Source organism: Gadus macrocephalus, chromosome 22, assembly GCF_031168955.1.
Source record: "Gadus macrocephalus chromosome 22, ASM3116895v1".
NCBI classification, from domain to species: Eukaryota; Metazoa; Chordata; class Actinopteri; order Gadiformes; family Gadidae; genus Gadus; species Gadus macrocephalus.
In genome coordinates, this window is record NC_082403.1 from 4822390 (window position 1) to 4881068 (window position 58679).

The window sequence follows — 58679 nt, forward strand, 5'->3', positions numbered from 1 at the left end:
TTTTTTTATTGGTCATCATGAAAAAAAACATAATTTGGTCGTCCTGAAAAAAACATGAGGGGTAACACTGTTGTTTTTTTTGGTCGTCATGAAAAAAAACATAAGGGGTAACACTGTCGTTTTTTATTGGTCGTCGTGAAAAAAAACATAAGGGGCAACACTGTTGTTTTTTATTGGTCGTCGTGAAAAAAAACATAAGGGGTAACACTGTCGTTTTTTATTGGTCGTCCTGAAAAAAACATAAGGGGTAACACTGTTGTTGTTTTTTGGTCGTCCTGAAAAAAACATAAGGGGTAACACTGTTGTTGTTTTTTGGTCGTCATGAAAAAAACATGAGGGGTAACACTGTTGTTTTTTATTGGTCGTCGTGAAAAAAAACATAAGGGGTAACACAGTTGTTGTTTTTTGGTCGTCATGTCTATTGCACTGTCATATATAACCAGAGACATATTTTACATATAAATTTCAGTGGGGAGTGGAGAGAGCTGTGGGCTAACCCCCTGGAGACCGGGGTTCAAGTCCGGTTGAAGTCCTCTGTTGGAAGACTCTTATCTCTATTTCATGCGAATTATAAAGTCAAGTATAACCATTGTGATGAATTTCTTCGGTGTCTTGATGGAGCATTGATAAGTTCGGAGGTTAACACTCTAAACAGCTCAGGTTCTAATCCCCGTAAAAACGTCGGCAGGGGTAACGCTGTTGTTTTTTATTGGTCGTGATGAAAAAAACATAATGGGTAACACTGTTGTTTTTTTTTGGTCGTCTTGAAAAAAACATGAGGGGTAACACTGTTGTTTTTTATTGGTCGTCCTGAAAAAAACATAAGGGGTAACACTGTTGTTTTTTTTGGTCGTCATGAAAAAAAACATAAGGGGTAACACTGTTGGTTTTTTTTGGTCGTCTTGAAAAAAAACATGAGGGGTTACACTGTTGTTTTTTTATTGGTCGTCATGAAAAAAAACATAAGGGGTAACACTGTCGTTTTTTATCGCCGTCATGAAAAAAAACATAAGGGGTAACGCTGTTGTTTTTTATTGGTCATCATGAAAAAAAACATAAGGGGTAACGCTGTTGTTTTTTATTGGTCGTCATGAAAAAAAACATAAGGGGTAACACTGTCGTTTTTTATCGGTCATCATGAAAAAAAACATAAGGGGTAACGCTGTTGTTTTTTATTGGTCGTCATGAAAAAAAACATAAGGGGTAACACTGTTGTTTTTATCGGTCGTTATGAAAAAAACATAAGGGGTAACACTGTCGTTTTTTATCGCCGTCATGAAAAAAAACATAAGGGGTAATGCAGTTGTTTTTTTATTGGTCGTCATGAAAAAAACATAAGGGGTAACACTGTCGTTTTTTATCGGTCGTCATGAAAAAAAACATAAGGGGTAACACTGTTGTTTTTATCGGTCGTTATGAAAAAAACATAAGGGGTAACACTGTCGTTTTTTATTGCCGTCATGAAAAAAAACATAAGGGGTAATGCAGTTGTTTTTTTATTGGTCGTCATGAAAAAAACATAAGGGGTAACACTGTCGTTTTTTATCGGTCGTCATGAAAAAAAACATAAGGGTTAACGCTGTTGTTTTTTATTGGTCGTCATGAAAAAAAACATAAGGGGTAACGCTGTTGTTTTTTATTGGTCGTCATGAAAAAAAACATAATGGGTAACACTGTTCTTTTTATCGGTCGTTATGAAAAAAACATAAGGGGTAACACTGTCGTTTTTTATTGGTCGTCATGAAAAAAAACATAAGGGGTAACGCTGTTGTTTTTTATTGGTCGTCATGAAAAAAAACATAAGGGGTAACGCTGTTGTTTTTTATTGGTCATCATGAAAAAAAAAAGGGGTAACACTGTCGTTTTTTATTGGTCGTCATGAAAAAAAACATAAGGGGTAACGCTGTTGTTTTTTATTGGTCGTCATGAAAAAAAACATAAGGGGTAACACTGTCGTTTTTTATCGCCGTCATGAAAAAAAACATAAGGGGTAACACTGTTGTTTTTTATTGGTCGTCATGAAGAAAAACATAAGGGGTTACGCTGTTTTTTTTTATTGGTCATCATGAAATAAAACACAAGGGGCCCTATTTTAACGGTCTGAAACGCAAGTGGGAAGCGCAAAGCGCAAGTAGCTTTGTGGGCGGTTCTACGGCGCTATCGCTATTTTACAGGCGGATAAATGACACTTGCGTCGCGGCGCAAGTGTCAAAAGGGTTGGTCTGAAGCAGTGTTTTTCTCATAAACTCATGTTTTTGAAAAAACCTACTATCAATTTACTCTTTTCATTGTCAATTAAGCCAGTTGAGCATTCTCAACTGATGGAATGCTCTGCGTCTTTAAAAGGGACACATTATTAAATATTCATTATTCCTTTCCGTAGCACAATTTCTCCTCCATAGACCCATGCTGTTTGTCTAGTTGTCTAAGGATAATAAAGGATACAATTAAGACAGACATCCTGTAACTGGATATATCACTTTCAGTGTTTATTTACATTTCTTATGGCGGTAAAATAATCTTTCGCTGTTGAACTATAAATACTCCATTTTAAACAAGGCCTGATAACCAATTTTATTAAAATACATCCTTCAAACCTTTTTTATAACGTAAAAGAAAAAAATCCGGATAAAATAGTCTCGTTTCCGATTTTTCAGTTAATAAAACATGCAAAGGCAAAAAAATATAATATGTCAAGCAACTGCTGTATATTCATAGAATGTGATGCTGTATGCAGGAAAATCTGACATAAAAAAAAGACACATAAGCTGGTAAAAACAGATACGGAATCGGTTGCCAGGGTGACGAAGCTTCGCAATTTTTCCCCAAATTACGCAAACCGACCCCATTCCAGCACTCTGTCTTCTTTACAGCAATAAACAGTAAGTCAAACCATAAAACAATCAAGATATTTTTCTCGAAGAGGAAACACAGAAAAAACAACACAAACACCGAAGCAAAACTGTGATACGGATTAAAACACATTACATATAATACACATTCAAACCATGTGAAGCCCTGTGCAAATCTCGATATTATTATTTTGACAGTGAATCTAGTTGCTATTGTGTTTAGATATGAACAGCCATGGCTGCAGGGAAGCGTAGCCGATTACACTTAACCATTGGTGGCGTGCTCATCTTTCAGTCATGCAACGAGCGGTTTACACCTCCGCCATCTCTTCTGACTTTCACCGTGTTAGTAAAGACTCTAGTTTATGAGGCACTTAGCATGGCTACAGCCTACCGGAAGCAGTTCATTTTTGTATTTGAATGCATTCAGATAAAAACACAGGATTAGATGTAACATTGAAAATTAACAACAAAACTCAGTAAGGATCTCGTTAAAAGTGAAAACGAAGGACGCTTTGCGGTGGAGATGTCCCTGTGTAGTGTGGGGATTCAGTCTAGGCTTCGGTCCGAAACAAGGCCTCGGCAAACAGGGTTTAGTGGAAGACAGCGGAGAAGAACTCTGGAGGAAGCATCTGAACAACCAGAGGATGGGAGTAGACAGAACAGTAATGAATCACACCAAACACTCAAAAGGCAGAACAGAACAGTATCATGAAAAAAAATCTTTGGTTATTCCTCTGCTACTTACATAATCAGGGTGTCGTGAAGTCAGGGATGTGGCATGTCTGTGGCAATCTTGATGAGTGATAAACATTTTTTGGCGACCTGGTGATTTTCTTCATGGTTGTGATGAGAGTGGTTTCCTTGTAATCCAGCGGTTAATTGTTGTTTATGTTGTCCGTTGTCTTTTTTGGTTCCAACTTGTTCTTGATGAGCAATGGAACATCCTCAGCATTTTGTTCAAGTTGGTTGGGCTAGGACGTAGAATTTCAGACTTTCTCTGCTCTGCAGATTGGCCTCCCATCTTTCTTTCTTTCACGATTAATACTCATTATAAATACACATGTACATAGCTCTGCTCAAACTGATTCCTCACGCAGAATTCCATGATCAGCATTTCAAAGCAATAAATGGATTATGGAGGTTTTTGGTTATATAATATGGCTGAAGAGAGGCCTCGTATGCTTGGAATTTTCCGAAAACACAAAAAATGTAAAAGCAAACTTTAAAAAATAAATGGAAGCTTTGTGATAAATGCTCGTAAATCAGGGAACAAATATCATATCTTCTTTGAATGTAAGTCAGAGTTTTAAAAGACTAAAAGAGTTCTTGAAAGACTATTCCTCAAATAACTACAATAGCTCCTATCCCATTCCAGCCAAACGCAGAGCAGAGTGAAGCCATTGTCCTTGTATGTAAAGTGAGGACTAAGATAAGCACTGGGGTTGTAATGTGGCCAACATATTCTCAACTGAGAACATTTCCATTCTGTGCCAGATATCAGTATCTGCGACTGTAGCTCGGAGAGCTGTAGGAGGCGGAGGACGAGGAAAAGGTGGTGCTGAAACTGGACCCTGTTGCATCAAAACTGCCTCTCCTCGAGCCAGACCTGGAGCCTGTCCTTGAACCGGTCCGTGAACCTGAGGCTGACCCAGACCCGCTAACACTGTAGGGACTGTAAAGGCCTTTGCTTGACTGAGAAGATGCTTCCAGTAGGCGTAAACCAGAGCCTTCTTCTACCATGCTTCGATCCAATGCATCCTTGTAAGAGATCTTCAGCTTGGTTTTGGGGCATGTGAGATACTTGGAGTACGCGCTCACATCTCTGAGTTTCGTTGCATTGCGTGTGTCCAAGGTACCCTTTTTCAGGGCATCATCTATGGAGACTCTGCCGGTTATTTCTGGCTCAATCAATCCACCAGTTAGATATTGAACTTCGAGGAATCGTTGACCGGCCTCGTAGTACAGCCAGCCTTTCTTCAGCGCTTGGGCTGCCGACATCCTGGTTTTGGTCCTGGGATCCTCAAAGCCATTGTAAGCCTTCTGAGCCAGATTGATGCGGTCCACCATGATCTTATCAACAAGGCCCTCGTTCATCGCGTCTGTAACGGCGTACTTCTCACCGGTGTTGGGGTCAATGATGCCTCCTGTGCAGGCCTGGGCTTCCAGCAACCGTTGACCTGTGATATTGTCCACAAGGTTCCTGTGAATGGCCTCTGTGATGGACACCTTCTCCAGTGTGTCTGTGTCCAGGATACCAGCGACTGGGCCGGTCTCCTCTGTCGGGTCATTCCAGGTTACGGCTGGGGTTTTTATCACGGGCACTGGACTATTGGAGTAAGACGAAGTGGAGCCAAATGACGAAGAGCGAGACCTGGCACCACTCATGTTTCCAGAGAGCATGTCGGCAAACTCTGTGATGGACAGGCTTCCGGCCCGGTACTGATCCAGAGCCGACTTGTCGATGAGACCCTTCAGTATGGCGTCGTCGATATCATACTGTCGCCCTGACCGTCTGTCAATGATGACCGACTTGACCACTCCATCTGACTGGGTGTTTGTAATTTCCTCCCATTCACACTCCTGCTCTGCCAGCTCCTGGTAGGTCTGCTGGTCGATTAGTCCCTTCTGATACGCCTCGTACACCGTCATCTCCTTGCCCGTCTCGGGATCAACGATGACCACCCTGCGTTTGCGCACGGATGACTTGGAGGACGTCTTCCTCTCGCGCTTCTTTTCTTTCATCAGCAGGAGGGCTAGGCCGGTCTCTGGGTCAATCATGCATCTCTCCATGAGCTGCAGGTAGGTGAGATTCTCCTCTGTGTTGGGGTCAAAGAAACCTTTGGTGTCATCCGACGGGTCGGTGAGAATTTCGTTCATCTCTTGGTCGAAGAGGCCGCGTTCATACGCCGCTTCAACAGGCAGGCGATGGCTCTGCTCTGGGTCGATGATTCCCCCGGTGGCAATCTGAGCCTCCAACAGGCGAATTCCATGATCCTTTAGGATGAGTCCCTTCTTCATGGCCTGGAATAGTGAGATGACCTTGCCGGAGTAGGGGTCCTTGTAGCCTGTTACTGCACGCTCAGCAGATAGTAGTTTGTCCTTAAACTCTTGGCCTACCACTCCCATTTTGACTGCATCTTGTACGTTGAGCTTCAGATTCTTAATTGGATCGATGACGTATCCCGTGGCGGCTTGAGCTTCTAGAAGCTCAAAGGCGGTTCCTGGTCTGATCATGTTCTTCTTCATCGCTTGGTAGATTGACAGGCGATCCTTACTAGATTCCACATAGACCCCAGCGATGCAACTGGTTCCCTCCAGGAACTTCTTCAGGGCTCGGCTGACCTCTTCCACCGAGATCAAACCCTCCATGAGGTCGTCGTACATCTTTTGGTCGATAATCTGAGAGCGAAGGAGCTCGTCGATGGTGATCTGCTTTCTGAGACCTTTGAAGAGAAGGTTCCTGTCTGCCAGGGACAGCAAACGCAAGCCACTCTCTTTATCGGGTTTGCATCTTTTCAACAGCTGGCCATAGGACTGTTTCTCATCGGTGGTGGGATCAGTGTAACCACGCACGTCGCCGATAGGGTCTGTTATCTTGTCGTGCGTCTCCTTGTTGATGTATCCACGTTGCATGGCAACATCTATAGGGAGATGGAAGTAATATTCGGGATCCAACAACCCACCGGTCGCAATCTGTGCCTCCAAAAGCCTGAGGGCATACTCTTCAGGCACAAGATCCTTTTTCACGGCCTGGAAAAGAGAAATAACTTTCCCGCTGTATGGATCCTTGTAACCCGTCACTGCCCTCTCTGCAGAGAGAAGTTTGTCGTGGATTTCAGGACCAACAAGTCCTTTGCGAACCGCCTCATCGACCGTGAGAAGTTCATCTTTCACTGGATCAACCATGAATCCTGTCGCTGCTTGGGCTTCGAGGAGGTTGAGGGCAATCTCAGGGCTTACGAGTCCTCTCTTCATTGCCTGGTAAATGCTAATTTTAGGAGGGTTGTCTGACATGATTCCAGCAATGCAGCCAGTACCGAAAAGATACTTTTTCACTGAGGGCGTCTCCATGACTTCACGTGGTGTCAGCTTCTCTTGCTTCAGCAGGTTGTAGGTTTGCAGGTCAATAATTCTAGCATTGTACAAGTCTTCGATAGTTACTCTTCTCCTTATAACATCGCATGACATGCTTTGATCCGTCCTCAGAACTTCCCTTTGTTCGATGATTTCGATGATGATGATAAGCATCCTGTCCTTTGAAATTTTCCCTGAGCGATATTGTTCCAAAAGACGGCGCCTTTCCTCTTCGGGAAGCATATTAGAGCCCATGACATCCCACAACGTCATTGATTTTCCGGCCCCACCCTCCTGAGGAATATCAATTTCTGTGTTTGCTAGCTCAGCCTGGGCTTGCTCCTCCGTGTACTGATAAGACGTTTCAGTTGGTGCAGGAACTTCAGCCTTTGTCAGACGCAGGTAGCACAGGCCAGAATCAGGATCTCGTGTAGATTTATCTAGCAGCTGCTTGTAGGTAACACTCTTGTTGGTGTTGGGATCAATGAAGCCTTTGACGTCACCTGAAGGCTCACTAAAGGATTTTGCCATCTGTTTGTTGAGACAACCACGCTGAATTGCCACGTCAGTGGGTACACGATGGCTGCTGACTGGATCAATGATACCACCCGTGGTCAACTGAGCTTCCAGAAGGGGAATGGCATGCTCTCGTAGGACTAGTTCCTTCTTCATGGCTTGGAACAGAGAGATCTTGTTGCCGGTGTATGGGTCTTTGTATCCGGTCACAGCTTTTTCGGCTGAGAGAAGCCTTTCATGAAGCTCTGGGCCAACCACTCCTTCCTTTACAGCGTCGTCAACGGTAAACTTCTGATTTTTGATAGCATCAATCATGAAACCTGTGGCAGCTTGGGCCTCCAGCAGTGAAAGCCCGGTGCTTTCTTGTAAAGTATTGTTTTTCATTGCTTGGTAAATGCTTAGTTTCTCTTTTGATTTCTCCATAAGGACACCAGCGATGCTGTCTGTTCCTTGCAAGTACTTCTTGACCTTGTCAGTGTCACTCACTTCTTTAGGTTGCTTCTTGCCCTCTTGGAGTTGATCAAATGTAGCCTTATCAATGATGTTGGCATCAAATAGTGAGCTTGCAGTGACAGATGAGCGAAGTCCCTTAAAGCAGGTATTTTCTTTTGCTACCTCCTCTCGTTCCTCAACCATAGTAACAACAAGGGTAATCAGCCGTTCAATGGTCACGTATCCCGTTCTGTACTGTCGAATCAGCTCTATTCTTTGCACCTCGGTGATGTACTCAGAGTTGATGATCTCCCAAATTGTGACTTTTCTTCCCTTGAAGGGTCCATAATCTAGTTCCATGGTGGTATGGTCCAAAGCCTCCTGAGTTTTAGCTTCAGTCATCTCTTTCGACTTGATTGCTTTTTTGGAAGTAGAGGACAGTGGAAGTAAAGGAAGCCCAGTCTCTTTGTCCGTGATGCATTTCTTCAGCAACTGAGCGTAGGATGCCTCTTCCTGTGAGTTGGGATCGTAGAACACTTTGGTTTCATCCGTGTTTTTGTTCAGGCTGTTGCTCATTTCGTCGTTGAAGTATCCCCGTTTGCAGGCAACCTCGTGAGGAATACGATAGCTTTTAACAGGGTCAATCACTCCTCCGGTGGAGATCTGTGCTTCAAGCAGACGAATGCCGTGGTCTTTCTTTATAAGGCCCTTGGTCATGGCTTCGAACAAAGATACAGTCTTCCCCGTGTATGGGTCTTTGTAGCCATTGACTGCCCTTTCAGCAGACAGAAGTTTTTCATGAAGCTCAGGACCGACAAGCCCTGACTTAACGGCTTCATCTACGGTGACTTTCTCATTTTTGACCGGGTCAATTATGAATCCAGTCGCTGCTTGGGCTTCGAGAAGATTCACTGCGGTTTCTGGTGACAGAAGCTCCTTCTTCATAGCTTCATAGAAAGGCATTTTCTTCTTGTTTGATTCGTTCATCACCCCTGCGATGCTGTGTGTTCCTTTAAGTGCCTTCTTGACTGAATCGCTTTCAGAAATTTCCTTGACCGTTATCTCTCCGTTGCTTAACTTGTTGAACACGTCTTTGGTGATGACCTTGGCTTCCAAAAGCTCACTGGAAGACACTTGGTTCCTCAGACCTTCAAAAACATTTTCATTCTTCTTCTCTTTGTCTTCCATGACAGTAATGACAATTTTAATTATCTTTTCCACTGTGATTTTTCCAGTTTTGTACTGACGAATCAATTCCCTCCTTTGTTCTATAGTGAAATATTCAGAGTTAATGACTTCCCAAATAGTGACTGTTTTACCTTTGAATCTCCCGAAAGGCACAGTGACATTAGCCTTGCTGAGTAAATCTTGAGTCTCTTGGTCTGTGTATGTGGACTCACTTTGAGCTGCTCTCTCCGTTACTGGAAGGACCAACAGGCCTGTTTCTGCATCCTTAGAACACTTATCAAGGAGCTGTGTGTAAGTGAGATGCTCCTGAGTGCTAGGATCAATGAATAACTTGCAGTCCTCACTTGGCTCAGTGAGTTTCTTATTCATTTCTTCATCAAACTGACCCTGGGTGTAGGCCAATTGAAGAGGAACTCTATGACTGTGGACAGGGTCAATAATTCCTCCCGTGGCTAGCTGTGCATCCATTAGTTTTACGGCTTGGTCCCTTTCAATGAGTCCCTTCTTCATAGCCTCAAAGACAGAGATCTTGACCCCGGTGAAGGGATCTTTAAAGCCGGTGGCTGCTCTCTCTGCCGAGAGCATCTTGTTATGGAGTTCAGGGCCTATGAGCTCTTCCTTTACAGCCTCATCCACAGACAACACTTTGTTTTTGAGTGGATCCACTATGTAACCAGTAGCCGCCTGAGCTTCCAAGAGCATTTCGGCAATGTTGGTTTCAATCTTCTTCTCTTTCATGGCCTGATAGACACTCATTTTCTGTTTGGATGGGGTTAATATGGCCCCAAGACAGTTCTGGCCTTTAAGACATGATCTAACCTTATCCGTTTTCCCCAATTCTTGCGCAGTGACCTTGCCTTTCTTCAGTTTGTCAAACTCCTTTTTGGTGAGAACACCAATGTCATGGAGTCTTCCGGCTGGAACCTTCTCCCTGATTCCATCGAAGGCTAAATGTGAATCCATATCCTTCTTGGCGCTGTCCAAGTCATCTGAGCCGTTGAACACTTTCTTAGTGGTATCCACGGTTACAGCAACAATCTTCTCTTGAGGGACACCAGCTTGACCAGTGGTCACCTTGGTCTTCGATGGTGCTGGTTTTGGAGCAACCTCGAGCTCATGCAGTTTCTCCTTGAGCTTCTTGTTCTCCTCCGCCAGAGTCTTCTCTTGATCAAGACGCCTCTTCTCAAGCTCCTCCATCTCTTTCTGTTTCTTTTTCATCTCGTCCTCTGCGTTCTTTTGCTTTTTCAAGGCGGCATCCATGGCGGCCTGAAGCTTCTTATTCTCCTCTTCCATTTGCTTCTGCTGACGTTCCTGCTCGTCCTTCAGGGCCTTGGCCTTTGCCACCTCATCAGCAAACTGCTTCTCAAGCTTATTCTTCTCCTCTTCAATGCCCTTCTCTCTCTTGAGCAGCAGCGCCTTCTCCGTTAGGAACGACTGCTGGAGACTCGTCGTCTCTTGCTTGATTTGCTCCCGCTGGGCATCGGCCATCTGTGTACCAAAATAAGAACAAAATACAACAGTGAGACATTAATAAACATCTATTTGATTTTATTAAAGGATATGGCGATTGGAAATGCCAGAAGTAAACAACATATCATGCAATGCGTACATTGCATTAAATTGCATTTAGAATAAGCAAATATTTCTGTGCTAAAATATGTGAAAACTCCATGGTAAATACATTTATAAAGGGAATCGTGACTACCAAAGATACTTTCAAGTTTTTGTTAGAACAGCATGTAAACCTATATTCCATACCTTTTTAGATTTGTTTTGAAGTTCCTCTGCCTCCCTTTTCAATTGCTCCCTCTCCTTTTCAAGGTCGGTGATGGCTTTCCGCAAGTCATCGGCCTCCTTGGTGCTCTGCAGTCTCTGCACTTCCAGCTTCTCCACCACAACCTTTTCCTGAGCGAGCGATTCTTTCTGCTGAAGTTGAACTCTTATTGTCTCGGCCTGAATCTTGAACTTCTTGGCCTCCTCCTCAGCCTTTGTCTGGGCTTGGCTGAGCTCCCTTACCCTCAGTTTCAGTTTCTCGGCCTCCGCTGAGGCATCGAGCTGCCTCTTACGCTCCGCCTCGAGGGATTTCTGGAACCCTTCGGTCTCCTCGTCCAGGCGCCGCTGCATCAGTTTTTTGTCCTCCAGTAATTTCTGAGCGTTTTCCTGTGCCTCGTTCTTCTGTTTCTGGAGCTCCACAGCCTGTGCTTTCAGTTTGGTAGCCTCTTGGATCGCCTGCATCTTCTCTTTCAGCATCTTCTCCGCAAGGGCCCGCTGTTCGGCAAGGTCCGCCTCCGCAATCTGCCTCAGCCTCGCCGTTTCCTGAGCTTCCACGCTAAGCCTGGCGGCCTCCTCTGCGAGGCTCTTCATCTTCTCGGCTTCCTCCGCAAGGAATTTCTGCGTGCCGTCTTTGTCTTTCTTCATCAGACGCTTATTTTCCACCTCTATCTTCAGCTTGAGTTTCAACAGCTCCTCCATCTGGCTCTTGACCCTGGTGAGCTCCTCTTCCACCAGGGCTTTTTGTTTGACGGCATCGCTGACCTCGGCCTTGAGCCGCTGCAGCTCTTCATCCAGGACAGATTTCTGCTTATCGGTCTCATCTAGACGAAGTTTTACCTTCGTCAACTCCTGCTCAACGACGGACTTCTGCTTGAGTGTTTTCTCTGCATGTTTTTTGTGCTTGGCCATCTCAGCGTCTGCCTGCTTTTTCTGTTCCAGAGCTGCTGCCTCGGCCTCTGCCCGCTTGGCGGCCTCCTGTTCGGCCTCCTTCCTAAGTCTCTCTGCGTCCTTTTGAGCCTCAGCTTGTTTGGCAGCCTCAGCCTCTGCAGCCTTCTTCTGCTTTTCGGCCTCTTCGGCTTTCTGCCGAAGTAACGCAGCCTCCTTTTCAGCTTTCTTCTTTGCCTTTTCCGCAGCCAGGGCAAGTTTCTTGGCGTTTTCGTACTCCTCTTTCAGTTTAGCCTGTGCCAGAGTGTCCTCTTTCTTCTGGTTTAGAACATCCTGTGCATTCAGTTCTGCAGCAGTGCATTTCTGTGCAGCCTCCTTTGCCAGGACGATCTGTTTCTCAGCCTCTTTGTCTGCCTGTTCCTTCTGCTTTTTCGCTTCGGCGGCCTTCGCCTTGAGGCGTTCGACTTCGTCCTGAGCCACTTTACGTTGTCGAGCTGCCTCTTGCTCTGCGGCGGAGATCCTCTTGACCTTCTCCTCTGCCTCTTTCCTCTTCTTCTCTTCCTCGGAAGCAAGCTTCTTCATTTTGTCTGCCTCTTCCTCGGCTTTGAGCTTGCTCTTTTGGCTCTCCTCCGCAATGGTCTTCAGCTTGTTTAACTCCTTCTCCAGGTCTAGCTTGCCCTTTGAGGCCTTCTCAAAGTTGATCTTAAGGATGTGGATCTCCTCTTCGACCACCTTTCTCTGGCGAACGGTTTCTTCCACAATCTGCTTCTGCCTCACAAGTTCAGAATCAGAAGAGGTCTTCAGCAGTATGATCTTCTCCTCTATGTCCTGCTTGTGTTGAGATGCCTGGTCTTCCAGCAACTTCCTCTGATAGGCCTCCTCCTCTGCTTTGCGTTTCAGCCTTTCATTCTCTGCTTCTTTGTCCTTCAGGGCGATCTCCGCTTCAGTCTTCAGACGAGTCGCCTCGTTTATAGCGGCCAGCTTCTCCTTGAGTATCTTCTCAGCCTCGGCCCTCTGGCGAGCGGCCTCTTCCTCCGCCACCTGCCTCTGCTTCTTGGCCTCTTCTGCCACGGACCTCAGCCGGGCCGCCTCTTCTGCCAGATGCTTCATCTTCACCACCTCCGTCTCGAGCAGCTGCTTGCTTTTCTCGGTGCTGGACATCGACTCGGACACCGCCTTGTTCTTCAGCGTGAGGAGCTCGTCCATCTCGCCTCGGACCTTGGCCAGCTCGTCCTCCAGCTGTTTCCTCTGGTTCTGCGCAGAGTTCACCTCGTTCTTGAGACGCTGAAGCTCGTTGTCCAGAAGGGTCCTCTGTTGCTCAGCGTGTTCAGAGTCAGCCTTGAGTCGGATGCACTCCTGCTCCGCAGACAGTTTCTGTTGGGCAGTTTGTTCCGCCAACTTCCTCTGTTTCTCCAGCTCCTTCTCTGCGTTGTCCTTCTGCTTGAGCGCCGCCTCCTCGGCCTTGGCCTTCTTCTTGGCGTCCTTCTCGGCGTCCACCTTCTGCCGCTCCGCTTCCTCCTGGGCCTGGCTCTTCTTGAGGGCCTCCTCCTCGGCCTGGAGCCTCAGGCGCAGAGCCTCGTTGGCCTTCTGCCGCCACATCTCCAGCTCCTTCTCGGCATTCTCCCGGGCGTTGTTGGCCTCCTCCTGCTGCTTCTTGAGCAGCTCGGCCTCGCCCTGCAGCTGAAGAACGGTGCCCTGCTCCCTCTTCAGGGACTCCGCCAGTCGGGTCGCCTGCTCGTCGAACGCCATGCGCTTGCTCTGCAGCTCCGTGGCGGCGCTCTTCTGGGCCACCTCCTCGACCAGCATCACCTGCCTCTTCTTCTCCTCCTCCGCCTGTTTCATACGCCTCTCCGCCTCCTCCGCTTGCATTTTGAACTTCTGCAGGTCGTCCATGGCCTTCTGCTTCTGTTTGGAAGCTTCTTTCTCCGCCTCGGATTTGCGCTTGAGCTCCTCCTCTGCGTTCTTCTTCTTCTGCGTCTCCTCGGCCACCTGCTTCCTCAGCCTTTCGGCCTCGTCCTGCGCGGCTTTGCGTAGCTTCTCCGCCTCGTTGGCCATGTTCTTGAGTTGGCCCAGCTCCCCTTCGGCGGTGGTCTTCTGCCTTATGGTGGTCTCCAGCTGGAGCCGTATGATGTGGATCTCCTCTTCGATCTTGGTGCGACTCAGCAGGGCTTCCTCCACCTGCTGGTTCTTGGCCTTGATCTCCTGCTCTGAGAGGCTCTTGAGCTGGTGGAGCTCCACCTGGATGTTCTGCTTCTGCTTCTCCGCGTCCACGGCCACGTCTTGCCTGCGGTTCACCTCATCGTTCATCTGTTGTTTCAGGGCTTGGGCCTCTTGCTGGGCTTTGGCCACGGCTTTGGCGTGGGCGTCGGCCAGCTGCTTCTGCTTCTCCAGCTCCGCCTCCATCTCGGCCAGCTTCCTCTTCTCCTCCTCCTTCAGTTTCTCAGTGGCTTTCTGCATTGGTACAAGCAAAGAAAGGGCAAAGGGGGGAAAGACAATATTAGGAATGACATAGAGATATTAGGGTTAGGGTTCCTTCACAGTAAGCTGTCACGTACAAATGTCCAATATATGAAAATTACAGAAATGGCAAAAAAACAATAAACGGCTAAAAGTCTATACATATTAAGTTATACTTCATTTGATACACATACGGGATGATCCTCACGCCAAGACACAACACACACCTGGAACCACAAATCACTTCATGCAAGAGATATTATATTGAATATTTTCCGATATAAAAGCATTTTTTATCACTTGACATCTCCATTATTTATCATGTATATATCTACACTTGACAGTGCAAATATCTGACATATGGAACTCTCTTTTCTTATAATACGTTTTATTGAAGAATAAACCTCTGGAACTTTACGATTAAAATAATTGTTGTAACTGTACGGTTTAAAAGTTTATACTTAAACAAGCTACTTTGAATATAAGTATGAATCTTTTAATTGTTAAAAGGCACACTTTTAATTGTTAAAAGGCACCCTTTGTCTCTGAACCTATGGTTTGGACATGAACGTGTTACTCTCAGGTTGAGGATATGAAAAGTATTTGGAAACAGATAAGCAGGAAATAAGCTGCATGCAAAGAGGTCATGGCTGGGGTGACAGTGACAGGTGGAATGGCAAGGGAAGCCACTGCAGACAAAGACCTTCTTTGATAAACCGTACTGTAGCAGGTATATAATATAATACACATGACATGACGTCACAGATGGTTTGGTGGATTAGGTAAACTTCAAGAGATGCGAGTATGGATGGTTCAGTGTATTTTCAGTATATGGAATTCCTAAAGGGAAGATTTAGAATTCACCGGAACCTATCCTACTTTATACAAATAAAGTAGCAAGCAGGTAAATGGATGGTCGAATGGTCTTCTATCTAATGATAGAAGACAAGAAGTAAAAAAAATGTCAGCCAATTGTTACAGAGCATGTTCTTGCAGTAACCCTAAATATATACTGTATATATATTTATAAATATATATTTATTATTCAGATAGGCTCCTTTGAATCCCCAACCTTCTCTTCGAACAGGGACCGCAGGTCTGATGCAGAGAAAGATGGTAGAGGGCTTTTATTTTGTTAATACCTGCCGCTTAGGGGTTTACTCATGTCTTTAGCGCCCAAACATGACTAACATTCATCATGACAAAGCACTGGCAAGCAAGGGAAGCAAAGAAGATACCATGTTAGAAAGTAGAGGAGAGGGGGGTAACTGAAAGGCTCATCAGTAAGGTACAAGTACATTTGAAGAGAAGCCTCGACACCTATACTTTAAAGAGTAACCAAATACTGAAATTTCATAGAAGTTTCATTTTTGTATTATTATTGCCTCAAATGAATGTCAATGAATCCCAATGACCACACAAGATGATGACTATGAACAATGAGGACTATCCATTCATTAGAGACAATGCTATTCATTACATATCAATTATACAATCTTCCAGAGTTTGGTCACTCTCTAAAGGACTGCTGTGGAGACAAAAGGGTTGAACAAAAAACAGCTAACGGTCACGGAGGACACACAGCAGAAGGGCTCAGTGGATGCGCTGTGACCCTGAAGGCTCCCCAATCAAGGAGTGTTGCAAATCATTATAAATGATAGGTCTCGTGGAATTGTATTATATTTCCATATTCATTCCTTACTTCCATATAACTTTATTTCACATTGATTATTATTTCTTATCTCTTCTCTTTTTAATGGATTAACACATTTGAACATTTAGCTGCCAGTGTTCAGCGTGACGGGGTGTCGTTACCTCCTCGTCCTCTAGGCGGCGCTGTGTATTGATGATGAACAGGATGTACTGGCTATTGAGCGTCATCAGTTCGCTGTAGCGGGTCCGCAGGGTGACGTACTGGAGGACAAAAGGCGGGAAAACACACGTCTCAGACCTCGATGTTCAAACCGAAATCTTGGCATTTGTTCGAAACACTTCAGAAACACATACAGAAGTATCAACCATGGAAGTGAACAATATACGAAAGCGCAAATGAATGTCGCCACGATGACTGACCTCTTGGATGATGTCATCAGAGGCAGACTCCATCTTGGTCTTCTTCAGGGGAGAAGCGATGGGATCCTGCATAGCTTTATAGGTCACCACCTGAAGTTCATAGTCCTATAGAAGTGAACCCAACAGTATTAACCCATAAACTCAGGAAACAATGGGGAGAGTGGTGTTTCGTTATATAAGAATGATAAAAACAACATGATTGGTCCATACCTTGACTGCATCGATGTATGCTTTAGCATATTTCTGGCAATCTTCTATTTTGTCTTTGTTGGTTTCAATCTCCTCCTGGAGTATCTGTAACCAACAACAAAAATATGTTTTTACAGGTTACATGAGTTAGGTTTCTCTCAAATTTGCTTTGAAAGGATATCTGTTAATTTGGAGGAAGCGTTTATCCAGTTTCTTAAGGTACTAACGAGTGCCTACATTCTTACCATTAGCCATCCAAGTGGAAATCCAACCCCTGACCGTGGCAGTGTTACCCCCCTTGCTCTACCAGTTGAGACACACAGGACCACCATGCTACCGCCTACTGCAGCTGCTAGCTACAGTTAAATAAGCTAGGCTACACCGTAGAAAACGAGCTAGGCTGCAACATTTAAATGCGCTGGGCTACAACATCCAAACAAACTACCTTCTCCTGCTTGAGCTGCTGGCCCAGGGCCTTGCCGTCTCCGATGGGCAGGGCCTGGATGTCCTCCTGCCTCTGCTTGGCCTCGCGGAGCCACACCATCAGCTCCTCGTAGCTGCCGTGGTACGAGCGCATCTGGCGGCCCAGCAGCTCCAGCTCCCGCTGCCTCAGGTCCATCTGCACGAACACGGCCTGCCAGCGCTCCAGCAGGCCGCCCACCAGGTGGCGGTAGTGCTCCAGGTCGGCGTCGCGCTCGCTGTGCACGCGCGTCATGCGCTCGTTGATGCCGCCCGCCTTCTTCAGCTCGTCCTGCAGGCGGTCAAACACCCCCTGGTCCTCCTCCGCCTCCCCACGCATTTTCTGTAAGGAGGAGGTGGTGGGTGAGGAAGAGGTGGAGGATGATGGTGGTAATGGTGCTACTGCAAGGGGCAGCTGCTAGCAAAGTGGCCGCTAGAATAGACATGCTAGCGTAGTCACTGCTAGTGTAGTTACTGCTAGCATAGTCACTGCTAGCACAGTGGCGCTGAGCATCGTGGCTTTAAGCGCCATGGTGTTAGAATTAGTGTGGGCTAGCATCCCTATAGGATAATGGCCACTAGCATAGTGATGCTAACTAGCATATCGATGCTAGTCACTGCTAGCATAGTGGCGCTGAGCTTCGTGGCCTGAAGCATACTGGGGACTGATGGCCCCAGTACGGTTTTACGTAAAGATTTGAATAACACATTTTGAAATAATGCTGCTATGGTTAGGTATTGCTATGAGTTAACAGAGACTCTTCAAAGGTTGCGACGAGGCTATCAAAGTAGGCCATCAAGCCTAATTACATGTGTAAACTTGATCCTCTTGATTATGTCCTCCATAAACCAGATGAATGAGATAAACAAAGAGCCTCCTCCTCGTACCTTGAGCTGGCTGCGGTAGTTCTCCACCTCCTTCTTGTCGGTGGGAACCTTGTTGACGTCACGCAGCCGCGTCTCGTAGGTCTTCAGCGTGTCTTCGGCGTCCTTGGTGTTTCGTATCACCACGTCGATGGTCTTCAGCCTGAGGGGGGCACATGCACACGCTTGTCAACAACCGTTCACCCTGATTTTTTGTTGTCATTCCTGGGAAATAGTTCGAGTTGTATCTGGGTGTAAGGCATCTAAGGTGTGAGTCGGTGGGTGCATAATAGTGAGTGAGTAGGTGGGTGGCAGGAGGTGACAGAGGAGGTGAGAGAGGAGGTGAGGGAGGAGGTGAGGGAGGAGGTGACAGAGGAGGTGAGGGAGGAGGTGACAGAGGAGGTGAGGGAGGAGATGACGGAGGAGGTGAGAGAGGAGGTGAGGGAGGAGGTGACGGAGGAGGTGACGGAGGAGGTGGCGGAGGAGGTGGCGGAGGAGGTGACAGAGGAGGTGAGAGAGGAGGTGACGGAGGAGGTGACGGAGGAGGTGACGGAGGAGGTGACGGAGGAGGTGAGGGAGGAGGTGACAGAGGAGGTGAGAGAGGAGGTGAGGGCGGAGGTGATGGAGGAGGTGGAGATCAGGCCCTTACTTGTCCAGGTAGACGGAGGACAGGCTGTAGACGTGCTCCATCTTGTTGAGGGTGAAGTCGAGCTCGGAGCGCAGCAGGGGGGCGGTGCTGCCCTCCTGGGGGGACGCCAGCACCTCCTCCGTCTTCTCCGTCACGCCGCTCAGCTCCTTCCTCAGACCCTCCAGCTCCGACTGGACTTTCTGTGGACGACACGTGAGCCCAAGAGTTCTTTAAGTTGTATTTATAGTAGTAAGTAAGAGCATGCATACCCCACCCACACACACCCACACCCACAAACACAGACACAGACACATACACAGCCACCGACGGACAGACAGACAGACACAGAGGGACACACACACACAGACTTCTAAAGGCATGATACATTGAACCCCTTTATCACATTTTGTAGCTTAACTCGCTTGAGTTTAAGTAACTAACTTGCTTGAGTTCAAGACACGCATTCCTTCACACCTGCCTTTTTAAAAGCACTTCACTCACTTTTTTAAACCGTTATCCTTGACAATGGCATCAATTTGTTTCATGCTTGTGTGTACATCACATCACAGTACAAGTGTCTCCTAGAAAAGCATTATTTAATGCTTGGGCCCCGTCCCCCGGTGATGACATCACCCGGGGGGGGGACGTCGTTCTCACCATCTGCTCGGCGGTCTTGAGGGCGCAGGCCTTCAGGGGCTCCTTGTCCACGGGCTGGCGGAGGCGGGTGACGGTGCGGTGCTCACAGCCCTCCAGCCGAAGCCGGAGGTCTTTGATGCGGGTCAGGTACACCTTGCAGAAGGACTCCTCCTGTTCACCTGCTCGGGGGAGGGGGTGGAGGGGGGAGGGGGGGAGGGGGGAGGAGGGGGGGGGGAGACACAGGGTGTGAGTGTGTGTCTGTCGACCGACGGTGGAGTGGGTGTGGATAAGAGTGAGGGTGTGCGTGGAGGTGTGGTTAGGAATTACTGACTGTGTTTGTAGTGGTTGATTTTGTTGTTGTTGTTGTTGATGTTGTTGTAGTAATGGGACAGGGAAGGGTCAGCGATGAAGAGTTTCATTGCAGAAGGGATATTTACAAATAACTGTAAATTCATTAAATGTTGATATTGATCTAAATATAAAGATCCAAGCAATCCAGTAGGACAACCGAAAGCCAAAGAAATGCTTTACGTTCTATCATTATTGTTTAATATGCTTGAGCTGCTCCCCCCGCGACCCGACCCCGGATAAGCGGACGAAGATGAGATGAGATGTAATTATTTTTATTTTTATTAATTTTAAGAAAAATATAAGTTTGATTCCCTGTTCGACAATGAAACCCTTCAAGGGGAATTGTGTGTAATTGGACATTAATCAGAGTCAGAAATGATTATAAATGTTTTCTGAAGGCCCAGGTGTGATCAGGGTGTCTTGATTAGTGAGTGGAGGTTTAATCAAACAGTAAACGTTCAAACTTCAACATTAACACACACACGGCGTTGGTAGGAAACACACTGATTCATGCAGAACTCGCTGCACATCAAGTATCAATCCAACACTGTTTTGACACTGATTGGCATAATCATTGACATTGATTTTGGAACATAAAACCATGCTTCTGATAACAGGAATGCAACGACAGAACGGCAGAATCAACAACAGAGGATTAGGACGGAGGCGGGTATTACTCTTAGGACGAGGACGGGGATGATTATTGATTATCATGACGAAGTCACGAACAAAACGAAAATGCAAGTTCAAACAATGCACACGGCGGCTCAGCCAAATCAAACCATGAAACAAGCCAAAGTGATACCTTACCTCCCACTGCTGGCACATAGCCTGCAACGTGAATCAAACGGTCAAACAGTGGCAGCAAAAAAACAAACCAGCTGGTTGGCCTTATGAGGATGACCGACGCAAACAGGTCAGCCGTGAACAGCCGGCATTTAAATAACGAACAAATAAATCATAATAATGTGGCGGCTAACAAACGAAGCCTTGGGTTGGGGAGTGCTTGTTTTGCGGGGGTTTGGTGGAGGGGGGTGGCTGTGGGGGGGGGCGGGGTTAAGCGGAACACACCTTGCTCCACGGAGGTGACCAGGGAGTTGTATCGCTGGTTGGCCTTGTTGTAGCCGCCCTCCACCTGCATGCGGTCCTCCGCTCCGAACATCTGGGAGTCCTGGCTGTCCAGCAGGAAGGCCTGGTAGTGGAGCTCCAGGTTCCTCAGGGCCAGGCGGTACTCCTCCACCTTCAAGGTCTTGAACTGGACCGAGGGAGGGGGGGGGGGGGGGGGGGGGGGGGGGGGAGGGAGGGGGGAGGGAGGGAGGGAGGGGAGAGGTGGAGTGAGGGAGGGGATGGAGAGAGGAGAGGAGGAATGGAGGGTTGAGAGGAGGAGTGGATAGAGAAGGAAGGGAGGAGACGAAGGATAGGAGAGATGAAGAGAGAAGAGTTTAGGAAGAGGCGCATCTACAAACATTTTCCATGCATCAGTATAATTATATTTTTGATCAAGGCATTCAATGTAAGGGGCCAGAATATGTAATTAATTATCTCTTTAGCGCATTCATTGAGTGAGTCTCTATCAAATGGTTCTGTTGTCGTTTTTATTACCATGGTGATGTTCCAGGTGTTGATGATGTTGATGTCTCTCGTCAGGTATTGCCATGACAACAGGCTCTTCATGTCCACATGCATGGTCTGCCACATGGTCAGCATCTTTTGCAGGTTGCCGTCCAGGCTGTGAGAGACAGGGGTGTTCAGGGTAAGAGTTATGGCACTGAGGAGCACCCATACAGGTAGATAGTGAACACTGGGAATCAAACCTGCGAACCCTTTCGGCTGAAAATCCAACCCCCACTTTAGGTCAAGTTAAATTGTGTTCTGTACTTAATGGGTCTTTATTAATTATTCGGTCGCAGGCTGTTTACAACAAACGTATAAGTTCATACACAGACTCAAGCAATGCTACCTCACAATCCCTCACACCCCATAGCACAGCCATCCTTGTTCACACCCTGGTCACTTCCCGCATCGATTACTGTAACCCCCTCCTCTTTGGTATCCCCCTCAAGTCCATCCGTAAGCTTCAACTGGTCCAGAACTCTGCCGCTCGCATCATCCCCAGAACCCCCTCCATTAATCACATCACTCCTGTCCTTCAGCAGCTTCACTGGCTCCCGGTCAAAACCCGCATCCATTTCAAGATTCTGCTCCTCACCTTCAAGGCCCTCCACAACCTCGCCCCTCCATACATCTGTGAACTCCTGCACACCAACACACCCACCCGCACTCTCCGGTCCTCCTCTTCCATTCATCTCACTGTACCCCCCCGCCCGCCTGGTCACCATGGGGTCCAGGCATTCAGCCGATCTGCCCCCCACCTCTGGAACACCCTCCCACCTGACATTCGCAACTCTGACACTCTCTCCACTTTTAAGTCCCGTCTAAAAACACATCTTTTTAAACTGACATATTCAATCTAAATCATTGTCTCCCACCCATTCCACCCCACTTGTGTAAATTGTTTCAATGCATCTTGTTCTTGTGTTTTTTATGATTGTTGATTTTGTTTTTTAAACACTGCCCTGAAAGGTGACCTTGAGTGCTATGAAGGGCGCCATCAAATAAAATGAATTATTATTATTATTATTATTATTATTTAGAGCTGTCAGTTAAACGCGTTATTAACGGCGTTAACACAAACCAATTTTAACGGCGTTAAAAAAATTATCGCGCGATTAACGCAATTGTTTCATTTAAAAAAAAATAAAAAAAAATAAATAAAAAATTTCTTTGGCTCAAAACAAAGAAGCAGTAGCCTGACTGCTATGTTCAAATGACATTTGTTCAAAGCAGTCGTTTAATTGCACTACAGGCTCTTTTTTGTATCGTCCTGTTTTGATCAGTATATGCCAATGTTGTTATAAATAAAAAATCATTTGCACAAGGCAAGCCGATGCACTTCACCATGTTTATAAGAGAATTAAAATGAGAAGAATTATGGGACAAAAAAATCAAGGGATATTTAGCATAGAAAAAGAATTTGCGATTAATCGCGATTAATCGTGAGTTAACTATGACATTAATGCGATTAATCACGATTAAATATTTTAATCGCTTGACAGCTCTATTATTATTATTATAATACATGCAGAGAATCAAAGTAAATCATTCAATCCAAAGCATGCACGAGATCACACGCTTTCCCTTTCTTTCCCTCAGTCAACACTGTAGACGCCCATAGCCACAGTACACCCAAACACACAGTTACACAATGCGTTTGTGACCACTGACGATGTTTTCAAGGATGATAACGATTCAGCCAGGAGCTAATGGGCCTGGTGCCACGGGCGTCGACTGCAATTAAAACCTAGCTCAAATGATTAGCTACATGATCTGTCTTGAGTGTTTAACTGTGGTAATTCAACCTCGACATTGTATTTCCTGCGTCTCGTCTTCCCTTTGGGGCTTTCGGCTCAGCTGTTGTGCCTGTTTTTGGGGCTTTTGTCCTTAAGAGTCCTTAAGGCTTTATCATGATCTAACTAGACATCTGCCAGGACACTGCGGGCACTGCAGTGGAGTGGGTGAACAGAGTTTAAATAGATTGCACATTAGAGGGTTCATAGAGTGCACATTAGAGTGTCAATAGAGTGTGCATTAGAGTGTTCATAGAGTGCACATTAGAGTGTCAATAGAGTGCACATTAGAGTGTTCATAGAGTGCACATTAGAGTGTCAATAGAGTGCGCATTAGAGTGTTAATAGAGTGCAAATTAGAGTGCGCATTAGAGTGTTAATAGAGTGCACATTAGAGTGTGCATTAGAGTGTTAATAGAGTGCACATTAGAGTGTCAATAGAGTGTGCATTAGAGTGTCAATAGAGTGCGCATTAGAGTGTCAATAGAGTGCACATTAGAGTGTAAATAGAGTGCACATTAGAGTGTCAATAGAGTGCACATTAGAGTGTCAATAGAGTGTGCATTAGAGTGTTAATAGAGTGCACATTAGAGTGTGCATTAGAGTGTCAATAGAGTGTGCATTAGAGTGTCAATAGAGTGTATAAATATAGTGTACATTAGAGTGTTAATGAAGTGTATATTAAGAGAGAGTATAGTAGAGTGCACAATATATATATATATATATATATATATATATATATATATATATATATATATACAGTAGTATGAACAGTGCAGTCTAAAGTAGAGATCTGTCCTAAGAAAGACACTTGGAAAATAAGATCATTTTAATTCACAATATGCCTAATTGCACGGTATCAGAATCTGGCGACGGTATGGAATGTTGGTGTTTTCATGGCAGTTGGAGTTTCCCCAGCCTTACCCGGCAACACTGCTCACAGCCTCCTTATTGGTGGGTGGGACCAGGAAGCAGATGGAGGGGACCACCGCCTCGCTTCCCTTCTCGTTGAGAACCCTCCACTTGTGGGGCTGGGAATTGTCCAGCAGGGCGCACTCATCGCCCCGGTGGACCGTGATCTGGGAGGGCAAGGGACAGCAACAACAACAACAACAGAGGTCAGCGCTGTAAGAACAGGTCTTGTGCTGCGGCGGAGAAGTTACACACTGATAACGAGGAGGAATGTTTAAGGCAATTAGCGCAGGTTCAGACATTGTTATTGTGGTCAGGGGTTGGGTTTCTGTGGAAAAACATGCCTCCCATCCTCCCAGTTATTGTGCCAAATCTGTTGATAACAAACAAGAAAGACAAGGAAATAGTGGTTGGCCAGATCTAGTCACAGAATACTATGAAAAGCCTTGCCTGGCCGTTCACTATTCTAGCAGGTAACACATGCATGGTATTGATCTTAGCACAGTGTACAGATCCATTACTAGACCTAACTATATAAACTATAGAAATCTAGGGCAGCTAGCATGCGGTCTATAATGTTCTTGAGTTTGTGACATTAAGGCAAAGTGAGAGCTTTAGTGGAGGAACATTCCGGTCTTCCCCAGATATGGCGGACTTCCAAAGATAGTAAGGTTGCTTGGGCGCGTCAGGGCTGCCACAACAGTCGTGATTTGTGACAGGAAGTTAAAGAGAGGACTCCAAAGAACAATAACCCGATTATCAACTCAAGATTCCAGCTTTGGGAATTTGATCCCAGCCCTCTCGAAACATGAGGCTTCAATGAAATAAAACCCTGGCTGACCGTTCTTGAACTCAAAGTGGGAGGAGGGCGACGGCATATCCATAGAGTCATGCTCACTTCTCCATCCCCAACAGGTAAGAGTCTGCACCTCCAGCTCGCGGTGGGACTGCGTGTTATCTGGGTTTGAACCGAGTACCTTTCAGTTGGGAGTCGAGCCCAACCCAACCTGACTACAAACACCCCCCCCCATCGTCCCTATAGCGACTTTGGTTTCAGCCCCGCCTTTGGTTTCACCCCCCCCCCCCCCCCCCCCCCCCACACACATGGTACGACACATGACAGCTCTGAGACCAGCAATGAGTTCAGTCCACTGGGTAGGCTTGCTGTATGTTGCAAGTCCTGGGACTTAAAAATAGTACTTCTTATCTTATCCTAGCTATCTTTGTTTTATACGTGGAATGGGTTAGCCTAGTGATTGTTGGTGCTCCGCACTTGGTTCTATAAACATCCTTACTGTACGAGCAGTGATATGTTGTTGTTTCTCTTCTGACAAATCTTTCTTTTTTGACTGATGTACTTATTGTAAGCCGCTTTGGCTCAAAGCGTCTGCCAAATGCTCTCAATGTAAACGTCAATGTCGGCTTGTCGGCCGATCCCTCCTTCCTACATCGGTAGGGGTACATAACATAACACGACACGGCTCAAACTCTCAGTGTCCTGCCTCTCCGTCTGCTCGGGCGCGACACCAGCCTGTCCGTGTGTCCGTCAGTCAGTCCTCACCTCCAGCTGCTTGAAGTCGCACACGGCCTGGACGGGCAGCTTGCCCTTCAGGGGCGTGGCCGGGTTGCGGGGCCGCAGCTGAACCACGTTCTTGGCGCGGCGGCTCAGGCCCTCCAGGTGGGTCCCGAACTCCTTCAGCTGCTCCCGCTCGTCCTGCCGGGGACAAGACAGGACGCACCAGGGCGGTGGTTAGAGGCTGACAAACCCCAGACTGGGCGGGCGGCGCCACTTTGATACGCCTTCAGATCAATGTTGGCAAGATGCGCGATTGGGTTCCGACCTCAGCAGCTAAGTGGTTGCATGTCTAAGGGTAATTTTAAACTGAATTTTTACAATGAGAAGGGTCACTTTAGCCTTGTGGGCACCCGTTTAAACAAGACCTGACAGCCAAATGGCTTAAAGTTAATGACGAAAGGGTAAGGTCGATGACAGATGAATGATTTATCGATGTGACGTAAGATGAAGATGAACAAGGTGATGAACACAGGTGATTGACAGGTTTACACACTAACTATGTAACCGACAGCTTACCAGTGGGATGTAAGAGAATGATGGCAGGTCAGAGTGCACATTAGAGTGTACGGAGTCTCTACAGCAGAGTCTATACAGTTGGGTGTATAGTGGAGTGTACTGTATAGTTTACAATAGATGTTTCTACAGTACAGTATAGTCTCTACAGTAGAGTTTACAGTACAATAGAGTGTACAAGAGTTTACAGTACAATAAAGTGTACAGTAGAGTGTACAGTATAGTCTCTACAGTAGAGTTTACAGTACAATAGAGTGTACACAAGAGTGTACAGTAGAGTCTCTACAGTAGAGTGTACAGTAGAGTGTACAGTAGAGTCTCTACAGTAGAATGTACAGTATGGTCTCTACAGTAGAGTGTATAGTAGAGCCCTTACAGTAGAGTGTACAGTAGAGTTTAGTGTACAGTAGAGTCCTTACAGTAGAGCGTACAGTAGAGTTTACAGTACAATAGAGTGTACAGTAGTGTGTGAACAGGCCCTACCACTGCGTCCTGCAGCAGGTCCTCCAGGCGTGTGACGGTGATGGTGCGGTCGCACGTGTACTTCCTCTTCATCGTCTCCTGGATCTTCTTCATCCTCTCCTCCGCCTCCTTGACGTCAGCGAAGAACTGGGAGAGAGAGAGAGAGAGGGGGGAGTGGGCGAGTCAAAGTGAGTGAAGGAATGAAGGGGTTGACATGTTGATTTGTACAGTGAAGAAGGCCGAGCAGGGAGGGAGTTTGGAAGGTGAAGGACGAACCTGGAAGTAGGCGCCGTTCTCCTTCAGGTGGGTCTCCAGGCAGCAGCACAGCTGCAGGATCCAGCTCCACTGAGTCTGTAGGGCCGCCGTGAAGGCCTGGGGGAGAGAGGAGGGGGAGGAGGAGGAGGAGGAGGAGGAGGAGGGAGGTGGGAAGGACGGAGAGGGGGAGAGGGGAGAGGAAGATAGAGGGGGGGAGGAGGAGGAGAGGAGGAAGTGATAAGGTGGAGGAGAGGGGGAAGGAGGAGAGAAAGAGAGAGGGGGGAGGAGGAGAGGAAGAGGGAGGAGGGGGAGAGAGAGGAGAAGGAGGAGAAGGAGGAGGAGGAGGTGGAAGAGGGAGGAGGAAGGTGGGAAGGATAGAGAGGAGGAGAGTGGTGGAAAAATAGGGAAAAGAGGAGGAAGAGGTGGAAGAGGGAGGAGGATGGTGTGAAGGAGGGAGAGGAGGAGAGTGGAGGAAAAAGAGGAGGAAGAGGAGGAGGAGGAGCAGAAAGAGATGGTTGAGCCACATGTAAAACCAGTTGACTTTTGCTTTAAATTAACCAGGGGATTCATACAAATCAACCTAGTAAAGTCTAGCATAATTATAAAAATATATATATATATATAATTCTATGAACTTTAAATGCTCTCGTTAAATGCTGTGGTCCATTCAACTCTTTTCTCCTTAAGCCCAACCACAGTCCCCTCCTCTCTCCTCTAGCAGGGCCTACCTCCACAGTCCCCTCCTCTCTCCTCTGGCAGGGCCTACCTCCACAGTCCCCTCCTCTCTCCTCTAGCAGGGCCTACCTCCACAGTCCCCTCCTCTCTCCTCTAGCAGGGCCTACCTCCAGTCCCCTCCTCTCTCCTCTAGCAGGGCCTACCTCCACAGTCCCCTCCTCTCTCCTCTAGCAGGGCCTACCTCCAGTCCCCTCCTCTCTCCTCTAGCAGGGCCTACCTCCACAGTCCCCTCCTCTCTCCTCTAGCAGGGCCTACCTCCAGTCCCCTCCTCTCTCCTCTAGCAGGGCCTACCTCCAGTCCCCTCCTCTCTCCTCTAGCAGGGCCTACCTCCACAGTCCCCTCCTCTCTCCTCTAGCAGGGCCTACCTCCAGTCCCCTCCTCTCTCCTCTAGCAGGGCCTACCTCCACAGTCCCCTCCTCTCTCCTCTAGCAGGGCCTACCTCCACAGTCCCCTCCTCTCTCCTCTAGCAGGGCCTACCTCCACAGTCCCCTCCTCTCTCCTCTGGCAGGGCCTACCTCCAGTCCCCTCCTCTCTCCTCTGGCAGGGCCTACCTCCACAGTCCCCTCCTCTCTCCTCTGGCAGGGCCTACCTCCACAGTCCCCTCCTCTCTCCTCTAGCAGGGCCTACCTCCAGTCCCCTCCTCTCTCCTCTAGCAGGGCCTACCTCCACAGTCCCCTCCTCTCTCCTCTAGCAGGGCCTACCTCCACAGTCCCCTCCTCTCTCCTCTAGCAGGGCCTACCTCCACAGTCCCCTCCTCTCTCCTCTAGCAGGGCCTACCTCCACAGTCCCCTCCTCTCTCCTCTAGCAGGGCCTACCTCCACAGTCCCCTCCTCTCTCCTCTAGCAGGGCCTACCTCCAGTCCCCTCCTCTCTCCTCTAGCAGGGCCTACCTCCACAGTCCCCTCCTCTCTCCTCTAGCAGGGCCTACCTCCACAGTCCCCTCCTCTCTCCTCTAGCAGGGCCTACCTCCACAGTCTTCTTGGCCGGGTGCCCGTCTCTCAGCAGCTTGTCCCCAGAAGCCTGGACCAGGTTCATCTTCTTCTCCCTGGACTCCAGCTCTCGCATCAAACCCTGCGGCAACACACAACCACAAGGTTCAGGAATCCATGCTCCATGACGCATATTGAATAAGCGGTATCTAAATTTCCATTATACCAACAGACAATCACAATGGTATCAAATTTGAGCTGCAAAATTGGAAAAGAAAAAAAAGTTAATACGTATATTACTCCAAATTATGTAATCTCTGAGGATTTATCAATAGATCGATGCCATCGGTTAACACATCCATGATTCAAATATCGTATAAAAATAATTTACAGACTCTATGAATTCCACATTAGATGATATAGGGGACCCAACGTACCGAGTAGTTGTCCTTCTTGGCGGTCATGTTGGTGTTGCGTTCGCTCCAGTCGTAGGTCACCTCCTCCTCCTCCTTCTCGTTGAGCCACATCAGCTCCTTGGTGGCGGCCAGCACGAAGGCGTGCAGCTGGTCCAGGTTCCGCAGGCGGGACTTGGACGAGTTCTGGTTGGGGGAACCACACAGTCGCATTGTCACAGGTCACACGGTCACACGGTCACACGGTCACAGGTCAAAGGTCGCAGGTCACGTGGTCACACGTCACGTCCACACCCACAGAGATCACATCCTCCAGTGTTTCCCCCAGCACAGTGTTGTTAAGGCGGCCGCCTTAACAACAATAGGGCCTGGCCTTGACTACCAATGTATATAAAAAAAATATATATATAATTCTTTATTTAATTTTTTTTATTATTATTTTTTTAATTATTATGCATTAACAAAGTAGAAACTCTCGTAGGGAAAGAAAACATACTTCCATCAGGTGTAAAAAATAAAGATCAATAATGCATCGGTAATACTGTTCACAACAATGGTCGTGCCATAAAGCTTTTTGAATTGAATTGAAACGCCCCCCCCGCCCCGCCTCCTTGATCACCTTGACTAAGACATTTACTGGGGGAAACACTGTCCTCTGGGTGAGGGTTTTATTATCAGGCTGTGCAACAAGGTTGTTAATGTACATGGGTTCCTAGGACGTGAAGAAGAAGGTGTACTTTACAATTGTAACGTTTTGTACAATTGTACAAAATAACAATTTTGTTAGTGCTTGGCACTTGGTTCTATGAACATCCTTTCTGTACCGACAGTGATATATTTTTTCTCTGTCTTCTGACAATTGTAAGTCGCTTTGGATAAAATCGTCTGCTAAATGTAAATGTAGATGTATACTTTGATTGAAGGTTAGGATCAACTTTGTATTACAAGACCACACAGCGGGGATAATTAATAGACCTAAAAGGCGAAAGCAGGTGTGAATCAGAGGGGGATTATGGGTATTTTGTTTTAAAGGTTATTTGGTTGACACCCATACGGTTGTACTGGTGTTGAATCACCAGAATACTTGTAAAGATGTTGGCCGAGATATTTGGATACGTTGGAACCTGCAGAAAAGTGTTCTGGTTGCCAAACATTTGTATGTTGACGGCCAAAACACTGTTGTAACCCGGTATCTTGTCATAAGTACTTTGAGCCAGAACCTTCCGGCGTAATCCCCCCTGAATTTAAGGAGGCGTTAACAGCAAACCAACCGTCAAAATTGTTCTGTACTACGAACCCAAAAGTGCATGTAGCTGTACATGTACTTCAGTCAATGACGGATTACCGCATGGGCAAAGTGGGCACATGTCCAGGGTCCTGGCCAATGGGGGGGCCCTTGATATACGTATATATATATTTTTTTTTGCTATGAACTTTGGTGCGTTTTTACTCTTACAATTGTAGGCCTATGGTAAAAATAAGATGTCCTAATTTTACGTTGGGCGATGTTAAAAATAAATTTAATGTAACAAACCTGTGAAAGATGTTATAGGCTACATGTGTAAAAAAATAAAAGAAATCTCCTTTACGTCTCCCTTTTTAAAAGTTACGCATGCTTTACTTATTATTGATGATCCGTCAGATTCTGACCGAACAGCCTCATGGAATTTACATTTTACAATTCTTTATATTTTAAACTAACGAAATTCGTTGAAGGAAGTCATTAGGTGCTTTCAAAGTCATGATATTAAGCTGACAGACTGCATGTTCTGCCGTTCTACCTTTTTTTTAAGGCCTAGTGCGTGTATTTGCGTGTTGGTAGGGGTCAATGGCTGGTTTGTGTCCAGGGCCCGTGGTCATGTTAATCCGTCCTTGACTTCGGTAAAGGTTTGCTCGGTTCTCAACACAGGGGTCAAGGGTCAGGGGTCAAGGGTCCCATAGAGTCGCGTGGAACCTACCAGAAGCTTGCCGTACTGCAGTTCCAGCTTGGCCAGGTAGTCGCGATAGGCCCCCTTGCTGACGCGGGACACCTGGGCCTGTATGGGTACACAGCCACCACCACCACGTCAGAGGACATGACAACAAATCCATCAGCCAGTTCAATCAACCAGCTCTGTACGACACCTGAGAGTGACAGATTGGCGGGGAGGTATGCATGTGGGAATGCATGAAATAATGAACAATATCAGAACATTGCGTTCTTTTTGGCACCTCTTTCTCATATCCGAAGCTGCTCTACTGCAACCTGTCGAGCGGTTTTATAGACTTACTCATGTTCTCACTTATGGTCGCACCCATCTTACAGGTCATTAAAGTCTGCTCAAAGACCTCTATTTTACTGTTTAGTCGTTAAGCAGATGCTCTGGGTTCAAAATGAATGACAGTGAGTCCAGAGACACGTCTCAAAGAGCAGGCTGGGTTTAGGGCCTCTTTGATCAAGGATGCCAGGATGTCGGTTACGTTGCGGACATTGAAACCAGTAACTTTTGGCTTGAAGCCTATGCAGTACCCTGCTCCATTTAATCACGGTTTTAAGTCAAGTTTAGAGGCTTGTTTACAATTATTTGGTTAAATGTAGGCTCTGAAAGATATCCATTTGGTTAACTCTAGGCTCTAGGTTGCCGTGATCGAAATCACTTTGAAAGTTAAAGTTAGACTTTAGTTATTTTGATCCTCACCTCGTCCGCCTTGGCCCTCTCGATCTTGGAGCGGAACTCCTCCACCGAGTGGTTGAGGCCCCGGTGGCTGCCCAGCTGGGACTCCACGGTGGGCAGGTCCGAGCCCCACTCGCCCTGGTCCACCCGGACCTGGTTCTCCTCCACCCAGCCCAGCAGGTCCTGGACGTAACGCAGGGTCACCTCGTCCAGCTCGGGCCGCACGCTCACCGGGGCCTGCTGGAGCACCTGGGCGGAGTGGGTGAGGCGCGTCTGGGTCTGGGTCTGGGTCATGGGGATCTGGGTCTGGGTCATGGGGATCTGGGCGAGGGTCACGCCCGACTTGAGGCGCAGGTTGTACTCGCTGCGGAGGTTCACCAGGCGCTCGTGGAGTCGGTAGACCCTGGAGGGGGGTGAGGAAGGGTGAGGAAGGGTGGGGAATACAGGGGTGGAGCTTTTGAGTCAAATGTGGTCGATCGGGTCCAACTTTTGTTAATAGCGTCAAACTTTGATCAACTGAGTTAAGATTTGGTTTGAGGATCTTTGGCTCGTGTTGAGTGTTGTATCTGTTCATCTTTGTTATTTATAGCAAATTCGTTATTGAGGAATTATACGTTCACCATCTTCGTAGGGTACGAGCAAATACACGGAAGCTAATAGTGTTGTACAGACCTGCGGTACATCTGTTCAGCCTGTAGATGGCGCCCATCCTTCAGCAACTGAACATCATTGAAGAGGAACCGGATCATGCCCTCTGCTTTCTCCAGGTCGGCCTCCATCTCAGCGGTGTGCTGAGCAGGCTTCCCTGCATTCAGCATCCTCATGTCCTGACACACACAGGGGAATGTGCCGTTTAACATCAGCTACTAGGGTTAAGTCTTGGTTTCCTACCCATTTTTTTTCATGATTTGTTTTATCCCTTTAAAAGCATTGAAAAATGTATAAAAGTTAAATTATCTTCAATCACAATTCTCACACCTTTTTCTCTCCTCACAGACTAATTACAAAATAGGACAACTAACAGCTAGAAAAAAATCTGTTCATCTTGAACCAGCGAACCAACCAAAGGTAATGCATCATTGTTTCGATAGGGGGCGCCAAACTCCAACAAAAGAAGTCTTCTCAACTGTTATACTAGAATTGAATCAAAGGCAATTAGAGTCAATGTCTCAGCTTTAAAACATATGATCCATTGTGCTACAATTACACCCGTAAGACTAAACACTTAGTTTAAGAGGGTATTTTCTATAACTACTGGTTGTGAAAGTTGTTAGACCCACCGTTTGCAGCAGGCTTTCGACCTGGTTGAGCTGCTCCTCACACACCCCAGACTCCATCTGGACCTTGCTGACAACCCTCTGGAGACGCTCCAGCCTGCAGGGCGAGAGAGCAAAGGGTCAAAGGTCAGCATCTCACAAGGAAGAAGAACTACAAAAAGCGACTCGCAAAAAAGAAAGAAATGGAGGAAAGAAAACAGAACGTTGTGGTGATTGCATTGATTTAGGAGATCCAGATGAACAAAAAAATACATACAACCGGCACAGATTCCCAATTGCATTCCACAATAAACACACATTCTCTATTTGAACAAACGCTACAACTGGAGCACTCACGCCCTCTGGTGGAAGCGAAGGGTCAACGCGTAACCTGTGTTCATGAACGCCATGGCGACGACTCGGTGGGCTCTAGTCTCTGAGTCAACTGGCTGGCGGTTGATAGGGACTAGCCGACGGTGCTGAACACCAACCCCAGACCTCCAGAGATCTCGAATGCCTGCTCCTCTCCAGAGTGCCCTCCCTCGCCAGCATGAAGACCCACCTCGAGTCAATCCTCATATGACCATGAACAAATTGATATTTATTTTCAGTGCTTCTTTGACGCAGGGCGAGTCTTGTGGGGGGGGCGAGGTCTTAGACATTGGATCACGGGGGTGGAGGGAAACCGTTAATTTAGTTTCCTACTCTCTCCACTCTCACAAAGCCAGCCCAGTATAAATGTTTTTTTTTGTTGGGTAAGTGAGACGTACGATGGGATATGAGTCATCATCGCCATGGTCACACACACACAAAGCCTGCCGGCTTTTTTCATGATTCCCCTTTTTATTTTATTTTATTGCGGTTCCCTCGAGTTTCTTCTGCCCGTTGCACAAGCGCGTCTATTTAAGACCTTGCAGGGATCGCCGTGGCAACCGTTTTTCGCGATAACATTGGCCCTCCCCCAAACCGAACCCCTACCTCTCAAACTCGGTGCGCAGCAGTCGCTCGCGTTCCAGGATGGCCACGTGCAGGCGGCCCCACTCCTTCTCCACGTCGAAGGGGTGGTACCCCGGGGGGATCTTCACGTGGCCGGACTTGACCGCGCCCTGAAAACGGGGGGACAAACACGGCCATGTTGGAGGGTGTTGGCGATCGTCATACTGTATACGAGATTTGTTAACTTAACCCTTGTGGGGTGACGTGGATTAGGAGCCATCGCGTCGATAAGCATGAAACAATTTTTTTTGTTTTATGTCATGGCCTTAAAGTACAGTGAATTTAGATACATGTCATTATGACAGATAGAGGATAGAGGAAAATTGCGAAAGGATGACTATAGTTTAGGCTGCAGGCGTCAAGTCTGCAGCCCTTTATGATGATGAGTGACTGAGATACGATGATGGGTTACTGAAGGCAACATATCCAGAAGTGTGCGTGCTTTCAAGAAGATGCAAAAACACTTTTACTATTTTAGGAATGTCACCCTAAAAACCTTTGGGGATGGGCTGCTAAAAACAGAAGAGGGAGGGAAAAAAACAATCAAAGTGTGGGAGGGAGAGTCTGACCTCAAAGGAGTTGAAGACGTGTTTGGAGCGGTTCTTGTCCGCCTCCTTGGCGGGCAGCTCAGTCTCCTTGAACTTCAGGAACTGCCTCCAAAGAACCTGGAGGTCAACACAGATGTGTACCGTCAATACCATCCCCACCGCCATCCAGTCAAAACACAGGCATTCAACTAAAAGGAAATGATACGACTATCCCACCATCGAGCAGAAACTTACAGTGTTACTTCCAGAGCGTCTTACAGTGACTTTAAACCTATCATGTCCCCAAGGAGCAGGTGGTGGACTAGACTTCTGGGTCTAAAATGCCTTTAGGTAGACAACCTTTCAAACCCCTTGAATGACTCGACTACCCTGCCCTAGTGGCAGACACTGAAATCAACATCTACAACTAATTGACTACCCTGCCCTAGGAGCAGATATTAAACATCTACACCCAACAGATTTGTGGAAGTGTCCCTCTGACTCCCTACCTCGATCTCCTCGTAGCTGGCGGGGAACTTGCGCTCCTCGAACACCAGGATGTGGTGTCTGATCCACTGAAGCAGCACGGTCACCAGCTCGTAGTACTCCTGCCAGCGCAGCTCCAGCTCCTGCAACACAGCGGACCACGTGAGGGGGGAGGTGTATGGATGAACAGGCTAGGCTAGGCTAGGCTAGGCTAGAGGTACGCTAAAATAGGTTAGGCTAACATAAACTAAGTTCAAATATGGACGGATGGACTTGGCAAAGTGCTTGTTTCCGTAAGAAGCATGATTTTATCTTTTGGAAAAAACCCGGCATCTATAACAAACGACAAGATAGTTCCATGTCTTTGTTCCTTTCATGGACTGGACCAGTACTCACGTTGGCCTTGATGCCCTCCTGGACGTTGGGAACTCTGGGCATGACGTCGTAGATGGACGAGACATACGTGAGGATGGACTTCTCATCGGGGTGTGGCACGTCCACATCTGGTCACCGACAACGCCCACGACATTTACACAATGGTTCTGAGACTTTTTTGGGCACTTCTAACCCAAAGTGACTTCAAGTGAATCCACAAACATAATAGCAAGGAGCAGGTGGGGTGAGACATATTGTTTATGCATGTAGGATGCAGGGAATCAACTCAAGAACCCTCTGTTGGGAGTCAAAGGCCTAGCCACTCCTCTATCCTGTCCCTATATCGGACGATAGCGGATAATGTAACAGCTAGGGCATTTCCTAGCCAGAAGATACTGGGATCCAATCCCAATGTCTGCAGTGTACCTTTAGCATCCTTGATCCTACGTGTAGCATCCTTGAACGAGATTACCCCTTACTGCTCCTTAATGATATCTATCCACAAGTTAAATTAAATGTAAGCCACCTCAGATAAAAGCACCCCTTAAAGACTTAAATCATTAGGATTATATTGGGTGGACGAATGATGAAGATGATGATGATGATGACGATGTGGCTCACCCTCCGGGTCCAGCAGCCTGGTGACCCCCAGGTCTCGCTCGGCCACGGTGAAGGCCTGTTCGAGGTTCTCCTGGTTGGACTGGCGGTACACCTTGTTCATGTCAATCAGCGTCGGCCTGCAGACACACCAGCACACAGAGACCCATGGTTAGTAGAGAGACAGAGCTGAGGAACAGGCAGGGGTCTGTACAGTGAAGTTGTGGAGTTTCTGAAAGCATGTATGATGTTTTTGGAAGTGTAATGAGTTGCTTCTGAATTTGATAGTTTATTAGATTAAATTACATTATTAATTTCCAGAGTTTCCCATCTGGGATCAAAACAAACAAATCTAATTAAAACGTAGAACATCATTTGATATACTTTCTTTAATCCATTTAGCGTAAACACCATGTGCTTCTTGTTATGTTTGCGAGAGTCCAAACTGGACAGTGATTATCCATCGCCACAGAATGCAGTGAAAGCATTCTTCACCTTGAGTTTAACAATCTCGAGGTTAAACACAGAACTTTAGCTCCACCCTCCCAGACCCAGACTGCCGCCTCCCACCGATTATGTCAAGTCATGAAGTGGAAGTTATTCCTTTCGACCCCCGGTGCCAGAAGTGGGCGGGGTCATGCTTCCAGATGCCTTGTTTTAGCAGCGCAGTGCAACGTTAGCATGCAGCGGTCTCTCCTCTCCTGAGTGCTGAATATTAAAATAACCTGTGGTATGCACACGGCTGCCAAGGTTGTAATTGCAATAACCTGCAGATACAGGCATCTCAACGACCGGTAACTCATTGCTGATAGGTGCTAGCTAGACCGATGGCGTTCCATAATAAGGCATCTCATGCTAATGCTATCATCGACAACAATAACAAACTTCAAAGGTGCATTTTCCTTACGCATACACAAAAGAGAGGATTGTCTACAAGAGGGTCAGGTAAGGGTTAACCCTAACCCTGAAACCCAGCCCAAAAACAGGCATGCCCACAAGGATTCCCCAAAAAAGCCAAAAAGAACAACAACAACAACAACAGACAAGAAAACAAACAGGAAGAATTTAGGGTCCCTACATTTCAACAAGCCTCCCCACATAGAACGCTTTGTGGCCCTGGAGGGCCTCCTGATCCACACAGCCGGCCTGCCTGTACGACAGCCTCTCAGCCTCCAGCCCCGACTCGTGCACCGTGCTCTGGCTGGAGCTCCGGCTAGCCCGGACCCCAGCACCACCACCACCTCCAACACCACCTCCAACACCACCACCACCACCACCACCACCACCGGAGGACCGGTGGAGGCTGCTGTGGTAGAAGGAGTTGTAGTTGGAGCCGCGGCCGGAGTCCAGGGCGTCCATGGCCGTGGAGGTGGAGGTGGAGGTGGTGTTGGTGTTGGTGACGGAGAAGGGGATCTCATCACATTGCATCACCACCCGGTCGCTCAGGTCGCTGATGGACCCCCCCGCCACACTGCTGGAGGCGCTGTTCAGCCGCCGCTGCGAGTGGAACTTCCTCTTGAGCTTCTTCATGATTGGCCGACGGGAAAAGGGTCACTCCGACTCCGAGGGCTCGGCAGAGAGGAGCGGAGGTCCGACCGCCAAATCTGAAATCGTCGCTGGCTTTGTCTTCTCTTTCTTAAGCGCAGGAAATTCGTCTTGGAAAACGTGGCATGGTGGAGTTCCCAAAGCAGAGCAAAGATCCAAGAGTTCCTCAATAACGAGGAGAAAAAAACCAAACAGCGCACACCCAGACGCTAAATGCACTCCATCCAACCCCCACTTAGGGTTTAAGTTAGCTCCATTGGTTAAGTCCTTCCGTCTCCTGAACGTGTCTCACAATCCCCTTCAGCAGCCCTTCTCCTCTCCTCTCCCTGCCTCAGTCATCCACACACTGGTCTGCGAGCGCTTAAACTGCTCCAGCTCTTATTTCATGACATGCCTCTCGCTCTTCCACCCACCGACGCGGCCCAGAGAGAGAGAGCGAGAGCGAAAAAGAGGGAAGAAAAATAAATCTCAGCGAGAGGGCTCAGTTCTGCTGTGACCTGCCAAGCTTCTATGCAGACCTTGAGGCCAACACATCTTGAAAAAAAATAAAGTGTTCCACGCCCAAACACACACGCTCCTTTCTCTCTCTCTCTCTCTCTTGTTCTCCCACACACTGAGGGGACGGCACCGCGGGTCCAATGAGAGCGATCCTGCAGGATACGCTTTGTTTTGTCTTGGGTTTCAATGCGGACCGAATGAAGAGGAAGAGGAACAACAGTGTGTGACTCATAAAGGGAACCCCTCTAGGGCGGGGACTTTAGTGCCAGAATGCTCGAACCAGGTGTTCGGTAACCTTTGACTTCTAAGCCCCCCCCCCTGATGTTTTTTTGAAGCGTAAACACGGCATTAGAGGAGTTAAGGGGAAGGGTTAGGGGGATTAACCAGAACGGTAGTCTGTAATGGCTCAAGGGAGGGGTCTGTATTCCACCCTCGAGCCATCTACTGTACATGCAGTCTCACGCTTTTGTCCTGATCTTCTTCGAGATGCAACAAGTTCTGTGCTACTGGAACTGGTCTCATCTCTCCCGCTCTCCATCACCGCCTCTCACTGGGACTCCCCTCGTCCAGAACACTCTCTCTCCTCAGTCATCTCTGACGGACTGCATTCATAGAGCGCTTCTTTAACCAGTGGCCACTCAAAGGCGCTTTACAATATTGCCTAACATTTCACACACACATTCACACACCGACTGCGGTGTCAACAACGCAGGGCGACAGCCAGCTCGTCGAGGGCAGTCAGGGTGAGGTGTCTCGCCCAGGGACACCTCCACATTCAGCGAGGAGGAGCCGGGGATTGAACTAGCAACCTTCCGGTTACCAGCCGACCCGCTCTACCACCTGAGCCACACGCCGCCCCTCTCTCCTTCCCTCCGGTGGGGCCAGTTCACCTTCAACCTCCGGGCCCTCTGGCCTATAGGTCGGGGCCTCGGTGGAACCCGCCCACGGTCATGTAGTTTACATTCCAACCTCACCGAGTTCTGTAATGGGCCCGCCATCAGTGGTCTCTGAGGGGCCTCCGAAGTGAATGTCCTCGGGTCCTGGGGGGCCCGTGTTCAGGCAAGCTCAGATCACGTAACCGAGCGAGAACTTAAAGAAAACACTGTCGCCCTAGGTATCAGAGATGTCAGCTGAAAGGTGGACTCAGCTAGACTGATAGTCGCTCATCAGTGCTAGAGAAGCCCTTGCATGCGATACCATAAAAGTTAAATCATAAATCATGTTTTACTCACGTATGTGTTTTTGTGTGATTTTGTGGATTTTAACTGAAATGTGTATGTGAAGAATACCGCTGAAATTTAATTCCAACTACCTCACCTTGTGAGTGTGGCTGTGTGTTTGCGTGTGTGTGTGTGTGTGATGGTATTGTCTAGCTCACCTCTGTTTGTGTGTATGGTCGGTGGTGTTTGTTATAGCTCACCTGTGTTTGCGCATGGTGGTGTTCATTATAGGACACCTGTGTGTGTGTGTGTGTGTGTGTGTGTGTGTGTGTGTGTGTGTGTGTGTGTGTGTGTGTGTGTGTGTGTGTGTGTGTGTGTGTGTGTGTTTGACAGGGCTTAGTTTATTTGATTCTCACTTTTGTTTGTGTATGTTTATTAAGCTCACCTCTGTGTGAGTAAGATGGTGTGTGCGAGTACGACGGTGTGTATTTCACCTCACCTGTGTGCGAGTACCATGGTGTGTGTGAGTACCACAGTGTGTACTGGACCCCACCTGTGTGTGAGTACCATGGTGTGTTTGAGTACCACAGTGTGTACTGCACCTGCGTGCGAGTACGATGGTGTGTGTGTGGGAGTACGACGGTGTGTGTGTGTGTGAGTACGACGGTGTGTGTGTGTGTGGGAGTACGACGGTGTGCGTTGCGCCTCACCTGTGCTTGTGGATGACGGCGTTGAAGAGCTTGCCGTCCCTCCAGCAGGTGGTGAAGTTGTCGCAGCGCAGGCCCTGGTAGCCCTCCACCATCCTCTGGGACCACAGCAGCAGCTTCTCCTTGGCCGTCATGTTGTCCGACTGGCCGTTCACCTGGATGTCCGAGATCTGCACACACCACCGGGAACCAAGGTGAGTGCTACAGCAATATAGTAGTACCACAGCTACTGATTCTGCTACTGCACCGCCAGAAACCCTCATTAATACTACAATAATATCACAGTACTACAGGTATAGAAGTCATTAGGACTACAGTAATATAAGTAATTAGGACTACATTAATATAAGTTATTAGTACTACAGTAATATAAGTCATTAGGACTACATTAATATAAGTTATTAGTACTACATTAATATAAGTTATTAGTACTACAGTAATATAAGTCATTAGGACTACAGTAATATAAGTCATTAGGACTACAGTAATATAAGTCATTAGGACTACAGTAATATAAGTCATTAGGACTACAGTAATATAAGTCATTAGGACTACAGTAATATAAGTCATTAGGACTACAGTAATATAAGTTCTTAGCACCACAGTAATATAAGTCATTAAGTTATGTAAGTCATTAGTACTACGATAATATAATTCATTAGCACTATAAAGTCATTATCACTGCAATAATCATTACTACTACAATATTACATATATAATAAATGCAATACCGCAGCTACTACTACTACTAGTGCTACTACTGCTGTTACACCACTAGGGGCGCCATCATAGTAATCAAACTGTCATGATATGGTAATTATCAAAATATTTATATTTCTATGTAACCTTGAAATATAAATGAGAAGGCCTAAGATATAACAATGCATTTCAAGTTTAAATTGAACTATGGTTTTGAAAAAATAAATAAAAATTCTAGTCTACAAATTTACGAAACCTTGAAAATGAGGAGGCTCTTTTTTATTGCGAGACATAGACCAATCTTTTGCTAGATGGTTGCTAGGGGCTACCATTCCTTGTTTGGATCAATGATCACACTGCCTGAATCATAATCATCATCATGGTAACGCAGCTCTACTGTAGAAATGAGGTACCGGAAAATGGACCTCAAGGAAAAGGATTTGACATTCCTGTCCCAAATTAAAGACGGCAGAGTCACAGTCAAGTTTTCCGACCATCCAGTCGCTCTGGTAATTTGAGTATATAGATTTTGTCTGAGAGTTTGAAGCAAAGTGGATCCTAATGTAGGCAGAGATTTTCGCTCGGTTGCGTCTAAGACAGGGTTTGCGTCGATTCCGGCCAGATGACTCACATTCCATAACCTCAAACCCACCAACCGCCAGTAACAGTTGTAAGGCTGTTAAATTCCACCGCAAATACTGCACTGGGGCTAAATGTTTCAGATTAAATAGGGACGTTGAAAAGGTTAACGATTGGAGGACGAGAAAAGGGGGAGGGTCTGAGCTATATGGAGGTCGCATGAGGTAAGGCTCCTTTCTGTTCTGACTGTGAGAGTGAATGCGTAATGGTTGTGTGTGAGTGTGGAGGGGGGGGGGTACATTAGGAATTTAGCAGAAAATCCACCTTATAAGCCCGATTTACTACCACAACTACAGCGTATGCTCCAGTGTTTGATGTCTGAATTATGTGGACACAAATGGTTTATATCACATGGGATTTCGTTTTTCCCTACTTTTACGATCCTTTTCCCAGAATACACTGTTTGAATTTAGCCAATCACAGGATACAAAAAAAGTAAAACAGTATGTTGTGTTTTTTTTCTTATTTCCACAGTAATCTGTGAGCGATGAAAAGCTGCCTTATAGCTTCAATTAAGATAATGACTTCAGTCAGTGTGTGTAGCTGAGAGTGTGTACATATATAAACAGCACATATTTCAATGAGCTGTTCCACGGTCTGAAGGGAAACGTCTGTCTTTATAACCAGCGTAGGCGATGGGGGGGGGGGGGGGGGGGGTGCTGGGAGTTTTGTTTTGGCAACACGCTAGTGAGTCACCGGTCAACTCATCATTTCACATCCAGGCTTTCTATACGGGGAAGGGTGGAGGGGGGGGAAAAATACCAAATGCGCATACACACTCTCCCACACACGTGCACACACGCACACACACGTGCATAGGAAACCCAGTGCTGTGGTCTGTATGACTGTATGACTCAGTCAAGGCCATTGGTGGAAACCGGGCCTCCTCCCTAACGGTTCCGGCCCACTGTTGGAGGCCAGACCCTCCCTGCTCTGGCTCCCAGCAGTGGGTCAGCCCCCACCAGAACTCTCTAATGAGATAATGCTATAAAACACGACCGGGGGCCCCGGGGGATATCAGCCATTGTTCCGAATCACTACCGTGTGCCAGTCCGTGAGCAACGTCCAGCGGTTCGTTCTCAAGCCTCTAAAATGGCCGCCGGTGGTTTTAACGAGTTAGCGTCCACTCTGGACGTTCTCCTGGGAAAGCGTGAGTCAGCGTGGAAAGCCACCCCGGCTCCACTTCACACAGCCTCCCTGCCACCCGACATTCTTCTTGATAACCGCAATGTCATAAGTAAGCTCCCACTGGAAAATCGGGATACCAAACTAATAAACAAACAAAGTAGCTAAGCTAACTGACAAATCATATTCCACACCAGTTGCTCAATTGTGCAACCGTTTTTTAATAGTAGGAATATTTACTCTGAAATAGTACAGTGAGTTTGTTTCTCAGTTTAATCTCCAGTGGCTTTGAACTTTAGTTTAGTCTTCCCAACGTAGCATGTGTACAAAGACGTTAAGCGTTGCCAAATGTTGAGGAAGTTTCAAATGGATCATGGTGGTCTGTCACGCTGACCACTGTGTCAACAGCCTTAATGGAGGCTGATTAGAAGACTTTCCACGCTAAGATAGCAAGGAGTATGTAATATTTAACACTGTTTATACTGATTACGCCAAATATGTTTGAAAATTGAACTGCAGTCTTAAAGATAATTCATTCAATTCAATCAAGGCCTTTGTTTAGCAAGATAAAGTTGAGCAATAATTTGGGAAAAAGGCTGCCTGAAGGCTTTTTCAGTTCTATAGTTGTGTTTTGTAGTTTACCTGGAAGTGAAGGATGATGGTCCATATCAGACCCAGGGTCAGCTTGGGGTTTCCATCGGCGATGTCATCGTTCCTGATGTTGACCAGCTTGACCTTTGGGATTTGAAATTGAGTAATCGATCACTTAAAGTTTTAATTTAATGTATTTGTTTTATACTTTATGCGGTGCAAATCAATACGACTTCAAAATAAGCCTATATCCTCTATGATTTGCGAAGATATCAATATGAGCATGAATTAACTAAACCCCAACTTTAGAATTGTACTAATTACGTAACAAAGTGGGAAGCTTTAGTAAAGGGAGCTCCATGTTACATAAGGCATAGGGCTAAGGTTCTCACCTGTCTGTGTTTGAGGAAGTCCAGGGCGATCTGTACGTTCTGCAGCTTGTGGAAGCGCATGCGGCCCTTCTCCCGGGGCTGGGGAAGACAAGATGGCGGCCGTTAGTTGCCATGGGCGACCGCGTCGTTCACACGCATGAGAACCGTCAGCAGAGTGAGCCGGGCCTCGTGGCTGAGGGGCGGGATCGCAGAGAGCGGGAGAGTCTCTTGTGTGTTCACGCACTATAACAGTTCTGGACTCATAACACATAATAACGTGAACATCTCCACAGTTATGTCTCAGGGATATATATATATATATGTCAAACAAAACCAAACAGACACGAGACGGAGGTGACTTTGAGTTCTATCGTGGTTCTGCGATTTGGTGTTTTAGTGTGTGAGATCGGAGCAGAAGTTCATTCCGGCAGTCGGGACTCTGAGGTCCAGCCGACCAGGTCTGGAGGGGAGGGGAAGCATGACAATGAGTCGAAGAAACAAAACGAAAAAAGAAAACAAAAGGATTCTGGGACTTTTCCTCCGTCAACTGTCAACCGACTCAGCTACTCTGAGTTTTTCTGTAGCGGTTGATTAAAGTGAGCTATTCGTTATGCCCTCGGGGGGGTGAAATTGCAGAACTCTTGGGAGGATTAGGTCATGATTTAAGAACAACTTGACTATTTAACCCCACGTTTGAGCAGACCCCTGAAGCCAAGCTGTTTGCGTCTCACGATGCGTCTGATTTACGTACGACAGCCACAGAATCACCATGACCTATACGATGGTATTTAAGATACACACTCCAACCTATACTCAAACATAATCAATCCATGCAAATGCTGCCAGAATCTATAAGCAATCCGATGCCTTGCAATAGTATGAGCTGCAATATTATTGTCTTATAGAGATGCCGATCCCAGATCTGCTAAGTTGAAAAGTTGATCCTAAAAGATTATGCCTCTTTTATTTTATTTTCATATTAAACGTTTATATAACAACATTAAAACAACAGCTAAAATCAAATGACCTGTACATAACCAACACAGGACTAACTACCGAGGGACACCAGACCATGTGACCTCTAACCGACCAATAGGGGACCGTTCCGCGGCCGAAGGCGCATCGGTCGAATGGAGAAAGGGAGGCAGGTGAAGGATGGCACAGAGAGAGAGAGAGGGGGGCGGTGGGGGGGGGGGGAGGAAGTGACATCATGCACTATCTGGCAGCCACCTGGCGGGGGGTGACACATGCCACGCCCGAAGAGGCGGCCAGTCCGGGCGCCACTCACCAACCGCACGTTCCTCGCAAGGTCGCGTTGCCGCGGCTACCGAGGCAAGGGCATCGCAAGAAAAGAGAGGCAGAGGCAGAGGGGGGAGGGAGGGGGGGGGAGAGTTCAAAGGTCAGCAAACAGGGGTTAGATAGAAAAGAACAACGGGGAATCTAAGTAATTATAATCTTAGGAAACAGAAAATTAATTCATGGAAATTAGTATTTTTAGGGGCTACGGAGGTTGTCAACCACAAGGTGAGCTCAAAGTAAAGGTAAAGGGGTATCGAGAAAGGAAAATCTAGAATTTGTCCGCTGCAAAAATCTGATCTGAGGCATGCAAGGCAGTGTTAACAGGAAAAGCCAACAGGTTTGCGCTATGTTACACAGGAAGTCAACAGGTAACAGCAGTTGAAGCGCATTAGAAAAGTCACACTGACAAAGAAAGATAATGAACAAATGGCATGTTCGCAAAAAATTTGCAAATGACGTCAGTTGGGTGAGGGGAGAGGAGTCGGGAGAGGAGAGAAGAGGAAGAGGAGAGAGGAGGACGAGGAGAGAGGAGAGAGGAGGACGATAGAAACAGAGGGAGCCGAGGGTGGCGGTTGGGTTGAAGCAGGTCGAACCAGGCCACGCCCCCTAGCAGGTAAAGGGTCACAGGTCACAGGTCAGGGTGATCTCACCAGGGTCTCCCCAGAGAGCACCTCCAGCAGGGAGATGAGGTTGTGTCCATCGCGGAGGTCTTCGTAGAGGTCCGTGATGTGCCTCTGGGCCTGAGGACGGAAGGGGAGCCATCGGTTAAACTTTTTCCCGCTCTTTTTCCGAGCCCCAACTGATTTTCTGTTCCCATGCCAACTTCAAACAATTGCAGAGCGTATGGGCGGCGACAAATTAGTTGTAAATTTGTACAAGGCAAAAGGAGCTATAGGATAGATTGCAGGTATATGACTTTCACTTGTCAAAATTGTTTTAGTTCATGTAAATACACGAACTACATATATTTATTTCTGCTTGTAAACATTATACGGATACAAATAAAAAGGTGAAGAATACACAATATATAGATGTTATGGGACAAGAATACTGAAATCGTTGTTCACTTTGTCGGTTCTGAACGTTCCATACTTTAGACTATCACACAAAACTTTACACAAAGCCCAGAAACCGTCTTTTCTGAAAACACTGGTTCATCCAACAAAAAGAAACAGAGTAACACAGGGGAAAATGCCTAACCAAACACATGAGGTGGTGTTAGACTACTGTCAGAGGGGTCTGTCTGGGAGATGTGTTATTATCAACTATCGAGGCCAGGAAGCACCAAACAAAGCAACAAAACTCAAAACTTACACAGGTAGAATTGACATGTGCTGTGTATATAATAAACCAGTTATTCACTTGAAACTATGAAAAGAAGATCATCTTCTACACAAATATTGATGTCATTAAGGTTCCCTGAAATTGGTATTAACATAGTAGTATTTTATGCATATTTTTTGTAATAATGGTGGTAATGTAGATAGATAACTTTAGTGGGGTTATTTGACTGAAACTTTGATTCACTTTAAGTTAACACTGATCACGGCCACTTGGGTTGGGGTTACAAATATAGTCGTAATCGTTCAAGTGCAGCCCATTACTACACAGCACTGAAGTTATTTAACATATTTCACATTCACATCGGCCAGTAATTCACCATCATTACCGAACCACCAACTGTCCCGGAACACAAACACATCAGAAAAAAAGGACAAAAGACACAGGAGGTTAGAGGGGTCAGGGGTCAAACACGAAGGGACAAGGTGGGCGGGGGGGGGGGGGTTCATGCGGAGAAGGGATGGGGTGTTTGTGTGTGGGGGGTTAGGGGGGGTACACTCAGCACTCAGAAGAACTGGCGTGCTTGACCGAAGCACCTACCTCCACTTTCCAGTGCTGGTGGGAGAGAGAGAGGAAGATGAAGGGTGGAGAGAGAGAGAGAGAGAGAGGAAGATGAAGGGTGGAGAGAGAGAGAGAGAGAGAGGAAGATGAAGGGTGGAGAGAGAGAGAGAGGAAGATGAAGGGTGGAGAGAGAGAGAGAGAGAGAGAGGAAGATGAAGGGTGGAGAGAGAGAGAGAGGAAGATGAAGGGTGGAGAGAGAGAGAGAGGAAGATGAAGGGTGGAGAGAGAGAGAGAGGAAGATGAAGGGTGGAGAGAAAGAGAGAGTGAGAGAGAGGAAGATGAAGGGTGGAGAGAGAGAGAGGAAGATGAAGGGTGGAGAGAGTGAGAGAGAGGAAGATGAAGGGTGGAGAGAAAGAGAGAGAGAGGAAGATGAAGGGTGGAGAGAGAGAGAGAGGAAGATGAAGGGTGGAGAGAGAGAGAGAGGAAGATGAAGGGTGGAGAGAGAGAGAGAGGAAGATGAAGGGTGGAGAGAAAGAGAGAGTGAGAGAGAGGAAGATGAAGGGTGGAGAGAGAGAGAGAGGAAGATGAAGGGTGGAGAGAGTGAGAGAGAGGAAGATGAAGGGTGGAGAGAGAGACAGAGGAAGATGAAGGGTGGAGAGAGAGAGAGAGGAAGATGAAGGGTGGAGAGAAAGAGAGAGTGAGAGAGAGGAAGATGAAGGGTGGAGAGAGAGAGAGAGAGGAAGATGAAGGGTGGAGAGAGAGAGAGAGGAAGATGAAGGGTGGAGAGAAAGAGAGAGTGAGAGAGAAGAAGATGAAGGATAGAGAGAGAGAGAAAGATGAAGGGTGGAGAGAGAGAGAGAGGAAGATGAAGCATGTAGACAGAGAGATAGGAAGTTGGATGTTGAGAGAGAGAGGAGGATGAAAGGTGGAGAGAGAGAGAGAGAGAGAGAGAGAGAGAGAGAGAGAGAGGAAGAACGGAAAGAGTGAGGAAGATGAATGTGGAGAGAATAGAGGGAGATACAGGGTAGAGAGAGAGGAGGATGAAAGGTGGAGAGAATAATGAGAGGAGGGTGAGTGGAGACTGAACATTCTTTTTGGTTGTTGCCAGAGGATGAGGTGCACGGGGAGAAATAGGAACCAGGCTACAGACACTCCGGTTTGATGGATGCATAAAGAAGAAGTTTGACCAGATATTGGTGAAGCCAATAAACACCACCAATGTGCACTATTTTTATTACCATATGTTTGATTCGTAAGCTATGTACATGACTCAATAGTAAAGTGGCTGTATTCAAACCCTTAAAAAAATTAAATGCATTAAATTGTAAAACATTTTCTAAAATGATTTACAAATATGGACTGCCGTTTCAAAATGTTCAGCCTCATGCTATCTGATATTGATCTTGGATCTTGGAAACCCAACACCGGGGATTGATTATAGAAAGACAACAACAAAGTAGATAATAAAATAAAGAAAAGCACAACAATTTTTGACCATTTTTGTGAGTCTCTTTTACGAGGGTTGTTCGAAGAACATCAAAGCTAAAGGGGGTGTTTTTTTTTTAAATGGCCGACTGCGGGAGCGGCTTGTGCCCGCAGTCGGCCAGACGCTACAGCAGCACGGCAGGACCTCGTTCCGACGCTGAACCCAAACAGCCTTTTGAGGGCGAGCCAGAACTCTGAGCGGTGCCAGTCTGCCACGGACGCACTGGGGGGGTAGGATTTCCGGACAATGAACAGAATAACAAGCGAGGACAAAGCCCGGTCTACCGGCTGAAAAGGACGTCCACAGCGACTCCCCTGTGTGTCGGCCCGGGAATTCCTCTCCGGGCCGACAGACTTCAGTGGTGTGCTGAAGAACATGGCCTGCGTGTGCGCTAACCCGCCGCAGGCTAACGGTGTTCACCGCAGCACGGTATGACCTGTCACTCACATCACACGTTCAAAGACCACAAGATATCCTTTAGGGGTCGGTGTTTTTGTTGAGTCACTGCCAAGAAATATGGCTTTATGCTTCATTTACCAGCCCTCGATAGGTCAACTGATATTAAAAGCTAGGCTAATAGGTTGTGTACTTTATTAACCCATTTCCCCTCAGGGCGCGTAAATTATTTCTGATTCGGGTATTTAATATGACAGAACCTAAGTAAACGTACTAATACTAACCATCTCCAACCTAACCGAAGTAGCTAAACGTAACCATCTCTAATCTAATACCTTAACCATCTCTAAAACAAAACCTAAATATAACCACCCCTAACACAACACGCAAATATAACCTGAATGTAACTCAAATGTGTTCATCTAACTTCATCTACTACCCAAACCTTTCCAATGAATCATGGGAACCAGGAAGTGTTCCATTTGAGCCGAAAACTACAAATTACACAAATTAACTGTCACAAGCCGCCCCCCAGGCTGAGTTTGTGAACACTGAACACCTCCTGTTCTCTCTATCAGAACCCAGAGGCCCCGGAGCCCAACCTGGAGCTGGGGGGTGGGGGGGGGGGCTGGGGGCTGGGTCCAGATGTGAATACTAAGCCCCATGAACGGCTCCCAATCTAGTCCAGACTAGGCGGATGTGTGTGTGTGTGTGTGTGTGTGTCTGTGTGTCTGCGTGTCTGTGTGTCTGCGTGTCTGTGTGTCTGTGTGTCTGTGTGTCTGCGTGTGTATGTGTGTGTGTGTGTGTGTGTGTGTGTGTGTGTGTGTGTGTGTGTGTGTGTGTGTGTGTGTGTGTGTGTGTGTGTGTGTGTGTGTGTGTGTGTGTGTGTGTGTGTGTGTGTGTGTGTGTCTGTTTGTTTTGGGAGATGCTAACCCAAGCCAGGCCAGGCCAGGTGTGTGTGACTCACATCTCGTGCACGTCAACGGTAAACATGGACGCTATGCTCGTTGTTCTTTTCCACAAAGGGTGGACACCGTTTGACGGCATGCATGTAGAAAGGCGTGCGTTTGTGTATTTATTTATTTTTGTTGCATTTTTATGCTTTTTTTTTTTTTATTATAGAGTGAGATAGAGAGGAAGGTATGGGAGACAGAGGAGAGGACATGCAGCAAATGACCCCGGGCAGGAATCCAACCCGGGTTGCTGCGATCAGGACTAAGCCTATACGGTACGCGCTCTTCCTGGGCTCCCTGTTTGCATTTATTTATGTGTCGTACATATATTGGTTATTTTTCAGTCTAGGCCCAAGGGTATGGAATCAATAAAGAGATATCCTGTGAGTCACCTGGCTAACAGTTACATGAAGGCGTGTCTATTAAACATTCCTTACCCTAGTGCTGCAAAACGAGAATATGAGAATGGCATGTCGAGGTTTATTTCCTTATTTTTACGGAAAAATAATTAGTCGTAATTGAAGGCTGTGGGAGACGTTTACCTTTGAGTCAATAATGTCATGCATGAAAACATTATGAATACATTTGTGTCCTTACCTTCATCAAGTGTTTGTTGACCCATTTTGTGAAGGTCTTCTTCTGAACCCGGTCCGTTCATCTGCAGAACACACAGAGAGAGAGAGAGAGAGAGAGAGAAGAGAGAGAGAGAGAGAGAGAGAGAGAGAGAGAGAGAGAGAGAGAGAGAGAGAGAGAGAGAGAGAGAGAGAGAGAGAGAGAGAGAGAGAGAGAGAGAGAGAGAGAGAGAGAGAGAGAGAGGAAAACAATGGTTAAAGCCAAGCTCACTCTCCCCATAACCAACCAATCTTATGGCGTAGATCTTATTTATCAAAACACGACACCTCTGTTCGTTGTTTTTTGTATTTTGCTTACGAAGAGAGAAGAGGAAACTATTCAGCCAAATCCTAACCTGTGCCAACGCATAATATATATATTTTAAACGATTTTTCAAACAAAAAGAAAGTGAGGGGGCTGACAAGTGGGTCGTCCCTTCAGGGTACTCGTAAAGATATAGGATGAAAAAAAAAAAAAAAAAAAAGATATAGGGCGAGCGAGAAGACCTTCACTGTCAGGTATGCCTAGCTGCAACAAGTTCCACCTTGCTTTGATTTCATGGAGTTGATAAGCCCGGCAATGGATCTGTCATGGCCTCGTCTGTCAACACTTTCAATGTGCCGCATGAACCCTGATAAGTGTTCAAAAGGCTATCCCAACTGATGTCTCGAGGCGTCAGTTGGAGCTCAATAAGGGGCCTTATCAACCCGCCAGCCAACTTTATTCTTCACAAGCACCCAGTTCCATCACCCTGCTAGTGTTTAGACCCAAATTGGAACCAAGATGGCTGCTGGGTGAATAAGGCCCCCTGGCCGCCTATAGGAAGGTTGGGAGGGATCTGTCAATCACCACGTTACATACAGTATATACACGACTCAGCGTAACGGGTACGCCTAGCAAAAGGAAACAGTTAGAGCCAATGAGATCACGAGGGGCACTTGAGACAAAAGGTGCCAGGATTGCTATGGTGGAAGCATTAAAACGTTTCGGAAAAATAGTTTGATATGACATGGTGCTCGGATCTCAGCAAGAGGAACGAGAAAAACGAGGAAGAAGTGCCGACGCCCATTCCAGGGTGGAATCCCCAGTGACTCAGAGACCCGGCCCGCAGACTACCAGAGGAAAAGGGGAAGTTGAATATAATTAAAAGGCGAGAAATTACTATTTATACAGTTGCTCTTCGGTTGCTATGGGCGCGAGTTGAGCAGCTCTCTGATTGACCAGATGTCGGGGGATAATGACATACGGGTGCTGTTGAGGATGCTGGTTTAGTATTCAGGCATGACGGCGACGCTTTCACCCTCGAGCGCCTTACGGTGAAGTCAGATACAGGTCCTTGAGGCAGAGGTTGGGGTGTTATGGGATCTTGTTGAAGGCTGCCCTGCAAGTAGGATGTTGGACAATGGGGATTGAACCCAATACCTTTCGGCTTTGTAGTCTAAACACCCTAGCCCAGCACACATTCCTGCCTTGCATGTTGTTAAGTATATATACATAAAAGTGAGTACGTGGACACACAACCTTTCCGCTCCTAAGCCTGTTATGTCACGTCTGGGGGGAGGGGGGGGGGGGGGGTATTCTGCATGTAGCAAATGTCAAGGACACACCCCACTCCCATGACCCAGCATGCATCGTGGTTCAGGCAGGCTTCTGCAGCCCGCAGCATCACAGACTAGAGTGGTTAATGGGTCCTACATGTCTCGAGCTCAGCCGAAGACCAGAGAGGAGGTGAGATGATGAGGAAGGAGGGGTTCTCGGGTGTCTACCTGCACCTTGGCTGCAGGATATTAATACAGAGCTCCGTGACCTTTTGGCTGTCTGCGGCTTCATGAAGAAAAGTGATAAATAAGACTATGATTATCGACTTATTATTTTAAAGTGTTGTTTGCCTCTTTGACACAAAAGTATTCCTAATCAAACTAAATATGAAGCTGAGCCACATAACCAAACCCACATGAAAGCACAATATTGCAACAGGCTATTTGGGATTGTGTGTTTCTGTCTGGGAATTAGGAGTGGCCGCAGGGAGAGGCAGAAAACAGCAGGGGGCAGATCTGGTAACCGGGAGGCAGCGATCTTGGAAGTCCTTCAGGCATTAACAGACAGTATCGGAACCTGCACGACGCGTCAGGTCCTATGTGACAACATCGGAAACCGAACAAGACCTCATCAGAACCTGCATGACATCATCAGAACCTGACGTGACATCATCAGAACTCACAGGACAGCATCGGAACCTGCACGACGTATCAGAACCTACATGACATCGTCAGAACCTACATGAAACCATCAGAACCTGCACAACATCCTCAGAACTTACACGACTTCATCAGAACCTACGTGGCATCATCGGAACTTACTTGACATCTTCAGAACCTGCACGACACATCAGAACCTACATGAGATCATCAGAACCGACTTGACATCATCAGAACCCTGAAGACATCCCCTTTAAGCGAGCGTTAATGCGATGGCAAATGCTAGCCTGATCACCGGTGCATTGTGGAGGTTTCTAAAGGAAACTGAAACAACACAATCTGCGATCACACAAACCAAAGCAATCAAACAAACCAAAGTACAACCTTGCAGCGGTCAAGACCAGAAGACATCTCATTGCGGGACACTCCGAAAGACCTTGTCACACACACCCCCCACCCTAAAACACCCACACCCACACACCCACACGCTAACCTTTCCTGTGATCCATGGACCTGAGCCTCCCCTGGTAGGGTTCGTCGGTGAACACTGAGTCGCTGTTCATGCTGTCGGTGGAGTAGGCCCTGTAGTGCTCCTGCATGGCCATGGCCCCAGCCCGCTCCGCACAGAGCTAACACGCTACGGGGTCACAACACACGCCGGTCTGCTGCAGTGGGACGAGGGCTCCTTGTTCTCTAACCACCACCCCCACCAGCTCTGCTGCTGCTGCTGCTGCTGCTAAACAGTGGCGGGGCATTGCGTCTAAGTGGGAGGGTAGCATGTCCTGCTTAGGTGTCACTCTGTCCAACTCCCATTTTCTTCTTCTCTTTTCTTTTTCCCCTCTCGCTCCATTTGCTGCTCGGAAAAAAACTAATCGTTTTTCTGTTTCCCCACCACCACCACCACCCCAGCCCCCTCCCTCCTCTCCTCCCTTTTCACCAACTCGCACAAAATGTATTCCCCTCGGGCTACGATGTCAGAAGCTGTCAATTACCCCACAGTGGTCTGTTGAGACGGAGAGAGAGATACAGAGAGAGAGAGAGATACAGAGAGAGAGAGAGAGAGAGAGAGGAGAGAGAGAGAGAGAGAGAGAGAGAGATACAGAGAGAGATACAGAGAGAGATACAGAGAGAGAGAGAGAGAGAGAGAGAGAGAGAGAGAGAGAGAGAGAGAGAGAGAGATACAGAGAGAGAGAGAGAGAGAGAGAGAGAGAGAGAGAGATACAGAGAGAGATACAGAGATACAGAGAGAGATACAGAGAGAGAGATACAGAGAGAGAGAGAGAGAGAGAGAGAGAGAGAGAGAGAGAGAGAGAGAGAGAGAGAGAGAGAGAGAGAGAGAGAGAGAGAGAGATGCAGATGAGAGAGAGAGAGAGAGAGAGAGAGAGAGAGAGAGAGGGTTGATTGAGTGAGTAAGTGAGAGGTAAGAAAAGACAGAATGAGAGAGAGAGAGGGAAAGAAAGCAGATAGAGGATTCTCCCTCCAGTGCTGCACACACACACACACACACACACACACACACACACACACACACACACACACACCACACACACACACACACACACACACACACACACACACACACACACACACACACACACACACACACACACACACACACTGTTACAACTAACCATGGCCTACCAGCTTCGGGGCAGCAGAACTTTAATCAGGCTGCCTGACCCTAGTCTGGCTTTGACTGAGACACGTTCAAACCAGGCCAGCAGCTCTGTGGTGGCGGATCAAACAGCCCTCTGAATGAGAACGCCTGTTCTCTCAAAACCCAACAGCAGGATACGGGCAATCACAATCTGGCATCAATGGAGGAATCAAAGTCCTTGGGCGCCTGAACCACATGTGCCAATCAAGAGTCTCAAAAGCTCCTTTCACCAATTAGCCGCAATTAGAGAGAATCGTCTGCTTTCCCGCTCTTTCCCTCAGCGTCGGGGAGGAGAGCGGTTCAGGGGGTACGAAAGGTTTACCTCGCAAAACCTACAGGATGTAAACCTGCCACAGATAGAATGGGAACATGGGGACATTTAAAGGTGCTTAATGAAAACGCTGTGTGAAATGCTTGATTAAAAAGAATGAAAACAACCTTTGAATTCTGAGAACAGGTGTGGAAGACTGGTAAAAGATGCTGTTTGAAGATTCTCAGTTAATGGGTGTGCGCCATCTTGGATCAGCACAAGATGGTTTATTGCCCAAGAATCTGGGTTTGAAATGTGTTGTTAAAGTTACTGGGAAAGATATTCATCGCAGGGATCGTTCGCTCGAATCAATCTTGAAACAAGGAGTTATTTTAAAAACAGTCAGCCATAAAAAAAACAACTGGCAATATCTGATCAAACTTGAAAGTGGCTTTCTTTGGTTGCTGACAATCACATGACAAACAACCTGCAATGCAACACAATTTTTTTTGTGAGTATCAAATACAATAAAGACTGTGTGCTTTTGTGTCTGCCTTGTCACACGCAAATTCACAAGTTCTGAAAACAGCGAATAACCCACTGCAAGGAATGACCTCTAAATCAATCAACAAACAATTCTCAGTAGTTCTCCCTAATCATCAAGTCAACATGTGTGCAGAACTATTGGCTGCACTGCAGTTCAAGGCCCACAGCCAAGCGCCCTGGATTCCCTAGCCCCGGCCACCCAACCCTCACGCAGCGGCACTGGTGTGTTACATCTTGAATACCGGTGTCACGGTCCACCTTCGTGCTAGTATATCTCCTCAGTTCAAAGGAGACTCTGACAGGGAGATAGGAGGGAGAGGATTCCTCAGGAGGTGGCAGCTTGCTGGGGCATGTAGCGAGATAACAAATCTGCCCGTCTCTGGATGTATGCTCTGACACTGACGCCCTACACTGGAGTAAGGTAAGCTTCCCCTCGTAACATGAAAACACTTTTTTTTTTGCAGGTTTTTATGCATAGTTGTTTTGGTTGTATGTGTTTTACATGGGTGTTTCTTATGTAGCATCAATCCAAAAAATATATTTATTCAAAAAAGCACACATTTTTGTTTCATATCAAATCAAAAAAGAGGTTGTTTTAACTTACAGCCGAAATAATTTTTCACTGTTTAATATTCTGTAGGGTGAAGAAATGCCGCGATGATTTAAATGAGCGTCGATTCAAGCCCGTGAAGGTTCAAAATGTCTCTTCCAACCAACATCTGCTTCACAACAAACACACAAAGCCCACATCACAATCCATCGAGCCACCAGCCACACATTACAGTGTGTTGGTAAAAAGCACTGACGACAGACAGGTTGTAACAGCCTCCCTGTCAGAACAGCAAACTAGGAGCAGGCGGTGGGGGGGGCTGCAGTGTGTGTGTGTGTGTGTGTGTGGTGTGTGTGTGTGTGTGTGTGTGTGTGTGTGTGTGTGTGTGTGTGTGTGTGTGTGTGTGTGTGTGTGTGTGTGCATGTGCATGCATGTGTGTGTGTGTGTGTCTGTTCTCTCCTCCCGAGTTATGAAACCCAAAGACAGGGAGATGTTTATGGTGACAGCTCAGGCGTGAGAGAGGAGGGGGGGGGGGGGGGGGGGGGGCGATGAGGATGTCAGTTTATGTGCATTCCTGCTCGGGGTGTACATCCACCCATTCATCCACCCGTCCACACACCCAACCCCGCCCTCCGCTTGAGATAGCGCTGCCATACCCAACCCCCACCCCACCCCACCCCCCACACCACCTCCACCACCACCACCTTCATTCCTGCCGGGACCCTGAGCAAGAGGCAGCATGTGTGTGAGGCAGAATGCTGGAGGAGGAGAGTTCCTCCACCCACACGCCGGGCTCTGGTTTATGATGGAGGAGGAGGGGTGGGGGTTGATGGGGGGGGAGGGGGTGGAGGAATGGGTGGATGAGAGGGGTAGAGGGGACGGAGGGATGGAGAGATAGGCGACGTGGAAGAGGGGGGGGGGGGAGAGAGTTGGGGTGGATTGGAAGAGGTTGAGGACTGCGGAGACGCACGGAGGGAAGAGACGGAGAGAGGGACTGGTAGAAGAGACGGAGAGATGGAAGGAGGGAGGGAGGGAAGAGACGGAGAGAGGGACTGATAGAAGAGACGGAGAGATGGAAGGGTGGAGGGAGGAGATGGAGAGAGGGACTGATAGAAGAGACGGAGAGATGGAAGGAGGGAGGGAGGGAAGAGACGGAGAGAGGGACTGATAGAAGAGACGGAGAGATGGAAGGGTGGAGGGAGGGAGGGAAAGAGTGGAGAAAGGGACGGAGAGAAGAGATGGAGGGATTGAAGGGTGGAAGGATGGAGAGGTGGAAAGGTTGGAGATGGACTGATAGAAAAGATGGAAGCGATGGAGAGACGCTGTATAGAAGAGATGGAGCAATGGAGAGGGTGGAAGGGGTGGAGGGGATTGAACAGGTTGGGAGAATGGATAGCCAGAGGGGATAGAGGGAGGGATGGTAGTAAATATGTCTGTGTCAGGATGCTGGGGGCTGAGCCAGGCGATGCACGGCAGGCCTGTGGGGCCAGGAGGGGGGCAGATCCAAGCGGGCAGGGGAGGAATGCGGGAGAGACATGCTCCATGGACCAGTCTCCCTGAATTCACTTTCAAATAAAACATTTGCGGGTTTTTTTTCAGTTTCTGCTGTTTTGAATTTGGGAAATGTTCGAACACATTGTGCAAGTATTATACTGCAAAAGATGCCCTGGCATTGAGACATTATTATTTTTTACACTTATTGATTAAGTTGTTTATTCTATTTAACAGAGGCAGTCTGGCTGCCTCATTGGGCTAAGGCGCAGTGAACTGCGTCTGTGGTCTTATCTCCGTTCGGTTCACACCCATCACTAAAACACAGATGAGAACAATTAACTGAGAAACACACAGTCTGCTGAAAGAATAAATTGGAAGCGCTGTGCAAAGTATGTAAACACCACATGGGATATATTACGCACACACACACACACACACACACACACACACACACACACACACACACACACACACACACACACACACACACACACACACACACACACACACACACACACACACACACACAAAAAGATAAAACTGTACTTTCCATCGCGTGGTCTTTCAGGAACATTTTTACGAGTGCTGAAATGCCGGGAAAATGTGCGTCTCAGATGTGTGTGCGTCGAAAGAGCCAATCGATGAACTGAAGCCAAAACACCGTGTGAAGAGCGCCGTCTGTGTCGCCCTCTAGGGGGGAAAGCAGTCCCCACAGGCAGAAACGTAAACATTGACCGTTTAATTAGTTAATTAGGGATATAATTAAAATGTGTGAGTCCGAAGAAATGTAAGATAGATTTCTCGAATATCTATTGGGATGTTTGTTTTATAGATAGGGTCTAATTAAGCCTGAATTCAACATAAAACAGTCATGTATGCCACAGGTGTGCAGTTTGAGAGGGGATTGAGGGTTAACAGGACCGTCCCGAAGTAGGACTGATGTTGAAGAGCCGTTTCCATGACAACATACCAAAACATACAGAAGCGCGGGGAAGCCATCAGTTCGTTATTTATGGTTTTCAGTGGTGTGGAAATAAGGGCGCTCGGGAATTTAGAAAGGAAGGGAAAACTACTTTCGGCCAACTCTGAGAAAACCCAACCCAGTTTACGCACCACAATAAACTTCCTGTTTTTACAAATAAAAAGTTTAAGAGATTTCTCAAGACACATTCCTCCTCCTTTCCGTAGCCTAATATTTTTGAAACACAATGGATCTACTTCAGAAAAGATTTCTAAGAGCAGTGAGAAAACAACGCATTGTGATCCATCACTTTCATGAGCCTATTTTTAAAATGACACTGAATTATCAGAACATTTTACATAATTATCAAAAAAATATGATTGCTCGATTGACCATCAGGCTACTAATATCATCATCATCATCATTTTATTATTAGACTCAAGGTCCATTTAAAAACACACAATACAATAAATAGACATCACACACATAAAATAAAAATATGTTATACCTGGCATCGAAATGAGCCAATACAATTATAGCAGATTAATAATCGCCTTCTCTCCCTTCTCTGAAGACGCACTTCATCATAATGATTCACTCCATTCACAACAACAGAGTTGTCAACATATAATTAATGAGATATGATAACAGCGGCTTGCGACGGGTTAATGTCCTGGCGTCACCTCCCCCTGTTCCGCGCGGCTCCTCCTATTACAAGGAGCAGCGCCTTGATAGAAAGCGCGCGCTGCTGACCTATACACGCTCGCGCAGATGTATGGGCGCTCGTGCCGCGGACTGTAGGCAAATCGGCGTTCGAGCTGCTTACCTGCGCAACACATGCGGCTGTACAGGTGGGAACCGACGTCTTCACAGCGCATCTCGTGAATGTAATTGGACCGGCCGTGGTGGTGGGTGACCCCCCACTCGATCTGGGCGCCGTACCAAGGAGAAGACGAGGCATCACCGGGAATGTCTTTAACTTCGGCCATCGCGTGCGAAACAAGCGCACGGCGGCGCGCGGGTCCGGTAAAACGCCCACTAGCACACAACGTGTTGTTGTGGCGGACCTCACCTCAGAGCTCAACACTTTGGGTCTCTCCCCCTGCCTCTATTCGAGCGACATGAAGTCAACCGGAGCGATAGTAAAAACAAACCGGGGAGAGTCGAATCAGATTGCAGAGTAAAAAAAATCTTCCAGAGTCGCTCTGCTGCTAAGCCCTGCCCACGTCATTCTTTGTACTACAGTGGATTTACTCCCTTTCACCATTGTTTTCGGGTAATTGCCAGCAACCGCGTCACCGTGCGGGACATTGAAACCCCCGGTCTGAAGGACACGTCCCGGTAGCGTCCAGGCGAGACAGGCGGTCACGCTACGGGGCTGTAGACTCCACGCGCACGGTCTCTATTTTAGTACGACGCCGTAATGACTGCCTTGCCTCCAAACTCCCCAGCACGCGGGCGCGATCATTTGGAAAGTGTACCTACACAACTTTCTAAACTCACGCACCTGGTCCGGCACGTTTGAGGTTTAATTAGAATATTTCACATTTTAGAGCGCTACACCAGTCCGTCCGCGCCTACTCCCCACACACAGAAGTGGGCGGTGCCTTGTTGGTTACGGTCGCGTG

General features: G+C 47.2%; 1 protein-coding gene across 5 annotated transcripts; it reads right to left on the minus strand.

Moving 5' to 3' along the window:
* Window positions 1-2464: 2464 nt before the first annotated feature.
* pleca (plectin a) lies at window positions 2465-49507 on the minus strand. Of its 5 annotated transcripts, XM_060043142.1 has the most exons (34): window positions 49381-49438; window positions 45988-46002; window positions 44757-44846; window positions 42829-42906; window positions 42488-42580; window positions 39386-39552; window positions 35497-35612; window positions 34897-35003; window positions 34524-34643; window positions 34057-34152; window positions 33470-33597; window positions 32516-32609; window positions 31908-32062; window positions 31260-31638; window positions 30540-30617; window positions 28606-28767; window positions 28206-28310; window positions 26527-26622; window positions 26272-26397; window positions 25261-25413; window positions 23712-23866; window positions 20983-21109; window positions 20452-20635; window positions 20191-20211; window positions 19051-19208; window positions 18415-18593; window positions 17790-17928; window positions 16888-17244; window positions 16464-16547; window positions 16254-16358; window positions 15996-16094; window positions 10824-14174; window positions 3601-10553; window positions 2465-3484 (listed from the first exon to the last, which is right to left on the minus strand). In XM_060043142.1, the coding sequence occupies exons 1-33, from the start codon at window positions 49384-49386 to the stop codon at window positions 4353-4355; spliced, it is 13524 nt and encodes a 4507-aa protein (XP_059899125.1). In that variant the 5' UTR covers window positions 49387-49438; the 3' UTR covers window positions 2465-3484; window positions 3601-4352. The 5 variants fall into 5 exon arrangements, with proteins under 5 accessions (XP_059899125.1, XP_059899126.1, XP_059899128.1 ...); XM_060043143.1 differs by lacking the exon at window positions 45988-46002 and having other exon boundaries at window positions 49381-49507; XM_060043145.1 differs by lacking the exon at window positions 20191-20211.
* Window positions 49508-58679: the final 9172 nt, after the last annotated feature.

Coding starts and splice junctions, on each gene's coding strand:
- pleca (XM_060043141.1), bottom strand. CDS start 37,002: ATGAAGAAGCTCAAGAGGAAGTTCCACTCGCAGCGGCGGCTGAACAGC. Junction 19,209..20,190: donor CTATGTGCCAGCAGTGGGAG/GTAAGGTATCAC, acceptor TCCCCCGAGCAG/GTGAACAGGAGGAGTCCTTC. Junction 16,095..16,253: donor CTGATGACATCATCCAAGAG/GTCAGTCATCGT, acceptor TTTGTCCTCCAG/TACGTCACCCTGCGGACCCG.